Source organism: Balaenoptera ricei, chromosome X (assembly GCF_028023285.1).
Source record: "Balaenoptera ricei isolate mBalRic1 chromosome X, mBalRic1.hap2, whole genome shotgun sequence".
Classification (NCBI taxonomy): domain Eukaryota; kingdom Metazoa; phylum Chordata; class Mammalia; order Artiodactyla; family Balaenopteridae; genus Balaenoptera; species Balaenoptera ricei.
Window position 1 is genome coordinate 126,317,092 of NC_082660.1, and position 72,089 is coordinate 126,389,180.

Here is a 72,089-nt window from a genome sequence, read left to right on the forward strand (position 1 = left end):
TTTCTGGGAGCATCTTACCAGCAAGTGCATAGAACATACATAGACTAACTGCATAACTACATTCCTGAGCACACATACTCCGATTACCTTAATTAGACTGAAAGACAATCTGGTTTCTATATGCAATTAGGAGACACTCTCCTCTTCATGGTCAAGATGCAGGATATAGCCTTTTCTCAGTAATACCAGATTTACATGCCATTCATTATGTTAAGTTATTTTGAAGAGGTCCAGTCATGTCCAATAGATATTTGTTCCATTTTGAAGAGTGATGTTTTTCAGATTTGGTCCCAAAGTTCTAAGAAGTCTTTGTTTGCAGGCATTCCATGCCTTACACACTGACAAGCCATCTTCAAGGGTGCTGCCAGTAATTTGTGATATTATTTTGTGGTTTCTGTTCTTGTAAAGCTAAGTGAATACAATCCATTCACTTTCTTCAGAAGTGTCACTGAAGTTGGATGAGTTCCATGAGTAGTAACCAACATGAGAAATAAAAATATTTAAAGCATGGGAAAATAAGAATCTGATAAATATGTTTATCGATTTTCATCACATCTTAGCTCCAGTGAGGTCACACCTAAAATATCTGCTTCAATGATGACATGAAAGTGATTATAATGATGAGGAGGTCTCAAGCCAGAAATTATTCCATGTCCCCATTATGACATAAAGTGGAAAAATGATATTTTGGAATAGCACTAAACTTGGAGAACCTACAGGAAGGTGCAACCCCCCAAAATTATAAATGCATGTAAGAATGTACTATGTGCCAGAAAAGAATCAGCTGAAATGCAAATGCTTATTTCCCTCAAGGAAGTCATTAAGAATAAAAGCCAATAGTCAGGTTATTGTGACTTGGTGCCAAATTTTATGGCTGTTAGGAAAAAAAGCAGAACCTCTATTTTCTTAAAAAGTCCAGTTGAGATGGGGCTGAGCAAGGTCCAGATAGAGTGGATACGCCTTAGGTCTAGAAAAGAGGAAAAGGAAAAATACACACGTACACACAGATACACACACACACCAATCTTCCACTTAGGTGCCATAGCATGTCACAGAATCAGGAAATCATAGAACATCAGAACTGGAAGAGACCATTCAGCTATCTGAGTTATCAATCTCACCTACAATAGTTCCCACAAGGATTATCAAATATTTGCATGACAGAACTAATGAGATACTCTCTTTCATTGCTACAGAACTTATTCTGGTCATCTGGGAGGCCTTGTATTATGATGAAAAGAGCACAGATTTTGGAAGCAGAATAGACTAGCTTCAACCCTGACTCTTCTACTTACAGCTGTATCAGCTAGCATGGGCTAAGTTATGCCACAGTAACAAATAACCCAAAGTCCCAGTGATAAATAGGAGTTTATACAACAGGACTCTTATAGCTTAGACTAAGAATATAGAATAAGGAGATCTAGATCTAGATCTAGATCTAGATCTAGATCTAGATATCTCAACCCTCTCTTGGGTCTTCATGACCAATGAGAAAGATATATATCTCACTTATGTTCAGGGAACTTTTGCTTCATCTTGGCATGTTTTCATTATCACCACTACAGGGGGAAGAGAATATGGTGAATCACATAGAGACTTTTAAAAATTCCACCCAGCAGTTATGTGCCCATCTTTAGCTTCAAATAAGGTTGGAAAGTACAATCCTACCCTTTGTCTGGAAGAAGGAGAAATAGAATATTTGTGAATGGCCTTAATCACTACCACACTATCCATAGGACCATGGGAAAATTTACCCCTTCTGGTGCTTTTTCTTCAACTGTAAAATGGGTCAACAATGCCTATTTTTGCAGATTTGCTATGAATATTAAGTTACATAACATACATAAAATGCTTAGAACAGTCCCTGGCCTCATAGGTACTCAAGCATAATACTTTCCTTTGTGTCTATTAAATGTTTCTTCCTTTTTCAAGCATGCTAAACAACAAGCTTAATACGTCCTCCACAGACAGCCTTTTGAATATTTAAAGATAATATTCCTACCTGCACACAATTTTTCTCCTCTCCAAGCTAAACACTCCTAGTTCCTTCAATAATTCCTCATATGGCACATATTTCAGTACTCCGCCCGCCATCTTGGTCCCTCCCCTCTGAGCTTCTCCCAGTTTGTCTCTGCTTCCTCTTAAAGTGAGAGTCATATCTGAGCACAGTCTCCCATCCAGTTCTATTCTCACCAGCATAGCACATTGAGACTATAACCAGCCTCATCCTGAACACATGCTTCTCTTCATGTAATAAGGACATTTTGATGTCACATCACACTTGTAAAATCAAAGGATATGGTGGCTGGAAAGAATTAGAAGTCATCTAAACCAGTGGTCCCTAAGTATATACCTGTGACCCAGCAATATCAGCATCACTTGTAGAGTTTTTCATAAGGATACATTCACAAGCCTCACTCCTCTAGTTTCCAAGGTCTTGGGTAGAACTTTCAAAACTGGTGTGTGGACAAGTTTGAGAACTCATCTGTAGCATCCCCTCAGGCTTCTTGACTTTATATCTAAGGCTCTTTCCAAATGTTCACATACGGAAAAAACAGAGAGCTCAGAACACCTGGAGCACTCGTTAAAAATTGTTTCTAGAGCTTTCCTCCAAAATTTAGAATCAGAATTCCTGGGAGTTGGGCCGAGAAATTTGCATTTATAGCAAATACCTTAGTTGAGTCTGATGTGCAGCTAGATCTGGGAACCTGTGGTCCAGTTCAACCTTGCAACCAATGCTTGAACTATCAATCATCCTGCCAAGAAATTTTACAGAAAATATCACCTTGAGCTCAATTAAAAACTTACACAGTAGGACACTTACAGATTAATTAGGCCAAGAACATAGGATAAGGATGTATATACATAGCAGCCTTCTCTTGGGTTTTCATAACCAGTAACAGAATAGTGGAATCATAAATACTCAGAGTTAGAACGAAATTGAAATTCCAATTAGTCAGGATTTCCCAAGGTGTGTTCCATGGCACATGAGACCTTTAAAGAGGGAACTGCAAGTTAAATTAGATTAGGAAACACAGAACACTCTATCGCATGTCTTGGAGTGTTAAAACGTATGTAAGAACAATAAACACTATGAGAAGTACCCAGTTAATAAATCCGTTTAACGTAATAAAAATCAACATTTTCCCAAAACTGTTTGAGCCTAGAAAACACCCATTAGCCTAAAGAATCAGTGTTCTCTATTAAACTCTTAGAGGAAAACATAAGCAGAACACTCCATGACATAAATCACAGCAAGATCCTTTTTGACCCACCTCCTAGAGAAAGGGAAATAAAAACAAAAATAAACAAATGGGACCTAATGAAACTTAAAAGCTTTTGTACAGCAAAGGAAACCATAAACAAGACGAAAAGACAACCCTCAGAATGGGAGAAAATTTGCAAATGAAGCAACTGACAAAGGATTAATCTCCAAAATTTACAAGCAGCTCATGCAGCTCAATATGAAAAAAACAAACAACCCAATCCAAAAATGGGCAGAAGTCCTAAATAGACATTTCTCCAAAGAAGATATACAGATTGCCAACAAATACATGAAAGAATGCTCAACATCATTAATCATTAGAGAAATGCAAATCAAAACTACAATGAGATATCTCACACCAGTCAGAATGGCCATCATCCAAAAATCTACAAACAGTAAGTGCTGGAGAGGGTGTGGAGAAAAGGGAACCCTCTTGCACTGTTGGTGGGAATGTAAATTGATACAGCCACTATGGAGGTTCCTTAAAAAACTAAAACTAGAACTACCATACGACCCAGCAATCCCACTACTGGGCATATACCCTGAGAAAACCATAATTCAAAAAGAGTCATGTACCAAAATGTTCATTGCAGCTCTATTTACAATAGCCAGGACATGGAAGCAACCTAAGTGTCAATCAACACATGAATGGATAAAGAAGATGTGGCACATACATACAATGGAATATTACTCAGCCATAAAAAGAAACGAAATTGAGTTATTTGTAGTGAGGTGGATGGACCTAGAGACTGTCATACAGAGTGAAGTAAGTGAGAAAGAGAAAGACAAATACTGTATGCTAACACATATATACGGAATCTAAGAAAAAAAAAAAGGTCATGAAGAACCTAGGGGTAAGGTGGGAATAAAGACACAGACCTACTAGAGAATGGACTTGAGGATATGGGGAGGGGGAAGGGTAAGCTGGGACAAAGTGAGAGAGTGGCATGGACATATATACACTACCAAACGTAAAATAGATAGCTAGTGGGAAGCAGCCACATAGCACAGGGAGATCAGCTCGGTGCTTTGTGACCACCTAGAGGGGTGGGATAGGGAGGGTGGGAGGGAGGGAGACGCAAGAGGGAAGAGATATGGGGATATATGTATATGTATAACTGATTCGCTTTGTTATAAAGCAGAAACTAACACACCATTGTAAAGCAATTATACTCCAATACAGATGTTAAAAAATAAAAAGAATCAGTGTTCTATGGAACAATTTTGGAAAACAGTTATCTAGGGCATTGTTCATCTAATATATGAATGTGCTACCTAACATTCTGACAGAACTCACTAAAATTAGAGGTCAACAATTCCATTTCTGACATCTCCAATTGTTCACACATGGATCAACATATTCTCTTCTGTCTCCTCTACAACCTAAGTTCAGACCATATGCTTTATATCTAGAGACAAAATAAGGTAGTGAAATGCATATGAAATTTACTGTCAGACGTCCTGGGTTTGAACCTTGACTCTACCAACTACTAATTATTTGACCTTGGGCACTATTTAGGCTTCCTGAACATCATTTTTCTCATATACAAAATAATACTTATCTCACAAAGTGCTGTGAGAAATAAATGAGATAATGCATGTAAAAAGCTTAGCACGGTGTCTGGAACAGAGTAAGTACTCAAATAATAGCAGTATTTATTTCATTCACAGATGAGAATGTAAAGGGCTTAGTTTCAATACAGAAGGCAGGAAATTCTGTCTTGTTCTCACCCCTACACACCCCACACCATATACAAGTCTTTCCTCAGTGCTCTCCTTCTTGATTTGTCTGACGTGTACAGGTTAATATCAATCTGAAATTAACATCCTGATAAATTTTATTTTAATAAAAACAATTCTATTGACCTTATTATTCCCTAATATGTTATTTTCAGTACACCAAATGGAATACAATGAGAGCATATTAATCTCCCAAGAAAACGTGATAGATGAGGAAACACTGAAACGAAATAAACTTTGTGGAACAGTGGGGAGGTGGGGAGGTGCTGAAGATGCTGTTATGAGAACTGATGTGTTCTGTGAAGAGACTTTTCTTGGAAATATTTAGTAGTGACCCCAGTGGGATTACCTACTCCTTAACACTCTACATATTTATAGGAAAGTCAAGTTAATAGGACATTTCACATGCTAAAGCATATGGCTGCCTTACCGTGAAGCAAAGAGTGCGGTAGGGAGATTATTATGGCTGTAAAAGCAAAGATGAAAGTGATAGTGCTTAAAAGCAGTGCAGCTGCTTCCATTAAAACACACACACACACACACACACACACACACAAAAACAAGATGTTAAAATTCCAGCTCTGTCGTTACCTAGTTCTAACATTATGTGAGTCATTTAAATTCTTTGAGACTTGGTTTCTTCCTCTGTAAAATGGGTAATGCACGACAGTTGGTTGTTTTTTTATTTTCTTTTAATTTGAAGTCAAAATTCTGGAAACTTCCAAACAATGGAATTGATTTAAGATAATTGTTCAAAATGATAATCAGTTTTAAAAACCATTCAATTGTCAAGAACATGAACGGGCAGTTAATATAAAAGGATGTATAAATAGCTTATAAACACAGGAAAAGATGCTTAGCTTTAATCATATTTAAAGATATGCAAAATAAAACAGTAATGAGATACTATTTTTCACATATTGGAACGGTAAATATATAAAACAAAATTAGTAGTTCACAAAGTTTTTGTGGGTGTCGGGAACTGGCACTCTCATACAATGTTGATGGCAGGATAAGCTGGTATAACTTATTGGAAGTCAATTAGGCATTACAGATCAACATTTTAAGGGCATATTCCCTTTAACCTAGCAATTCCTCTTCTCAAAAATTATCCTAACAATATGTTCACGTGTGTGCAAATGTAGTAGTACAAGGATTTTCCTTGCAGTAATGATTTTAATAGCAAAAACCTGGAAACAACTTCAATGTTCATCGGTAGGGGGCTGGTTATATAAAATTTGGTTCCAAGTAATACTATAAGACCATTAAAAAGAATGCCAGTAGATAAGGAAGCTGCCCATGGGACAAGATCCTCTATACTTTACATGCAAAGAAATAACGAAGGTATAGACTAACGCGAATGTAAAGATCACTTACTGAGGGACTGGTGCTGGCCCTTTATTTACTAATTCACCAAGTCTTTACATCTAACCCTATGAGATAGGCTCTATTATCATCCCAGTGTAACAGATCAGGAACTGGAGATACACAAAAGGTTAAGTGATATGGCCAAGTTCAAAAAACTGGTTTGTGACAGGACCCGGATGTAAACCCAGGTAGTCTGTCTTCCAAGACTGCACTATATCAACCACTATGCTTTTCTGCCTCTTCCTGTCTAGAGGCCTCTGTATCCTTCCATTGGAAGAAGACACAAAATAAAATATGTGCATATGTCTGGATATGACTGAAAAAAAAGTCCTGGAAAGATATCCAAGAAAGTGTCAGCAGCAGTTGACTATAGAGAAGGGGGCTGAGGCTGCAGATGGAGGACTGGCTCTAGGACATATATAAATTGGTATAACTTATTGGAAGTGTATAACTTATTGCTTGTGTTTGTTGGTTTGTTTTGTTTTGTCTTCATCTTTTGCATGAGTTACTTTATACTGAGTGATAACTACAAAAGCAACTAGCTTTTTAGAGTAAAAATAAAAGAAATGAATACCCTCTTTCAACAGATTGGAGACTGAGACAGATAGAGGGGAAGGGAACCACTGGTTTCAAGGATCTAATTAATAGATAAGTAAGTCTAACAATCCCTTGTGTGCTTTCTTGAATTTTCTTTCAGCTTTCTTATCCCTCTTATCCCTTACCCTCAGAGACTCTGTGGGTCAGAGATAAAAAAGTCTTCATTTTCATTGTTTATCTTTAAAAAATTTTTTTAAACATTGCAAGTTTTTAAATTAAAAAAATACTTTGTTTAAAATTCCATCATAGTACTAGCAGACAGAATTCAACAGCACATTAAAAGAAGCACATACACCATGACCAAGTGGGATTTTTTTCCAGGGATTCAAAAATGGTTCAACATATGAAAATCAATTAATGTGATATACCACATTAACCGAATGAAGGATAAAAATCACATGGTTATCTCAATAGATGTAAAATAGAAAAATAATTTGATAAAATTAAACAATCCTTCATCATAAAATCTCTCAATAAACTAGAAGTAGAAGGAAATTACCTCAACATAGTAAGGCCGTATATGACAGGCCCACATCACACTGAACATCATACTGAACAATGAAAAGCCGAAAGTTTTCCCTCTAAGATCAGGAACAAGGCAAGGATGCCCACTCTTGCCACTGCCACTCCTATCCAACATAGTACTGAAAGTCCTAGTCACAGCAATTAGGCCATAAAAGGAAATAAAAGGCATTGAAATAGGAAAAGAAGAAGGAAAATTTGTCTCTGTTTGCACATGACATGATCTTATATATGAGAACCCCTGAAGACTCCACAAAAAAAAACTGTTAGAACTAATAAACAAATTCAGTAAAGTTGCAGGACACAAAATCAACATACAAAAATCTATAGCATTTCCATACACTGAAAATGAATTATCTGAAAAGGAAATTAGGAAAACAATCCCATTTACAATAGCATCAAAAAGAATAAAATAGTTAAGAATAAACTTAACTAAGGAGGTTAAAGTCTTACACACTGAAAATTACGAAACACTGATGAAAGAAATTAAAGACACTAACAAATGGAAATACATCCCATGTTCATGCATTGGAAGACTTAAAATTGTTAAAATGTCCATACCATCCAAAGTGATCTACAGATTCAATGCAATGCTTATCAAAATACCAATGACATTTTTTACGGAAATAGAAAATACAGCTCTAAAGTTCATATGGTGCCACAAAGGACTCCACATAGCCAAAATAATCTTGAGAAAGAAGAGCAAAGCTGGAAGCATCACACTTCCTTACTTCAGAATATATTAGAAAGCTAAAATAATTAAAGCAATATAGTACTGGCATAAAGTCAGACATACAGACTGATGGAGCAGAATAGAGAGCTCAGAATAGAGAGCTCATAAATCTACACATATGGGATCAACTGATCTTTGACAAGGGTACCAAGACTAGTGTTGGGAAAACTGGACATTCACATGCAAAATGATGAAACTAGACCCTTATCTTACACCATAAACAAAAATCAACTCAAAATGGATTAAACACTTAAAGGTAAGACCTGAAACTATAAAACTCCTAGAAGTAAACATAGGGAAAAGCTTCATGATGTTGGTCTCAGCAATGATTTCATGAATATGACACCAAAGGCAGAGGCAATAAAAGCAAAAATAGACAAATGGGACTACATCAAACTAAAAAGTCTTTGTAAAGCAAAGGATACAATCAATCAAGAAAAAAGGCAACCTACCAAATGGGAGAAGATATGTGCAAACCATATATCTGATAAGGGGTTAATTTCCAACATATACAAGAAATTCCTACAATTCAATAGCAAAATAATAATAATAATAATAATAATAATAATAATAATAACAACCAGATTTTAAAATGGACTAGAGTAGACATTTCTCCAAAGAAGACATACAAATGTCCAACAGGAATACAAAAAGATTCTCAATGTCACTAATCATCAGGTAAATACAAATCAAAACTGCAATGAGATAGTACCTCATACTTGTTAGGAGAGCTGTTACTTAAAAAACCTAAGACAACAAGTGTTGCTGAACTTGTGGAGAAATTGGAACCCTTGTATACAGTTGGTGGGAATGCATATTGCTGTAACTGCTATGGAAAATAGTATAGAGGTTCCTCAAAAAATTAAAACTGGAAATACCAGCAGTCCTACTTCTGAGTATTTACCCAAAAGAATTTAAATCAGGATGTCAAAGAGATATTTGCACGCCCATGTTCATTAGAGCATTATTCACAATAGCCAAGAGGTGGATACAACCTCAATGTCTGTGAAAGGATAAATGGACAAAGAAAATGTGTTGTATACATGCAATGGAATATTATTCAGTCTTAACAAAAGGAAGAAATCTGGCCACATGCTACAACATGGATGAACCTTGAGGACATAATGCTAAGTGAAATAAGCCAGTCACAAAAAGACAAATATTGCTTGATTCCTCCCTGAAGCGGAATCTAAAATAGTGAAACTCATAGAAGCAGAGAGGAGAATGGACGTTGCCAAGGGCTGGGAGGAAACTGGTATTTGCTATTCAAAAGATATAAAGTTTCAATTATGCAAGATGAGTGAGTTCTACAGACCTGCTGTGCAACATAGTGCCCATAGTTTAAAATACTGTACTGTATGCTGAAAAACCTGTTGCGGGTAAATCTCATGTTAAGTGCTCTTATTACAATAAAAATGTTTAAAATTCATCATCATAATTTAAAAATAATTTGTTCAGGGAGCAAGGAGGATGTTGTGATCTGCCAGGTTGCAAACATCATAGGAAGCCCAGTCTGTACAGTTGAGACTTAATGAGGAATATTGTAACCAAGAGTCCCGTGGTAATCATGGTGGTTTTGATCGTAACACACGAGTTTTGACAGTGCTTAGTGATATTTTTGTTATGTAAACTGTGGAGCAAAATGTTTAGTATCATCATATTCATAACATTAAGATACAAATTTGCAAACATCAGATTCTGAACATTTCAGGTACCAACTTTTCTAATTATAGCACCCACCTCCCAAAATGTTGTTAAGAATATTGAGACAGATCACACAAAGGAATTTATTTCTCCATAGTAGGGAAATAGCGAACCTATAGTAGGGCTAAATAAGTGCTAACCTGTACCTCTTTTTTTTTAACATCTTTATTGGAGTATAATTGCTTTACAATGGTGTGTTAGTTTCTGCTTTATAACAAATTGAATCAGTTATACATATACATATGTCCCCATATCTCTTCCCTCTTGCATCTCCCTCCCTCCCACCCTCCCTATCCCACCTCTCTAGGTGGTCACAAAGCACCAAGCTGATCTCCCTGTGCTATGCGGCTGTTTCCCACTAGCTATCTATTTTACGTTTGGTAGTGTATATATGTCCATGTCACTCTCTCACTTTGTCCCAGCTTACCCTTCCCCCTCCCCGTATCCTCAAGTCCATTCTCTGGTAGGTCTGTGTCTTTATTCCTGTCTTGCCCCTAGGTTCTTCATGATCATTTTTTTTTTTTAGATTCCATTTCCATATATATGTGTTAGCATATGGTATTTGTTTTTCTCTTCCTGACTTACTTCACTCTGTATGACAGTCTCTAGGTCCATCCACCTCAATACAAATAACTCAGTTTCGTTCCTTTTTATGGCTGAGTAATATTCCATTGTATATATGTGCCACATCTTCTTTATCCTTTCATGTGTCGATGGACACTTAGGTTGCTTCCATGTCCTGGCTATTGTAAATAGAGCTGCAATGAACCTTGTGGTACATGACTCTTTTTGAGTTATGGTTTTCTCAGTGTATATGCCCAGTAGTGGGATTGCTGGGTCATATGGTAGTTCTATTTTTAGTTTTTGTAGGAACCTCCATACTGTTCTCCATAGTGGCTGTATCAATTTACATTCCCACTAACAGTGCAAGAGGGTTCCCTTTTCTCCACACCCTCTCCAGCACTTACTGTTTGTAGATTTTTGGATGATGGCCATTCTGACCGGTGTGAGATGATATCTCATTGTAGTTTTGATTTGCATTTCTCTAATGATTAATGATGTTGAGCATTCTTTCATGTGTTTGTTGGCAATCTGTATAGCTTCTTTGGAGAAATGTCTATTTAGGTCTTCTGCCTGTTTTTGGATTGGGTTGTTTGTTGTTTTTGATATTGAGCTGCATGAGCTGCTTGTAAATTTTGGAGATTAATCCTTTGTCAGTTGCTTCATTTGCAAATATTTTCTCCCATTCTGAGGATCGTCTTTTCATCTTGTTTCTGGTTTCCTTTGCTGTGCAAAAGCTTTTAAGTTTCATTAGGTCCAATTTGTTTATTTTTGTTTTTATTTCCATTTCTCTAGGAGCTGGGTCATAAAGGATCTTGCTGTGATTTATGTCATACAGTGTTCTGCCTATGTTTTCCTCTAAGAGTTTGATAGTGTCTGGTCTTACATTTAGGTCTTTAATCCATTTTGAGTTTATTTTTGTGTATGGTGTTAGGGAGTGTTCTAATTTCATTCTTTTACATGTAGCTGTCCAGTTTTCCCAGCACCACTTATTGAAGAGGCTGTCTTTCCTCCACTGTATATTCTTGCCTCCTCTAACAAACATAAGGTGACCATATGTGCATGGGTTTATCTCTGCGCTTTCTATCCTGTTCCATTGATCTATATTTCTGTTTTTGTGCCAGTACCATACTGGCTTGATTACTGTAGCTTTGTAGTATAGTCTGAAGTCAGGGAGCCTGATTCCTCAAGCTCCGTTTTTCTTTCTCAAGATTGCTCTGACTATTCAGAGTCTTTTGTATTTCATACAAATAGTGAAATTTTTTTTCTAGTTCTGCGAAAAATGCCAGAGGTAGTTTGATAGGGATTGCATTGAATCTGTAGATTGCTTTGGGTAGTAGAGTCATTTTCACAATATTGATTCTTCCAATCCAAGGACATGGTATATCTCTCCATCTATTTGTATCATCTTTAACTTCTTTCATCAGTGTCATAATTTTCTGCATACAGATCTTTTGTCTCCTTAGGTAGGTTTATTCCTAGATATTTTATTCTTTTTGTTGCAATGGTAAATGGGAGTGTTTTCTTAATTTCACTTTCAGATTTTTCATCATTAGTGTATAGGAATGCAAGAGATTTCTGTGCATTAACTTTGTATCCTGCTACTTTACCAACTTCATTGATTAGCTCTAGTAGTTTTCTGCTAGCCTCTTTAGGATTCTCTATGTATAGTATCATGTCATCTGCAAACAGTGACAGCTTTACTTCTTCTTTTCCGATTTGGATTCCTTTTATTTCTTTTTCTTCTCTGATTGCTGTGGCGAAAACTTCCAAAACTATGTTGAATAATAGTGGTGAGAGTGGGCAACCATGTCTTGCTCCTGATCTTAGTGGAAATGTTTTCAGTTTTTAACCATTGAGAACAATGTTGGCTGTCGCTTTGTCGTATACAGCCTTTATCATGTTGAGGAAAGTTCCCTCTATGCCTACTTTATGGAGGGTTTTTAATCATAAATCGGTGTTGAATTTTGTCAAAAGCTTTCTCTGCATCTATTGAGATGATCATATGGTTTTTTTCCTTCAATTTGTTAATATGGTGTATCACATTGATTAATTTGCGTATATTGAAGAATCCTTGCATTCCTGGGATAAACCCCACTTGATCATGGTGTATGATCCTTTTAATGTGCTGGTGGATTCTGTTTGCTAGTATTCTGTGGAGGATTTTTGCATCTATGTCCATCAGTGATATGGGCCTGTAGTTTTCTTTCTTTGTGAATCTTTGTCTGGTTTTGGTATCAGGGTGATGGTGACCTCATAGGATGAGTCTCGGAGTGTTCCTCCCTCTGCTATATTTTGGAAGAGCTTGAGAAGGATAGGTGTTAGCTCTTCTCTAAATGTTTGATAGAATTCGCCTGGGAAGCCATCTGGTCCTGGGGTTTTGTTGGTTGGAAGATTTTTAATCACAGTTTCAATTTCAGTGCTTGTGATTGGTCTGTTCATATTTTCTATTTCTTCCTGGTTCAGTCTCAGAAGGTTGTGCGTTTCTAAGAATTTCTCCATTTCTTCCAGGTTTTCCATTTTATTGGCATAGAGTTGCTTGTAGTAATCTCTCATGATCCTTTGTATTTCTGCAGTGTGAGTTGTTACTTCTCCTTTTTCATTTCTGATTCTATTGATTTGAGTCTTCTCGCTTTTTTAATTCATGAGTCTGGCTAATGGTTTATCAATTTTGTTTATCTTCTCAAAGAACCAGCTTTTAGCTTCATTGATCTTTGCTATCATTTCCTTCATTTCTTTTTCATGTATTTCTGATGTGATCTTTATGATTTCTTTCCTTCTGCTAACTTTGGGGTTTTTTGTTCTTCTTTCTCTAATTGCTTTAGGTGTAAAGTTAGGTTGTTTATTTGAGATGTTTCTTGTTTCTTAAGGTAGGATTGTATTGCTATAAGCTTCCCTCTTAGAACTGCTTTTGCTGCATCCCAAAGGTTTTGGGTCATCATGTTTTCATTGTCTTTTGTTTCTAGGTATTTTTTGATTTCCTCTTTGATTTCTTCAGTGATCTCTTGGTTATTAAGCAGTGTATTGTTTCACCTCCATGTGTTTGTATTTTTTACAGATTTTTTCCTGTAATTGATACCTAGTCTCATAGTGTTGTGGTCAGAAAAGATACTTGATATGATTTCAATTTTCTGAAATTTACCAAGGCTTGATTTGTGACCCAAGATATGATCTATGCTGGAGAATGTTCCATGAGCACTTGAGAAGAAAGTGTATTCTGATGTTTTTCGTTGGAATGTCCTATAAATATCAGTTCAGTCCATCATGTTTAATGTATCATTTAATGCTTGTGTTTCCTTATTTATTTTCATTTTGGATGATCTGTCCATTGGTGTAAGTTGGGTGTTAAAGTCCCCTATTATGATTGTGTTACTGTCAATTTCCCCTTTTATGGCTGTTATTATTTGCCTTATATATTGAGGTGCTCCTATGTTGGGTGCATAAATATTTACAATTGTTATATCTTCTTCTTGAATTGATCCCTTGATCATTATGTAGTGTCCTTCTTTGTGTCTTGTAATAGTCTTTGCTTTAAAGTCTATTTTGTCTGATATGAGAATTGCTACTTCAGCATTCTTTTGATTTCCATTTGCATGGAATATCTTTTTCCATCCCCTCACTTTCAGTCTGTTTGTGTACCTAGGTCTGAAGTGGGTCTCTTGTAGACAGCATGTATATGGATCTTGTTTTTGTATCCATTCAGCCAGTCTATGTCTTTTGGTTGGAGCATTTAATCCATTTACATTTAAGGCAATTATTGATCTGTATGTTCCTATTACCATTTTCTTAATTGTTTTGGGTTTGTTATTGTAGGTCTTTTCCCTCTCCCGTGTTTCCTGCCTAGAGAAGTTCCTTTAGCATTTGTTGTAAAGCTGGTTTGGTGGTGTTGAATTCTCTTAGCTTTTGCTTGTCTGTAAAGCTTTTAATTTCTTCGTCAAGTCTGAATAAGATCCTCACTGGGTAGAGTAATCTTGGTTTTAGGTTTTTCCCTTTCATCACTTTAAACATGTCCTGCCTCTCCCTTCTGGCTTGCAGAGTTTCTGCTGAAAGATCAGCTGTTAACCTTATGGGGATTCCGTTGTATGTTATTTGTTGTTTTTCCCTTGCTGCTTTTAATATATTTTCTTTGTATTTAATTTTTGATAGCTTGATTAATATGTGTCTTGGCGTGTTTCTCCTTGGATTTATCCTGTATGGGACCCTCTGTGCTTCCTGGACTTGATTAACTATTTCCTTTCCCACATTAGGGAAGTTTTCAACTATAATCTTTTCAAATATTTTCTCAGTCCCTTTCTTTTTCTCTTCTTCTTCTGGGACCTCTATTATTTGAATATTGGTGCGTTTAATGTTGTCCCAGAGGTCTCTGAGACTGTCCTCAATTCTTTTCATTCTTTTTTCTTTATTCTGCTCAGCAGTAGTTATTTCCACGATTTTATCTTCCAGGTCACTTATTCGTTCTTCTGCCTCAGTTATTCTGCACCCTTATTTGATAGCAGTTACCTGGTAAGCAAGGAAGGAGTCTAGCTATGTCAACTAATTAGTTATTTTGTCTGCAGGAAAACAAGCAACAAACTTGTCTTCTAGTGTCACTAAGTTTATAGGATTCTTGGTGCCAGAACTATGTAGCCTCTGCAAAGCATTCCAATAGACTAGACTTTTCCGAAGTTGCTGACATTTTTTTCCATCTCAAACTACCAGTGCTGATAAAATTGTTTATTTTGCTCACGCATGGAAATTTGCCAAGAAGTTATTAGCTTCCTTGCTATTTTGGGATTTCCCTTAGTTGGACAGTTTGGTGTATTTAATCACCCAATGTTGAGCATCTTTTCATGTGCTTGTCAGCCATCTTTATGTCTTCTTTAAGACATAAGACATCATTCATGTCTTCTGCCCATTTTTGATTGGATTGTTTGTTTTGTTTTTATATTGAGTTGTGTGAGCTGCTGACAAATTTTCAATATTAACCTCTTATCTGTCATATCACTTGCAAATATTTTCTTCCATTTCATAGATTGCCTTTTCATTTTTTAGATGGTTTCCTTTTCTGTGCAAAAACTTTTAAGTTTCATTAGGTCCCATTTGTTTATTTTTTAATTTTATTTATTTTGCCTTAGGAGACACAGTCAGGAAAATATTATGTCAAAGAGTGTTCTGCCTATGTTCTGTTCTAGGAGTTTTATGGTTTCAGTTCTTATAGTTAGTTCTTTAATCCATTTTGAGTTTATTTTTGTATCTGGTGTGAGGAAATGTTCTAATCTCATTGTTTAACATATAGCTGTCCAGTTTTCCCAGCACCATTTATTAAAAAGACTGTCTTTTCTCCATTGTATAGTCTTGCCTCCTTTGTTGTAGATTAACTGACCACAGGTGCGTGGGTTTATCTCTGGGCTCTCTATTCTGTTCCTCTGGTCTATGTGTCTGTTTTAGCCAGGCTCAACAAGAAGAAAAGAGAGAGGACCCAAATAAACAGAATAAGAAATGGAAAAGGAGCAATAACAACCGATACTACAGAGAATACTATGAACTGTTATATGCCAAGAAATTGGACAACCTAGAAGAAATGGACAAATTTGTAGAAACATACAACCTGCCAAGACTGAATCAAGAAGAAACAGACAATTTGAACAGACCAACCACTAGTACTGAAATTGAATTTGTAATAAAAAAAAAAAAGCAACTCCCAGCAAACAAAAGTCCAGGACCTGATGATTTCACAGGGTAATTCTACGAAACATATAAAGAAGAACTAATTCCTAGTCTTCTCAAAATATTCCAAAAAATTAAGAGGATGGAACACTCCCAAATTCATTCTAAGAGTCCATTATTACCCTGATACCAAAACTAGACAAAGACACTACCAAAAATGAAAATTACAAGCCAATATCTTTGATGAATACAGATGCAAAAATCCTCAACAAATTATTAGCAAGCTGAATCCAATAACATATAAAAAGGATCATACACCGTGATCAAGTTGGATTTATTCCAGGGACAAAAGGATGGTTCAACATTCACAAATCAATCAATGATATACACTACATTAACAAAAGAAAGGATAAAAAATCACTCGATCATCTCAATAGACACAGGAAAATCATTTGACAAAATTCAATATCCATTCATGATAAAAATTCTCATCAAAGTGGGTATAGATGGAGCATACCTCAACATAATAAAGGCCATTTATGATAAACCCACAACCAATATAATACTCAACACTGAAAAGCTGAAAGCCCTCCCTCTAAAATCAGGAACAAGAGAAGGATGCCCATTCTTGCTGCTTCTATTTAACATAGCACTGGAAGTCCCAGCCACAGCAATCCAACAAGAAAAAGAAATAAAAGGCGTCCAAATTGGAAGGAAAGGAGTAAAACTGTCACTATTTGCAGATGACATGATATTTTATTTTAAAAACCCTAGTCTCCACCGAAAAATTTTTTGAATAAATGAATTCAGCAAAGTTGCAGGATAGAAGATTAGTATACAGAAATCTGCTATGTTAATATATACTAACAATGAACTATCAGAAAGAGAAAGTTAAAAAAAAAAAAACCTGTTTAAAGTCACATCAAAAAGAATAAAATACCTAGGAATAAACTTAACCAAGGAGGTGAAAGACCTATACTCTGAAAAGTATAAAACATAGAAGAGGGAAATTGAAGAAATCAAAAGATATCCTATGCTCTTGGATTGGAAGAATCAACATTATTAAAATGACCATACTACCCAAAGCAATCTACAGATGTAATGCAATCCGTATCAAAATACCCATGACACTTTTCACAAAACTAGAACAAAAAGTCCTAAAATTCATATGGAACCACAAAAGACCCCAGAGTGTCAAAGCAATCTTGAGAAAAAAGAACAGAACCAGAGGTATCATGCCCCTAGGCTTCAGAATATACTACAAAGCTACAGCAATCAAAATTAGCAATCTTTTTAAATTCACTTGACAAAGGGCGTAGCAATTATTTCCCCTCCCTCCATTCAAAAAAAGGAAAAAGAAAGAAAGTAAATACAGGAATTCAAAGGAGTGACAACATGGTGCTTCAACAAATATATCAAGAGCCCTCCCCTTGCTTGTCATTACAGTCTGAGATCCTAAAGCAGGCTGCCTCCTTAACCACTTTGCTTTCAAGACAGGGATGTCTGCTTTTCTCTGCTGCATCCTCCTCATGGAGTAGGGAATCAATGATAGATTCCCCACCTCCCCAAACAGGGGAGGAGACATGATCAACTTCACCTCTATGAATAGAAGCACCATGGGAAGAAGGATGGGGTACCTGGTGAGTCTTCCTTAATATGAGTGACTTTTTTGCCAATTTTATTTTGGTACAAGTGGAGGCTGAAATGGAAATTCAGCTGCAAGTTAGAAAGAGGATGCTTCTTCTCTTCACTATGTTGATATTTGATCCACGGTGTTCTAATTATTGAGACCCACGTGCAGCTGAGTAGACCACCCAGTCTGCTGCTTTATTTACAAGATCCACAGAGCTGCACTCCAAGCGTGAGCTCTGTTCACAGAAAGGTGACAGCTCACCAAGACCCTCCTTCCTCAAACAGCCGAGCACACTCGCACAAAAAAGAAAATGAAAACTGACTCTCCCTTACAGAGAAAGAGGAAAAACAGGAAAGGGAGGAAAGGAAAGAAATGAAACGACACCCTCCCTATCACCTGAAACCATGGGCTAGGGTGAACTGGAAAACATAAAGACACCACGTAGAAGTTGCTAGGTCGGTACAGAGTGCCTTGAATGGAATAGTTGAGAGCTATTTTTTAAAAAATCTGCAATGCTCAATTCTTTCATCCCTGAGATGCCTGAAAAGAATTAGAATGCAAATCCTGGCAACAAAAGCTTCATCTGAGCTTAGCAGAGTACACCCACCAAGAGAAGGAGCAGTGATGCAACGCGTGCCCAGCTTTCAAGGTTTTAAAAACAGTAACCCCAAACTCCCTCAAGGGCTTTGCTGAGATAGAAGGAAATACAAACTCTTGCACTTGATTGAGAAAACACCTTGCCTTTAGTCCTTTCTAATTCAGATTGGAGATAAATAGCCAGAAATACAGACCTATGCATGATTTAGTCTAATTCTGTGATTTAACTACAAAGTGAGATTTTTGCATAAACAATGCCAAACTTCTGTGTTAAGAGAAATGTTGGTGGAATGAACTATGTGAGCTGCAAGATCTTTGAAAGAAGGAGTCGGTCTTGTTCTCCTCTGTCTTTCTAAGCATATACCTCAGTGCCTAGCCTGTAGTATTTATTCATTCTTGTGTTCATTCAGCTAATATCCAACAATGCCTACACTGGTGAGCCTAGTGCTAGCTCTGGGGGCAGAGAGCTGAGTCATACATGGTCCTATTCTTAAGAAAAGCAAAATCTAGTGGAGCATGTCAAATTAAAAAAAAAAAAAAAGAACATCGGTCAGGAGAGAATTTGTTGGAAATAAGGATTGCTTGTAGGGGGAAAGGGATAACTGCAATAAAGAGAGGAGGGCTATTGCAACAGAGAGAAGGCTTTGATCATGAGGTCCACAAGTGTCTCGATGGTCAGGTGTGAATAAACAAGCGTAGAAAGAACTGGGTGTGGAGAAGCGGGATGGATGAGCAAGGGTGGCCAGGTGGGATGGAAGGTCAGAGAACGTTTTACCCTCAAGAGGAGGCTTTAAAGAGGGTTTGTAGTCTGGCTCAGGCTGAGGGTAGGCGAAAGTTCAGGGGTGTGGGGAAAGAAGAGAAGTTAGATTGTGTAGGACTTTAGAGCCCATTATAAGAACTTTAGTTTTGTTTTTGTTTTGTTTGTTATTTTTTGTGTGTGTTTTTTTATTCTGAGAGAAATGGGGAACCATGAAGGGTTTTGAAAATAGGAGTGACATGATCTGGCTCACATTGTTTTAAAGGCTCTCATTGCCTACCACTGTGAGAACATACTGAAGGGGTGCAGGGGTAGAAGTAGGGTGACCAGTTAGAAGGCTATTGTAGTATCGAGGCAAGAGATAACGATGACCTAGTTGATGGCTGTGGAGTGGTGGGAAGTGGGAAGGTTTTGGATATATGTTGAACGTAAAATCAACAAAATTTGTGGATAGATTGGTTTGAGAGAGAAGAGTAACAGCAGAGGAAGAACTTAGAGGCAAGTAGAGATGTGAGCTGCAGAGAGGTACCTGGTAGCATCCTGTAGTTATCAATAGTTATCTCATGGGCAGCTGTACTTTCTCCCTGCCCTTCTCATAGTTTTCCAAGATACCTTAGAATCCTTTCTAGAAATTTCCTTTTTGTCTAAGCTAATTTAGGCTTTTTTTTTTTGTCTTTTGCTATCAAAAGAGGCCTGAAGAATACCTACATGCCCAACCCCATTTCCCACTAACCTTTCATGTATACCATACACTTCTAGCTGCGCACCTTGGCTTAGGCTCACATGCATACCATACACTTCTAGCTGCACACCTTGGCTTAGGCTTTGCCCTCTCTACCACCTATCCAAAGCCCACTTATTCTTTAGGGTTCAGATCTATCATCACCTCCTCCATTATTGATCTCTACGGGTGGAATTAAGTTCTCACAATTTCTTCTTCTCCCGATGTCATTTACATCTTTCTAAATACTTATTTGGATGTATGTCTTATGTGTACAAGTCTTGTGTTCACTGTACTATGAGATCTGTGTGGACAGGAACCACATTTTATTCATACCTTTGAATAAGGGCCTTGTACATAATAGATGCATCCTGAGTATATCTTGAATAAATGATTTCCTTCCTCCCAACACTATCTTCATTTAAGCCATCACTTAAATGTTATTGATCATTTGGTCTCTAATACCTTGGGTCATCACTGACTCTTCTTTCTTCCTACTCTGCATGTAACGATTTGTCTTTTTGTGTGTTTCACGTCTCGTCCTCTAAACCCATATCATGTATCATCTATAGCAGTGTTTCCCAAGCTTTTATTCCATCCCACTGGAACTCAGGGATATGATACTTCTATTAGGAACAATAGATCCTATCAGTAACGATTCTGAAAGGTGGGGGTAGAGACAAGATTTTTAAAAATATATATGTGATTACCCTGCCCTTAAAATTTTTTTAAATTTATATGTATATATTTTTTATTGGAGTATAGTTGATTTACAATGTTGTGTTAGTTTCTGTTGTACAGCAAAGTGAATCAGTTATACATATACATATATCCACTCTTTTTTCGATTCTTTTACCATATAGGTCACTACAGAGTATTGAGTCGAGTTCCCTGTGCTTGTAGGTCCTTATTAGTTATCTATTTTATATATAGTAGTGTGTATATGTCAATCCCAATCTCCCAATTTATCCCTCCCCCCTTTCCCCATGGTAACCATAAGTTTGTTTGCTTTTTACATCTGTGACTCTATTTCTGTTTTGTAAATAAGTTCATTTGTACCTTTTTTATGGATTCCACATATAAGCAATATCATATGATATTTGTCTTTCTCTGTCTGACTTACTTCACTCAGTATGACAATCTCTAGGTCCATCCATGTTGCTGCAAATATGCCCCTAAACTTTTGTTCCAGATTTCAAGGCAGGGCATGCCTCCTTACTCCTCATGGATCTAGACTGCAGTAACTGCATCCACGGTAGATTAGATTATTGTTTAGCAAATACTCACTCTCTCCCCTTTAACCTCCATGGGAGGAATATTTTTCCCTGCCCCTTTGATGTCGGACTTGCCTGTGTAATTGCTTTGGTCAATGACATTATACAAGTAGAGGTTTGATATGTACTTGCATGGTTGGGCTTGTCCTCTTGCGCTTCTGAAATTGCTTTGAGAAGAGCTTCCTCTGGATGACCAGCTAGTCTCAGAAGAATGAGAGACACATGAAAAAGACAGAACTGAAACCACAGACTGGAACCAAGCCAGCCTAGATTAGCCAACCCGCACACCTGCAGTCTATAGCAGAGCCTTCATAGCTGACCCACAGACCCATAGCCTGAAGCAAAGCCACCCCAGCCAACTTGTGATGTATGCTGTTGAGTATCCAGGTAATTCTTTCATCCAGCAGAAACTGACCGATACCCTAACTTTCTAATTATCTTAATAACATCCTAATCATCTTCTTGCCTTCAAAATTCTCTCTCCAATACCCAGAGTATCAGACAAAACTTCCTAAAATAAAAAGTTCAGATTATGTCACTCTCTTCTCAAAAATCATCAATGGCTCCCCACTGCCTGCAGAATAAAATACAAATATCTTAGCATGGAATCCAAAGCCCTTCATAATTTGATGCCAAACTCTCTCTTTCAGACTTCATCTGCTGTCATACCCGTGACTAAATTGACTGACTCAGTAAATATCTGTTCACCACCTACTACGTACCAGGTACTATGCTCAGCACTGGTGATATAAGATGAACAGAATATGGATTTTAATTGGAGAGACAGATAAGAAAACCTGCAATTTTGACACAAGGTACAAGCGTTGATACAGGAGTCAGCACAGGGTACTATGGGGATGTCTAGGAGAGGCTTCCTGAGGGAGGTGGTGAGTAAGCTGAGATCTAAGATGAGAATAGAAATCAACCCAGCAAAGAGAGGAGACAAAGGGAGGTTTAGGCAGAGAGATGCAGCTGCATGTTCAAAGGCCTGAGGATAAGAGAGCATAGCACGTTCACATAATTGCAGACGTTTCGTTCAGTGTGCCACATAGAATATCAAGGGAAAGAGGGTAACAAAAGCAGGAGGTTAGAGAAGACAAGCAGAGGCCCAGCCATGCTGAGGAGGTAGACCATGCACAGTAAAGAGTTTACATTTTGTAGGAGCCAGGTAGCAGAGTACAGAAAAGTCTGGAGTCTATAGCCCAGATGCCTGGGTCTGTTTTCCAGCTCTGGTACTTACTTGTGTGTAACCTTAGGCAAGTTTTAAAAATCTCCCTCTGCCTCCATTTCTTCATCTGTGAACTGGGGACAGTAGTAGTGCCTCCAACATAAAGTTGTTATAAGAATTAATTTAGATGGCACACACTCAATGCTTAGCACAGTGGCTGGTATGTAATAAGCATTCAATACATGAGTACGATTTTTAGCTATTTTTGTCGTATCCTAAAGGCAATGGGAAGTCATCGAAGGGATTTGTATGTGACTGAAAGATTAAGATGACTGTGGCCGATCTTGTGTGGAAAATGGATGTGAGGCAGCTGGGGGTGGGAGAGCAGCAAGGAGGCTTCGGCAGAGATCCAGGAAAGCAGTAATGGCTGGCGGCCAGGATCAATATGGCAGCAATGAGGTATAAAGGACAGAACTTGGGGAGAAGCCCCAGACTTTGCTGATGTGGGGTGAAGGACAGGTTGGGACTCAGGATGACACCTGGGTTTCTGTTTGTAGTGACCAGGTAGCTGAAAGACTGGCCATCAGGATGGCAAAGACTGGAAGAACATTCTGTGCAGGGAGGATGATGAGATCAGTCTGACACGTATGGAGCCTGAGGGAGCTGTGATTCTTCTAGTTGGAGAGGGCGGGTAAGCAGGGAGAGAGATCCCTCAGGAGGCACGTGCTCTAGCCACACTGAACCACCCAGTATCTTGAGAACAGCGGGCTCTCCCAACCCTCTCTGCCTTTACACAAACTGTTCTTTCAGCCGAAACTTACCTCTCCACCTATCAAGTAGATAACCAACAAGGACCAACTGTGTAGCACAGGGAACTTGGCTCAATATTCTGTAATAACCTAAATGGGAAAAGAATGGATACTTGTATGGGTATAACAGAATCACTTTGCTGTACACCTGTAACTAACACATCATTGTTAATCAACTAAACTCCAATATAAAATAAAAATTAAAAAAATTCCAACCCAGCCTTCAAAGGTTAAGGTCAACATGAACATCAGTTTATGGGGCACATTGTCTTTATATCAGAGCATTGAAGACGTGATAGTCTACTCATTTGGTCACTTTCACACCTGCCTCCTCTAATAGGTTGTGATCTCCATGGCCAACTCTTCTGCATCCTCCAGCCCTCAACCCAGAGAAGACCCAGAGTAGACACTCAGTGAATGTGTATTACCTTCAATTTAAAGAACACACTTTATGAAGGAAATGTGGCTGTAGTGGGCAGGGGTGTGAGTAGTATTATCCTGGCAGAATTTGCTCCAATTCAAAGCCCACAGCCAACAACTGAAGCTCCAAGATTCCCCTATTTGTTCCTCATCCCTGGCAGGGCCAGAAGCACTGGGCATGAGGCCTCACAAAAAGTGCTGGAGTTTGGTGACCTTCTGTCACATCCTACCTTGATGCCCTCTGGTGCTGACTCTAGGTGCTCACTTTGACCTCCTGCCCTGGATACGACTCTGCCACTGGCTTTGCTGTTTCCAAGCCCCTTTCCTCTGGAATTCCAAGTTTTCCTTGCACTCATCTTTTTTTTTTTTTTTTTGGCTGTGCCGCGCGGCATGCGGGATCCCTGTTCCCCGACCAGGGATGGAACCTGCACCCCCTGCATTGGAAGCACAGTGTCTTAACCACTGGACCGCCAGGGAAGTCCCTCCTTGCATTCATCTTTTGCTTCCACTTTGCCCAGTATTCCGGTCCGGATTCTTGTCTCATTTCTCAGACCATCTCCATCTGTGGTGTATTTGTCTGTGATTCTGTCTTCTGTCAGGGCATGGAGTCCCACAGCTGTTCTGACATTTGGCTTGGCTGCATTTCAAGTGGGACTGGTACCAGAAAAGCCTGGTGAGGTCGCACTGATGTCTCTCGGCAGCCTTGGCCGTGGTCAGCCGCTCCATCCCTCTTCTGTTCCCAGGACCCCACAGCCTCCTGGCTTTCCCTCTAGCTGTCTGCTTCTGATCTCTCTTTTTTGCAGGTGCTTTCTCTTCCAAGTTATCATAACAGTAGAGATTCTTACAATTTCATGTAGATAAGAATAACCTGGGAAGCGTTAAAATGCACGTTCTCGGGCCCTGCCCGCAGATACTCAGATTCAGAAGAAGCCCGAGAGTCTGGAGTTTAACACATACCTCAGGTGATTCTGATACAGATGGTGCTTAAAGCGCCTGCACTCCTTGCTGGGCGTTGTCTTCTCGTTCTGTGACCTCCTTCTGTGACCTTCCGTGTCAGGGATGACGATTCTCAATTCTGTCCCTGGCCTAACGTGCTGCTCAGAGCTCCTGCTGGACCAAGGCAACCACCTGCCTGCCAACTTGAAGACTTCGAGCCCATTTCAAATTTAACACATTCAACGTGGAACTCTTACTCTCTTGACATCTCCTCTCCACAGCCCCCGTCCCTAGAGTTCCTCAGCTCAGTGAATGGCAACTTCATCAGCCCAGTCAGTCATGGCAGAGAACTCCGAGAAGCCTCCTTGACTCCCTTGTCACTCTGACTTTCATATCTATCAGCAAGGCCTGCGGAGTCTACATTGAAAACATCGATCACAACCATCTACTTTCTTCATCTGGAACAGCTTAGATCTCATTCATCTTGCTTGTTTCCTCCCTTACACTCTGCTCCTCACTCCCTCTAGTTCAGCCTCAATAAAACAGTCAGTAGTCTGTCCTAAAACAACCTAGTCATGTCACCTCAATGCTTTTTCAAACCTTCATCTACTTCCCAAAGCAGCTGGAAGTCAGAAGCCTACCAGGTCCTTCACCACCAGCATGTATGGCCTATGGGACAAATCCATCCCACCACCTCTTTTGTTAATAAAGTTTGATTGGAACCTAGCCACACGCATTTGTCTACTTACTGCCTATGGGTACTTTCATGCTACAATGGCAGAGTTGACTGCTTGTCACAAAGACCCTATGGCTCACAAGCCTCAAGTATTTGCTATCTGGCGCTGTGCAGAACAAGTCTGCCAGCCCCTGGTCTGGCCCCTGCCTGCATCACCAGCACCATAGAATGAGCTCTTTCCCACATCAGGGGTTTAGCCCATGTTGTTCCCTCAGCCTCAAAGGCCTTCTCTCAACCCTGCACTTCAAAAACTCATTTAAAATCACCCTTCAGGAATTTAAATGTCATTTCCACAGGAGAGCCGTAGCTAACTGATGCCCCCTTCTCCCCAGGCCAATATGAAGAAGGTTGACTGAATGAAAGCCACTGAGGGGACCTCACGTGGGTCTTTAGGGGAGTGGGTTTAAGTCAGTCTCCCAGTTCGGATGGATGTGAGCTTCACCAGCTTTACAAGCGCTGTGACTGAAGGAAAGCGAGGGAGGCCTCCTAGTCCACGGCTTGTCACAGGCCTGACATGCTACCCTGTGGCCTAAAGGAGTCTCCTCCTCTACCCTTCAATCTTGTCTCTTAAAAATGCAAGAACCTCTGAGAATACTGATGTACTCATGTGCACGTGAATCAGCTGCAATGTGAATTTGGTATCTGAATGTGAATCAGGTAGAAAGAATAACCTTAAAGAGAATCAGAGTTTTAGTGGGGGTGGAGAGGTTACTCTTAGAGCCTGTGGCCCGTGTTGCAGAAGAGGCTGTCTGAGTGAGGGGCAGCGGGCCGGGCGGGGTGACGTGGTGGCATCTGTGGGCACGCGGACAAGACAGAGGGGAGGCCAGTCAGTACTCCTTCCTCTAATAAACATCTTCGCATGTCAGCAACAAATCAAACTAAATATGTTTATTCCCTTCTATTCTTCTCTACTTACACACAAAAAATAATTAGGCAGAGGTTATTTATACATTTAACACTGTGACTATTTCAGAAGTCAAGTACGATTCCCAAGTGTGAAACTGCTCATTTTGAATGAGTTACTAACTCATACCTGAAGGAATACGTTTTGTAATTAAAGGTGTCAGTGAATGCTCAGTAGTCATTTTTTTTTCACTTTTTTTTTTTTTTTTTTTTTGGCCATGCAGAGCGGCATGCGGTATCTTCCCTGACCAAGGATCAAACCTGCGCCCCGTGCATTGGGAGCACGGAGTCGTAACCACTGGACCGCCAGGAAAGTCCCAAGTAGTCAGTTTTACGGGGGGCACTTTTAACGTGGCTTAATGAAGACAAATTCACAATTGCTGAGTGATCTTGGATGTACTCAGAATCTTTAAAAACTAACAGCAGCCAAAATAAACAACTGGAAACCCCTGAGGTCTGAAGGGTTTTTTTCCCCTTTCTTTTCTTTTTTTTTTTTTTTAAGAAAACTTTCTCTCTCTATAGAATGAAATTCAAAGAAGAAGTTCTGAGAGTATTTTTTTATAGTTCAGATAATTTATAGTTGCTATTCTGATTATAGCCTGTTAAGCTATATAACCTGAATTTAAATTCTTTGGAATAATTTTCAATTCTATCTAATTGAGGGTAAATAATAAAAAAAAATAGACCCAACTCCAATTAGAGAAGATGATATTACCATAAACTAACCTTTGTGTTCCATTTGCCAAGCTCAAGAAATAATCTCAAAATTGAAACCTAGGATTGAGATAATAAATAGAAGCACGTCTTACCATTTCTTGTGTGAGGTTGTTACTATAGTGCCATCTTCAGTGCAATGTACAAAGGAGGTTGTTTTTTTCCTTTATAAAAAAAAATTAAACATCAGAGAGTATTCTTTTTGGAATGTTCACAACATGAAAATGCTAAAAATGAGAGTGAAATTTATGTCCCTTTTAAAATGATGTTTAATATCTAACTGGAACTTTGGGTTATGGATTTGTTATTCTACTGTCTAGCAGGTAACATGTAATAGCTATTAAACTACTATAGATCTGGTATTTGAATGTTTGGGAGCAAATACATATTTAACTTGCTGGATAAATGACTTCAGGGTATATATCAGAGAATCCTTGGATCTTGGAGTTAAGAGTGTTCTCCAAGATCATCTGGTCTAAATTTGCATTCAAATAAATTTTTTTGAATGACATTCATCCTCCTTGTCAGAACCATTCGAACTTTGGACACCTCCGTGGACAAAGAATTCTGTATTTGGGAATCTAGCTCATTCCAGTTATAGGCTGCCATAAAACCTTATGGAAAATGTCCTTCTGCCACATTGGAATGTTTCCCTGAAGCGTCACCCACAGATCTTCACTCTCCCCTCTGGAACTTCCAAATAGAACAGTGTAATGGAAATAACATTATCCTGTGAGTCAGGAGAATCAGGACGTAGACCAGATTGGCCTTCATGTGTTGTTTGACATTGGGCAAGTCACCTTCCCGCTCAAGCCCTAGTTGCTCTTCCAAAAGGAAAGGAATTGGAACAAAACGATCTGATTTGGAAATTCAATGGGTATGTATGCTCCCATCTTCTTATAATGGTTCTTAAACATTGAAGACGACTACTCACCAACAGGGTCTTGATTTAAGCCCACTCTGATGACATTTCAGATGGAATAAAGACTGTTTAGAACAGTCTCACTTGGTTATAGTAAGAGCACTATTTAGAAACTGTCGTTCTCCAATGTGTTTACATTCAAATGAGCAGCTGAAATCAGATATGCATTTGGGATTAAATAACCAAGTTACTGCTCACACATCCTACACTGCGGCACAGTCTAGGCAACCAAGAGGATTATGCAGAGTCTGTACAGAGTCCTACTTCTCTCACGATGCACACATTGAAGCCTACAAAAAGTCAACAAGTTCCAAGGAAGGTGATCTCACTGGAATTTTAATAAAATGTCTGTATTGGGGTTCTCTTAAAATCCCTCTTTTCCTAAGGACACACTAGTTCTCTTCTTAATCCTGATGGTTTTATCCAGTTTACAATACATATTTCTGTGGAACTGCTTAGTTACATCTAGAAAAAAAAATGCTTTGTGAATTTTCATGGTGCCAAGTCTGAGCAAAGGAATATTTCCTGAAATAGAGGGTGCAAGGAGAAAGTAACAGCCATGTTTATAAGCAACACATGACAAACCTGCCCACATATCAGCAATAATATACTACTTGAGTTACTGCAGGGACTCCAGAGTGCAACCTGATTTTTTTGAATCCAGCTCAGGAGAGAAAGCATTGCACTCCAATTCCAATGCAAGGAAATCGAAAATGCAAGAAATCCTAACGTTGACTTGTTTCCTGATAACTCACTCTCTCTTCTTATAATTATTTTTGTGTCAGCAAGACTTCCTTTTAAATCAATCACTTAGTGTACTACATTTTCTATATTTCTAGAAGTTATAGAAGGAAATGAGCAGATAGAAGTGTGATGATTCTTTCTATAAATAACTGTGAGTTTCCAGGGTGGAGATTACCCTCCACTTTGACAGAGCTATGAATAAAACAACCAGTAGCTGCTGTGGGCTGGAAGATAACTGGTAAATAAAAACAAATATAGCAATGTGGGAAATACGTACAACGGAATGATCTCTAGTTGTGATATTACAGAGGCAAATAGATGCTTGGACACAGAATCCTAGATTTTTTGTGTGTACTGCCACTGACAATGAAACAACAGTGAAAAAAAATCTCCCTAAACTAGCCCATGCCATAGATGACGTTGGCTGTTTATAACAGCAGAAGAGAAGAATTTCCAGCAGGGAGGACTTGGCAAATGTGACACATCCCGCTATGGAGCAAGGGGACCCATGGCAGAGACATGGCTTCCTGGGGGTTCTAGCAGGAAATGGCTTCTGAAATATGCACTTGGTAATTTGTATTGAAATACAGTTTCTGAAAACAAACCAAAAGGCCTAGCAGCTTTTTACCACAAGATTAGGAACCCAAATATTTGTATCGATTTATTTTGCCTCCTATCAAAAGTCATTATATGTAATATGCATGTTTCACCTCCTATTCTCATTAAACACATTTGCTATTTATTGGTTTTTTTTTTACAGCTAGAGCCGCACCAGGAGGCCCTGACAATAAGTCCGTCCATGATGACAGTCATCCCAGGAAAGAATTCCATGGAGGCTGAAAAGGTAACTAAGTTGTTTTCATTGACCAGTGAATTCTTTAAAAACCTGAATTACTAGTGTTGTGTTGATACAGCCTGGTTTTCCTATATATCTAAAAGAAATGAAGCAGAGAGAGAGAGTAGGGAGAAAGGAGTCTAAGATTTGACATATTTTACCATGATTCTTGTTCTCTTAATACTCGTTTGCCAGAGCTCTTTAGTCGGTCATTCTGACCTGCTTTTTCTTCTTTTTTTAACCTCCATGTTCTAATAATTTCAAACCAAACCCTCATCCTGGGGTTCTTCATTTTGGATCTAGATGTCCCTACCTGGTTCTCTGGATAATATTTGTGAAAGGTAGTAGCCACACTGATTTGCACCATGGTTGGTTACCTGGCAATTCCATACTGCGCTATACAACAAGGAAGCTTAGAGACTGAGGACGATAATTATGATAAAGTTAACAAATAAGGAAAATAAAAAGCAAATCTCAAGACAGTAGACATTACTGAAATCCAAGCAAGTCCTGGGAGATAAACAGGGCCTAATTTCTACTATCTATGCCACAGTGGTCAAGCTGCAATTTAAAGTGAAGCAAAAAGAAGGCAAATTATCATTTGGGCCCTAACACCTACTTTGATCTGAAAAATCTACATAGTCAGGGCAGAAACATTGTATTTGTTTACATCAACTAAATAATTCCCTTTGTGCATAATTCACTCTTTGCATGTATTCCTCTGTGTGTGTGTGTGTGTGTGTGTGTGTGTGTGTGTGTGTGTTTAGGTAGGTAGACCTGGCCTGCTGTATAAACGAATGGAACAATGCATCATCTAAAAACCAGATTATTTGCATTTCTTTTTGATGTTGAGTTTTACTAATGTCACACTAAGAAACACACTGAATGGCTACAAATATGACCTATAAGGAAAGACTTATTAGTGAAAACAGCATTAAAATTACTGAGTATCAACTCCAGAATTTTACCACAATGGTTCAGTTTACATGGAACAATGATGGAAATATACATTGCAAGTCTTAATAGGGAGAACAGAACTCACTATCATTTTCGAAGGCTGCCATGAGCGGTAGCCACTGCCCAACATGGCTTCCTCAGGCTGATAACCAGCAGTGTATGACACGAGCTAGTATTTGTGAGGTGCCAACTAAGAGAAATAGATTGTTTAGGAACTTTAGATGACTATTTGCTTCCTATAGCTAATTTGAGAGTGATATTTTATATTTTTCATTACATATTCAGATCATCTCTCTGAAGGCCTTATTCATGAGATTTTTAAGTTAAACAAGTAATTTCTCATTTTTGTTGTATTATTGAATCACCAGAATTTCTATTTAGCCAGCGTATACAAAAGCAAACGAAGGTGGAGGGCTGAGTAATTCTTTCCTGGTTCTGGGTTCTATAGTCAGCGGATCTACTAATTATGATTTAATGAAACATTTGAATCTTTTTATTCTCAGTAGCAATTATTTGGCTCAAAGTATTCAAGTAGTTGTCTCAGAGCCCTCGTTCATTTTTCCTCTGTAGACATAGGAAACAACAGGCTAAAAATAATCTTTAAAGAATTAAAAAGTCACAGAGTTTCATACGAGATAGACAACGCAGTTTTCCTTCCTTGAGTAACCTTTCTAAAATGCAATCTTATCAACCAGTGGAAACTGAAACAAATGAAATTCAAAATTAGACTAAGGGCAGTTTTGTACAAAATAAATTATTAAAATTCATTTAGCCTCCCATTTGCTTTTAATTTAACAAAGGACAGATTCCCCAGCAAATCCGAGATTGAAGGTTAACAATTGAACTTGAGATTTGTTGCCAGTGAATGAAGCCACAAGCAGGATATTTTAGCTCAGCCCATCTGACCATAGGGACTAACTGACTGAGCACTGGAATGAAGCCAAACCTTTATTTGATGCCCCTTGTCTATATAACTGACTGGCTGGGACCCAAAGCCCTGTGCTCAGTACTCAAAAAAACTAAAATGTCACACCATCACGTGATGTATTTCCTGTGATACATAAAACATTTAGTCCAGAAGTATTCATACGTGCTATCTATACTGTTCAGGTCTTCAGCATAGCTGGCTATAGAGCTAGACCACAGCAATGTTAATTTATGTTCTCTCTCTGTTTCCCTCTGTCTTTCTATCTCTTCCCATAAGAAAACATGCCTTAAGTCCACTTTATTGGCCTGTTTATAATTTTTCCTGCCTTCAAATTAACCATAATGCAATTAGTTCATTTTTCTCAACCAAATGATGGATTGATGATTTTGGTCATCTTTGAAAGAACCAAATAAAAATCACAGTCAACCCCAGAAATGGGTAATTAACTGTAACCAATCAAGCTGGCCGTGGATTATAGAGGACCTGAAGTTTTCTAAAAGTATTTAAATAGTTAAGATTGAATATTAATATTTGCTTATCTGCAGTTATGTCAGATTCCAACTGATTCATGGGAATGGGGAAGAATCAAAGCATGTTGATCTTGGCACTGTTTGGCTCTTCTCCAAAGAGGCTGCCAGTGGAAAGGAATACAAATTGCAAAGATGTTCGAAAGGAAAACATCTCTTAACATAGATTTAGCAATTAAGTTTAATACAAACAGTATTCTAAAGCTCTGTGTCTTACCCTCAAATCTGGGTGTAAAGATCAATTTGGGTACTGCTTTATTTCTTCTGAAAAATAGTGGAAAGATAAATATATTTAACAAAGTGTTGCTTGAGAAATACCATTGTAGCAAACAATTTTATTAATACTTTCATAAAAATGGCATTTAATAAAGACTCTCTAATACCTTGATGTTATTAAAAGCAAACAAAAGTCATTAAAACAGTTCCTTTCTGTGATTTACATTAGCTTTTATAGCATTACTTGATTTTTGTCTTATAAACTAACCTAAATACTAATAATCAAATCAGGGTAAAAACAATACAATGTATTTTCTTTACTTTATTTCAAAATAGTGATTATAAATACATTCTTAATATATTTTCTCCCCAGCTCTTTGGATGCGACAATAACAACAACAACAAAAAAACCTCACTGTGCTCATTTCATACAATGTCAATGAACAAATCATGCAGAAGATATCATAGATTAATATTACTGCCATACATTTCTAGATGTGTTGTTATTTCTGCAACACCTGTTGACGTTACTCATGAGGCCATGCCCTGTATAATGTATGCATCCTTATGGCTTAAAGAAATTAAGTGTTTTTTAAAATCAACGAAAGAAAGCTGGTCTTGAAATGATTTTCCTATTAATATATTTATTCACTTTATCATTCAGAATGGAAAACTAAATATAGAATATAAATTGACTTATAGACTTGAATCACCATATTTTAATAGCTGCTTTCTCATAAAATTACACAAAGATTTCCTTTTAAAGAATGGAATCATCTTTATTGATTTCATAAAAAAATAATTTAAAACTTGATTTATATTCCATGGACATAATATATTATCTCCACCTCTTCACTGATTTCAAAGGATCTAATTGCCTTTGCCACCATTCTAACAGAGTCCAAACACATGATACAATGCCAAGAAGCCCATGATGTGTCAGACCACATTAGAAATGAGCTCTTCTTGGATTTTCTAGATTTGAATCAAATTCCACTAAAAATGCTGTACCGACATATAGATCATTCCTCAAGGGGTTAAACTAACATCAAGGTTATAGTTGAAACCAACACAATGTAGATAACAGTATTTTAACTGCTCTTGTACTCAACTCAAAACTTATGCCTAACTACATTATCATAAAATGTACAAGTAGAACTAATGAGAGACAGGTGTAAATTCATATACATTGTATAAGGTAGGCACAATGACTTCAGTTAAGGAAAATAGATCAGCCTTAACCAAGGATTTGTTACTGTCATTCACTTACAATTAGAACCTCCAAAGAACCACATACATTTAAATTATTATTATTATTTTTTTTTGGAAAAGATGAACATTTATACCTTTCAGAAGAAGAGTATGAGATAGCCAATACGCTACAGCAAGCTTTGAGACGGAGGCAGGTACTCTCGCCATTGAAACCTCTTCAAAGCATCACCACACTGAATAAAAGCCATCATCCCAATGACCTATCATCCCCAGATCATGGATAGAGCTTTCCGGTTCCTCCCATAAGCACCTACTTAAGATTCCTCAATCCATACTTTATTGACAGAATAAACGAAAACTTTCTTTGCAGCTTTCCTGTCTTTATCCTGTCAGTATGCATTAGGAGCCCTTTAATCCATGGATGCATGTGAGCATGGTAACGGCATATTAAAAGTTCTTATGAAATTGTAGAAGCAAACAGGCTGTTGGGCACACATCTTCATGTCTTTTCTTTCAAGATCAGAAAGCAAGTATTTGTTTATTTATTTTTAATATTCATATAAAGTTTTCACAGACATTGTCATGAAAATTAAAATTACACATTAAAGTTTTAAGAGCACCAGCACATACATATGGAGACAATTTATTTTGCTATTTAACAAAAATCTCCAAATTATCTATATGTATGCATGTACACCCAAACACACACACACACACCTCCAAGAATGCCAAGTTGTTTGTTTGTTTGTTTTTTATCTTGCAACAAACACATAAAGCCCTGGAATTAGTCATTAATAAAGGGACTGCTGTTACGACGTTAACCATAATATGATTTTAGAAGCTGCACCAAAACACGTGCCGCTTGAAATTCATGAAGAAGGCCTACGTTTACCTTCTTGGTCACCTTACTGATCAATACAGTAATTATAAAGACATGGAGCAGGAAAAATATACATATGCAGGCAGGCCAAGAAGGCAGTGTGTTTCAGGATGTTCCTTTGCTAATCAGGAGAACCTAAAAATATTAAAATATCTCCCATGATCAAGTGCTTCCTTCCTTTGACCAATTTTGACTTAGAAGTTAACAGCACAAGCAAACACAGTGGCATATCATTTGTACTTGCAGACTGTGAACTCATCTGAGACCAATGAAAGCATTTTACAGTGTGGCTTTGATAGCCACGATTACCATGATGTTTACTGTTCTACTTGATTATCTGATAGTAGTCAGAATGATGAAAGAACAGGATACTGATGCATACAAGATATAACTATTAACCTTACTCATTAATTTTTTAAATATTTGTAGTGAAAACTATTTGAATTCAGTTCATAGAATCCTGAAAAGCAAGACAAGCGATGGCAAATGACAACTGCCCCACACACAGTCTATAAAACAAAGGAACCTATTTTAAAATGCACAGTTGGTAACAAATCTGAAGATAATATGCTAAATTCTCAAGAATAGCACAGAACTGTTTTTTTGTACTTTTGTTTTTTGTGTGTTTTTTTGTTTTGTTTTGTTTTTAAATGATACCTGATCACAATGTCCAGAATATTTCTGTACACATAAGCTTCAGTTTCAGTTTGGTATATTTTTGCTGTCTAAATGTATACTTATTGATAAATTCCCTGTGATCAGGAAAACAAGTCAGGCATATTAAATACAGATTAAGGAGTACATATTTTCCTATTTAGTATACAAAGTACTTCATAAATATGAATTATGTTACAAAAATAGCTTTGGGTGCGCTCACACGGTAAGCACTTTGCTAATTTTGGACAACCTTTAAAGGATTGTGGGTATTTCACATAACTGAGAACAAACTCTAATATTAGTTGAATTTGAGCCATGTTTAATTCTGATAAACATCACGTATTTCTTCAGATCACCACAAACGCTAGGTAACTCACGTTGATTTTTTTTTTCTCTTTTAGGTTTTATGTCTAGACAGGTAATGCTTAAAGTGTTCAAATTTATTTTATAGTTATGTAATGCATGATATATTTTAAACAAATATTTGCACAATTTAACATTATAAATCCAGCAGTTTCAAGATGCAGGCCGTAAAGGTTACCGATTTACAAATACTATCGAATGTTCTCTCTTGGCATGCTTTTTTTTTTTTTTTTAACTTTTCAGAGAATCTTTACACAGAGTTGTTACAATGCCACAAATCAAAAGGAATATTCCAGTTCCACCAACTGAATCTACGTGCAAGATGAAGGACCCAGCTGAGGCACAAACACTGGTACAGTTTTCTTGAGTTTGCTTTACAGAGCACAGAGACGAAGGTTTTGCATTGGGGTACAAAACAGATTTGCCTCTTGAGGTTAAATTCAGTGAATTATGTATATAAAGCATCCCTTTGGCAATAGAGTTTGCAGTATCCCCACAGGACTCCACAGTATAGGTTTTATGTAGTAAAATCTATTAAGGGAATTCTCTTCTACGGGACACATCTTTGCAGCTACAGTTAATGAGACACCCTTGGAAACACCTGCCTCTATGCCTATTGATAATATAGTATTTGGAAGTTAGAAGTCAACAAAAGGCACTTTCATCATTAAATAAATGTCCTCTGTAGGAAGTATGATTGCATGACCTAGATCTTGTTCAAAGCTGTCTGCTCCTCAAGGACCTGTAGGTAGTCGGGGGAACTCTGGAGTTTTGCCTTCAGTTCAAAATACTCGCTGCTCTTCCTTTGCTCCACAACAATTTTACTGTGGTTGCCGCCTATCAGTGACTTCTTGTTTTTTTTGTCTTGTTGTTTTTCAGGATAGCGGATCTCAAAGCCACTGACGCCTATGCTATTGTACTCCTTTTTGCTTTCGAGAAAATTCTGAATAAACACATTGGAATCCCTGCCCGGGAATAATTCATCCAGCTCATCGATGGTGCTCAGTCTCTTCCTGGTATCCACATGCAGTACATCTTTCTCCTTGTCGGGGACATTTCTCATCATGACTTTCTGGCCTGGAGGATCGGAAAACATAAACCCGGTTTCGGATTCTTTCAAGCCACACGTGTGGCTCTTGCTCATCTGCTCTATGGTTTGCGGAATGAAAGCTTCTGTGCCCAGTCCGTCTTTTTTGTTGGTTTTGTGGTCGTGTTTTCTCAGCTGCAGCTGCACGGAGCCGCACTCGGGGTTCCCCAGGCCTTCGTGCTTCACCGTGGGCTTCTTGTTTCGTCTCAGCACGAAAACAAGAAGGCAGAAAGCAACAAACACAGTTAAGATGAGAACCACTAAGATGCTGAGGATTAAAATCGACAGAGGCACTGGGCCACCGGGAGGACTGCGAATGGGCCCCAGCGGGGTGGTGAATGTAACGGCAGGTGCAGGGCTTGTGAAGGGTGCCGATGGCTTGTTTAAGAGCTTGGGACATAAGATTTCATTTTTGAGGGACTTCAGTTCGATGTTGGCAAACTGCACGGGTGTCTCACACTTCAGTTCTTTCATGACAATCCCGTCTTTCAGCTTCTCCAGCCACAGCTTTAATGCCACCAAGTCACAAGTGCAGTCCCATGGGTTGCCCTCCAAGTCGATCTGCGTAAGAGACTGCAGCTGATCCAGGACCCCGCTGACAGGCAGGTACATGAACTTGTTGTTCCTCAGGTTCAGTCTAGCAAGGGGTGCTCCTGAGAAAATGTACACGGGCAGGCTCTTTAAGAGATTATTATTTAAGTACAGGAGCTGCAAGTTTGGCATCGAGTCAAAGGTGCCCGCTAAGATTTCCTTAATCAAGTTGTATTCCAAATACAGATACTGCAGGTTATGAAGGCCTGAAAATATTTCGGGATAGAGTCTTTCGATCAGATTGCCGTTGAGATACAGCCTGCGTAAATTCGTGAGATTGCGGAATATGTCTCCCTTGATCACGGTAATCTGATTGCTGCCTAAATGAAGCAGATCAAGTCCTTCGAACTCGGTGAAGTCGGAGATGTCCACATCTTTGATGCTGTTGCCGTTGACGTGCAACTTCTTGGCATTTAAAGGTTTCGGTATCAGTTCAGACATGGACTGGATGTTTTTCTCTTGGCAGTTGACACTCAGTCCCAGATCTGAAGGATGGGTTTTGCAGAAGCAAGGTGCTGGGCAAGGTGTAAGAGGAGGCACCCTGGTTTGGTAAGAGACAATCTGGCTGAGATTGCGGTTGGAGAGGGCTTTGCCTGCCACGATTCCAGAGATCTTGGATGGATTTGTCGTTTTCGGTGGTTTGGTCACCAACCTGTGTAAGGACGTTTGGGTGGTGTGACCGTTGGGAGTGGTGTAGCCATTTTCCAGCTGAGACGGAGGGAGGACTCGCACGTCAAAATCACTGCCTGTGCCCATGGGGCATAATTCTTGTTTGTTGGTTTCTTTTAAAAGCCTTCCGTATAAGTCACTGGGCGTTTCACAGATAGCTTCTCCTATGTAAATGTTATATGGCATATTCTCCAGCCAAGCTTTTAAAGGCAACAAATCACAGCTACAGTTCCAAGGGTTATCTTCCAGTTGTAATTCGACGACACGGCCTATGTGTTCCAGAACTCCGATATAGGGGAGCTTCTGAATTCTGTTCCCTCGTATATCCAGATGGGTCAAAGATGCGAATCGGAAAATATTATCAGGAAGGAAGGAAATCAGATTGTCATTAAGAATGAGAACTTTCAGTTTGTGGAGCTTATTGAAAGCTCCGCGTTCAATATACTTGATTAAATTGTAGTCAGCCTGGAGATACTCCAAGTTCTCAATGCCAAGGAAAGTGTCAGCTCGGAGAATCTTTAATTCATTGTTGTTCAAGTGCAACTGCTTTAATGCACTGAGACCAAGGAAGGCTCCTCCCTCAATGTTCTGCAGTTTATTATTTCCCAGCTGCAGGGATACTGCATGTGAAAAATTCAAGAATGTATTTGGGTAGAGGATATTTAAAAAATTGTTTTGGAAATTGAGGTGATAAAAATTGGACCAAGGGGGTTTCAGCTGATTTGGCCTGTAGACTGAAACCTTCTCACAGTTGACATATAGCACATTCTCAACTGACACGCAGGAACACACATTGCAAATTTCCACCGATATGTCAGAATCTGCATTTGTTGAAGAAATCAGGGCTGACAAAATCAGAAAGAGCCAAAGAAACATCTTCTTGCAATCAGCAAACAACTTTACGCTTCTGAATAAAGAGAAATAATCTAAAAAATAAAAAGAAAACATTGTTTTCAATGATCATTACTTGAAGAAGAATTTGTGCTTAAATCATACCATAGCGAACACATGGCTATAATAATTAGCTTTGTATTTTTAAGGCACCCAAAACTCCAAGTATTCTCACTCAGTCAAACAAGAACCACCAAAAATACCATACATTTTATTTCCATGCCTGTAGTTTATGCAAATCTTACATGTGCAGAACACACAACAAACAACAGGAAAAAAAGATTGCTGGTCAGGCTTAAACCTGAACAATCTGAAAATCGTTTTTTTTTTACTTGGACCACCAAATTTCACCCTTGAATCCAGACCTTAAGCTTCCTATTGGCGACTCAAATGACTGATCGCAGAACATCAACTATAGCACCACAAAGGAATTTCAATTTGTAAATGTCTACTCTCTAGGCTTCAGCTTGGTAAGAAGCCAGGCAGAGAAGATATTAGGACCCTGGGTTCCATGAAGGATGGCGATGGGAGGACTGGGTGCCTGTAGAGGGGACGGTCAAAAGATCAAGATGGAAGAAACCCTAGAAAGATACTTGTCTGAGCTTCAGCCAGAGGTGAGCACATTGCCATGAATCAGTTCACTCCTGTACACTGCTCTACACTGCAAAAAAACAAAAAAAAAAAAACAAAAAAGGCCCACAGATGACCCTGTGAGGTTCCAGAAAAATAACCAAGTAGAAGACGGCCAAATTTGAGTTTCAGGTAAATAAACGGTATCTAGCTTCCTGTCAGTCATTTCCCAAGCAGGGGGAAAAAATGCCTTTTGTCTTTGGGTCCCCGAAAGCAAGAGAGAAACCTGCTTGCCCCTGCACTGCCTAGCCGATGTCCAGACAGCCTTCCCACCCCCCAATACTGGCTCTCCTGCTTCCCTGGCCCTCTCCCATTCCTCTGTGTGCCATTTTGAACCCAGGTCCGACTAACGCTTGGCTCAGATGCTGATCTCCTTCACTTGGACCACAGACCACCACTGCTGATGAAGAGGAGTTCACACACTACAATCCCTGGGTGGCTTTATCTGCAGCGCCAGATACATTTAGCACAGCCAATGTTTGCCCTAAAATCATCAGTTCCCAAACACCCCCCTCCCAATATGACCACCCCCTGTCCCTGTCTACAAACAAATCAAGAATCACTTAGTGGAGTTTCATGCTTAGCAAATTAACCCGTGGCTGCCAATTCCTTCCATACTGCATGCATATACAAATACATGCGATGCTTCATGGAAAAGATTAAAAGGAACAGCAAGCACTGTGCATTTTACTGATGCAGTTTTAGCCGTGTGAGTGTTTTCCATGTGGAATGGGAAGCTGGCCGCAATTTCAATAATTAAATAAATAAATTACCCAGGAACACACAATGAGGGAATGATACAAAGAGAGAAGTGTCACTCAGAAACTCCTTTGTTTATTTTGCCCACGAGGAATCAGCTAGTGATAAAACCGAACATGCCTCAAGGTAGACAATTCCTTAGCCACGACCCAGGAAGATTTGCATTTTGAGTAGTTTGGTTCGGAATACAGCCAGCACTGCCGAGATGCTCCTTGGCTGTCACATAGACGTGCATTTCCCCAATTCACAGTGATAGCTTGATTGGCAGTGCAGAAAGAAGTCATAATTTTAAAGTATGACATCATCCAAACTAACTTTCATTGTAAAATCAAAATTTCACATGCTCTTTGGCCTTCCTACAGATCTGGTTTTCAACAGCTACTCTGGTTCATTAGAGTCTTTTCTTGTTACTCCCCCCGCCCTCCCCCCGCCCCGCGCAAAGATATTCAGAAGCAACCAAACCAAACCAAACCAAACACCTGGATACCTGAATTCAGTACAAAACCCAAGAACAAGGAGCATCAACAGATCCGAAATTGCATAAGGAGCTGCCCTCCTCCTCGTCATTTCTACTTTAAGTAGCAAGGGGGAAAAAAAGCGCAAGGACGAGCTAGAAGTTCCCAAATGCAGCTCGCATGAAACAGAAGCCGCAGGCAGCTGGAGGACGAAGCGAGGGAGAGGGGGAGTCGATCCGCCAAAGAGAGAGGGGAAGAGGGACTGAAAGGACAAGAGACCAAGGAGAAGCGGAGAGAGGAAGAAACAGAGCAAGGAGCAGGGAGCCCCCCAGAAGGGAAAGGGGCAATGAATGAAGCGAAAGAAACCTCATATTCACATGGTACCACTAAAACATGTACATTTTAAAATCGGGGGAGGGGGGGAAGGCAAAAAGAAAAAAGCAAACCCACAAAGTATGAGTTGAGTACCAAAAGCCATCTCTCGGGGTGACCACGGCGGCCCGTCTCCCTATCCACCTCTCGGTCTCTCGCTCTCTGTGGCGCGCAAGACGCCCGGCTCCCACGGCCGGCCAGGACTGCACAAACCTGGCCTTACCACAAATCCGGCATCCACCCGAGCGCGGCGCCTGGCGCTCCGCTTCCGCGAGGAGGGACCCGACCTGCAGGGGGCCGACGGCCGGGGAGGGTGGGCCGAGGTGGCTTCCCCGGAGCCGGCACGGGAAACCTACGCCCTCCCGCCTAGGGCGCGCGTGGGGGGCTTCGCGGAGAGACGCGGTCCCCGCCGCCCCCTGTGCGCTACCTCGGGCCGGCAGCGACGCGGCTGGAGGGGCCTCCGGCGATGGCGCGTACCGCAATGTTTTGCCGCATCTCGGTGCCCGGAGCCGGCACGCAGCCCCCTCCCGGGTCCCAAGCCCGAGCGGCAGCCTCGTGAGCCGGTCAGCGGAGGCGGGGACCGCTCGGGATGTCGCGGGGGCCTTCAGCCCCGCTGCGCACACATTTCTCCGCGCGCTCCAGCCCCACAAGGGGCAGCTGCCGGAGTTTCCGTCGGCCTCTAATAGACCCGGGCGTGCGGTGGTTGAGGGGGAAGAGGTGGCCGGCTCAGGCCACGAGGGTGATGGCCACTGGGGCGTCACTGGCCCGCTTGTCACAGGCAGAGTGACCCTGCGGCTCCGTGGCCGAGAGCGGCGGCCCAGGCTCCCCCTTGCGCGCCCACCCCTACCCTTCCCCCAACGCCGGCCAGCCACATAATGCTGCTGTCACTAAGCCAGAAATCAGCTCAACATTCGGGCATCTTGCAAAGTCGCGCTGCCAGCGCTTGCCCGGCTTTGCAGGGTTTTATGAGTTACCCACCGGCCTCTCTCGTATTCCCTGTCTTGCCGGGTGCCAGCAGTCTCCGACCAGCTCGCGGGCCACTGCCTGGAGCCCCAGATCTACGTTCGCCTAGAGTGCCTGCGAGGGGGTCGCAGAAAACAGAGCCCAGCCCAGCGCAGCGGCCCCGACAGCCCTTATCACCCTAGACAGGACACTTTCCCTGTCGCCCCGGCCGCCCGGGGGGCAGCGATGCTAAGGACACCAGATTCTTTTGGTCCTCAGGGACTTGCGACCGCGCCGTGGGCAGGCAAGCAGGGCGCGCGGGAGGCGGGAGGTAGCCACTACAGCCGCTTTGGCCACTCAGCTCGCCCCAAACCAACACGACCCAAACTAAAAATAATAAGCTACCTGCCCCCCTCCACGTGCACGCGCCCGCACAACACACACACACACACACTCACACACTCACACACACGCGCGCGCTGCCGGGCTGAGCTGGGGGAAGAGGCCGCGCGTGTCGGTGCAGCTCCTGCAGCTCCCGCAGCCCCCGCTGGAAATTCACCCACCTCCGGACCCCGGCGGCTCTAGCAGGGCCTTCCGCGCCGCGATCCGCGCTGCAGTTTCCGCAACGGTCTACATGTGATTCGACCTCGAGCTCCTCCGCGCCCGCTTGCCCGTCAAACCCAAAGAGCAGCCCTCGCAAGCGAGCAGGCGGGCAGCGGCGCGCGCGCGCGCGCCCCCGGCCAGACACCGCGCGCGCGCCCAGCCCCTCGCACACGGGCTGCACCTTTACATACAAGCGCTGATTCCCCGCCCCCGCCTCCCCCCCGGGCACACACGCAAACCTACCTCCTGACACTCATGCACCTCGACCCCAGCACATTCCCGAGGCCTCCCCCAGTCCCCCATCCAGACACCCCCACTTGATTCCTCTTCTACCCACACATCGGGAAAGACAGCGCACTTTCCTCTCGGCATCCCCCCTCCTTTTGCCTAAAACACCCCCTAGGGAGGAGCGACCCCTTTCCTCCCGCGTAGAGACCCCAGTCCCCTAACGCGGGCGCGCCAGCCTCCATCCCCCCGCCACATACACGCACAGTCGAGTCGTTTCTCCTCCCCCAGTCCCCTAAGAACCAAGGCGCGCACACACACACACACACACACATACACACACACACACACACACCCGGGGCGTTCCTTTGAGAGAGCAACCAAGAACCCCGGCAAAGCCAAAGAAACAGCGGAGAGCCTGGGGGAAGGGGGGTCGAGGGAGGTAGATAGGGGCGTCGAGTCTACGCGGAATTGAATTAATTCCAGGATCGAGGGGGGTGAGTCAACAACAATGACATTCAAGGCAACAATCGCACTTGGGCTTGGTATCACGGGTACGGTACCTTTGGCTAATTGTCACCCCCGCAGAACAGAGGGCTCCGGGAATACTTCTTCGGTAAAGGGCGATCCTGGATGGAGCCTTCTTGGGACCAGTTTCCTGGGAGCCAGTAGCGTTCGCACTCCTCCTACCTGTCTGCGCGTAAGGGGCTGGGGGCTTTAAGGCAAAAGTGTGAAGCTTTAGCCCAAAGTGAGACTATTTAGTGGGTTTAGGAGACGGGTTAATTCTCTGCACCTCAGGACTCTGCGAGCCTTCGGTGTGGAACGGATTAAGCGTGGTTGATTAAGAGGCTGGGGGTGGGGAGAGGGGACAGGGATATAGGAAAGAGAGGTGTGGGACTGAGAGATGCCGCACTTGTGACCAAAAGAAGAAGAAGGAAAAAAAAAAAAATCTGCTTTGGCTACTGAGCATGCCCAGTTCCCAGCTCAAGCCCTATAAGGGAGGCATTGTGAGCGTTCCACTTCTCCGGGCTTTGGTGGTGACCGGGAGGGGACTTTGGTTCGGGAGGGGGGCGGTGAATGAGAGACTTTAGGGAAGGGGGACAAGGTTTGGAGTTTTGGAGCTGCGCGGAAGGGTCTGGGAGGAGCAAAAGGAAAGAGACCTACGGGATACCTCGGGGAGACAGAAAAGGAGATGAAACGGACTAAGAAAAGTCACTTCAGTAGCCCCGTCATTGTCATGTCTCTACCAAAGAGGCTTTAGCAGTTGAATCTCAAATATCCAGAGGTTGCAAATCCAGCGTGTGGGTTGTCCAGGCCCCATTTGTTAATGCTTCCACAGGAGGGTAGGGATATCCTGAGGAATGGCGAACATTTAAACCAGTTTCGTGCAGATAGGTCATTCAGTTAATAAGCCTAGTAAGCAAGCAGATGTACCTGTGGGGCGGGGGTGGGGTGGAGTAGGGGGTTGGCCCTCGTGTGTATTTCAAACACCTGGCTTTCCTAACCACAAAGGCTAAGACGGTCGTTTCCTCCCCTTCCCCCAACCTTGCTGTTTTCGTAGGTGCTCGGCTAAGAAAACTCTCTCTCTTTACTTTGTGTCTGTGGGAATAAATAGACACAAAGTAAAGAGAGCTAAGTTATAAATGGGAAGTATTTCCCCAGGACATTTCAGCTAATACTGCAGGGTCCGTTTCTTCAGGACCTATGTTCTGCCTAATCCACTTATTCAGATTGCAGTAGCTCCAGCCGCAATACGGTGTACCCCGTACCCAGAAATGCTTTTGCTTAAAAATGAAAAACTCTTTAAAACTAGCAATAGCTTTGAAACCAGAATTTGGCTGTCTTCCTGAACTCCTACAGTTAAACATTTACCATAATTGGTTGATGTTTAAAGGCCTCAAATCTAGACCAAAAAATCCAACGAGCAAAGAATTTATAACAGCATTTGTGGATACCGTCCTACCTTCTATAGTATCAGTAAGATCTATTCATATATATTTCAGTTTTTTCATTTTTGTCATTTCATGGGGGCTGCCTTCAGGATATATTCATGCAAATGTTTGCTGGGCATGGCATGTATACAGAGATGTACGTACAATATTTAAGTGAATATTTAAATAGATATGGATATATAGGCATATTTCTTTATGACCTTGGTAAATATTGCATCTTTCATGAAGAACCCTTTCTCCCCCCACCCCACTCCTCATTGCCCTTAAAATTTTCATCTTCTTCTCTTTTAAAAACAACCTAGAAGCAGAAATCGAGTGGGCAGCAATGGTAAAATTTCCTGTATTCAATAGTAAAATCTATCATGAAATAACATGGCTTAAGGAAACACTAAAGGATCCATCCATAACAACGTATGTACTTGTACAGCTCGTCTTAGTAAGGTGAAATTTGTTTGCTCCATAGGTAGCAGCTGCAGTATGTTGAAAAATCCCTCTACTGCTGTACATTTGAACAAAACAGATCCTGCTAATTAAGAACTCACATTTGCATTATTTTGTATAATGCAATTTGAACGTGGTAATGGATATCAAAACAGGTTGGCATTTATTCTAACTGCAAAGGATTCGGGAAGCTATAATATATTTTATCAGGATAGGGGAATTGTTTGTCCTTTACTATAAATGTTAACAAGATTCAATAGAATGAGCAAAAAAATTTTACCTGAAAGTGTAATGCACATTCCAAGTACTGTGATAGCTGAAAAGGCCAGATTTGGACAGTAAATATCAGATGACTTAAATGCCTATCTTTATTTAACTTTAGAAACTGTTCTGAGAGTCGACTATATTTGACTGCAATAACTGTGGAATGTTCTTTTTCATATAGGTATGGAGACAGAAATCTGAAAACAAGTACAGCTAGAACATCAATAAATTACAATCAATAATAGCACTAGGAACTTAGTGATTAATATCCAGCTTATTAAAATGAATGCTTTAATAAAAAATAGTTTGCTGTTTAAAAATGATAAAGGGGATCCTCATAAGAATAACATAGAAGTAACAGCTTCCATGCCTTCTGCTTCTTTTGCTTTCAAAATAATTTAAAAAACCCGGTCCGTTAGCCCTGCAGTCTCTTTTCTGTGTCCTAGGACTACACTTGATATCCGTAGAGAACAATAGTAAACTAAGGGAAATTTCTAGCTTAAAAAGGAAGCAAATATATAAGTAAAGTTTTAAGAAAACTCCAGTACTATTTATGGCAACCTGAAAGAAAAACAAAGTTGATGTTCTCCCCAAAATATATGAATGCGAATATTGTGAGACAGATTTGTAATCACCTCATAGTTTTTCTACAAATGTTCCACTGTACTTAATCTTGGCTTTGCGAAGAATGTAACTGGAACCATAGGACAATGCTGATATACCGTGTCTCCCTCCTTCAGGGCAAATAAACAACTGCACCAGAAACTTCACCAAGCTCCTGGCTATCCTTAATTCCAAAGGCAATTTTAGTCAATCAAACACTTCCAGCCAAAAGTGATTATAACAGCAATAAAACTTGGCCCTGGTCAGTAGTCTTTCACTTTCATTGTTTTCCTCATTTATTCTGCCTTGTCCTGCTGCTATTTAAAATCAAATGAGCTAAAAAAAAAAACAAATGAGCTTTCATTTTGGTGTCCAGGTATCAACAGATCATTCGGTGTATCCTAATTTCGAAAATGTATTTATACTCTGGCAGTTAAAAAGAAATTGTGAACTTAGCATTTCTCTAAGTGGAATACAAGAAAGTTCTTAGGATGTTAATAAATCTTCTGGAAAGAGACATTTCTGTGATCAACTAAGTTTAGAAGACCCTTGATTCAATAAAGCTAAACAATTCTTTTAACTGGAATTTCTCAGCAAATTCAATTAAAAACGAATTCTGACTTACAAGGGAAAAGGGGTAGAGCATGTAGCATTTCTCAAACTTATTTGACAATGGAATCCTTTTTTTTTTTTGGATCACATACACTTTGAGAAACCTTGTACTAATTGCTCAATTTTGCAAACTTTATAGAATTTAGGAGCTGAATGGTAGCTTTCAGATCATAATCTAATCCATATCAGAGTAGCTACTATTGAGTCCCTCTTCTTCTAAGCTACGTTGCCTCCAAACATTATTTCATTTAGTTCTCTGAATCATACTACAAGGGAGAGATTCTTCTTCTTTAAAAAATGAGGTTCAGGGAAGTTAATTAATTTGGCCTAGGTCACACAGTAGTAAGTGACAGTCAAGATTTGACCCAGGTCTTTGAGGTCTTCCTGATACTTCACACTTCCTTGTCCACAGAGGGATCAAAGCACTTTTAATTTTGAAAGCATAATTGATTTTTTCCCCAAAGGGAAACCCTTGGGACATAAATGTTTGCAAGTATCAAAGTATTAATACTCAACACTAGAATAAACCAATAAAGGACATGAAAAACACTTGACATCAATTGTGCACAACAGGGTCTCAAATCAGCTGATTTTACCCTTTGCCAATCACAGGCTTGTTTCATCCATCCTGCTCTTTCAGATTTCATACCTGAGTTGATTCTGGACCTGTGATAGTGTCTCAATGGTTCCTTATTACAGACAGTTGCCTTTGCTACTGTCCAATGGAGCCATGCAAAGCAGTAGTGTTCGTCCCTAAGCTTATTCCATCATTAAAGACAAAAGAACAGTTATCTGATAGGGCACACAGTGAATTGGAAGAGGTGAGATTAGTTGATTAACTGATTAGATTAGATTAACCTGACCTTCCATTTTGCCCAGGCTACCTCTTTAAATTACAGCTGGTAACCTGTGTTTTGTTTTGTTTTTTAAAAACCTAAGGTGTCAGCTGTTAATGTATTAAAGTCTTGAGTACTCTAGGCATTGGCTGATCTTTCACATCATATCCCATTCACAGATTTTTTTTCTGGAGGATTAACAAAAAGAGAGTATGCTGTTTTGAAGGATCTTTGTAATGTGGGCCTCTAATGAGTACAGTACCTGTTCGTTTGGCTCCCCTAGTACCACCTATATTCTCTAGAATATCATTTTTCTAAGTCACAGATGCTGATATAATAGCAGCTGTTCTGTTTACCCATTTTCTTTCTGAGTATTCTCTAATTTAAAGAAATCTCATCTTTCTCACTCACTGTCAAAGATTAGGGCCCAGAAACAAGCTCAACTGCCCTCAGACAACTGAAGATAATAAAGACTGTGAAATAAAAAGTAGGAAGTTAACAGCCAAACAATCTACTGTGAGAATTACTCCTATGGGCTGTACAAGTTCCATAACACCAACCAAAGCTTTGTCAGAAAGACAGAAAGGTGATGAGAATCCTTCCATTTTTACCATGCTCAATTCTATTTGGGGAACCAGAGTACTGTCCCCAGCCGGCAAACCTTTTTTTTTTATTTTGCAAAAATATTGACAATCTTTTTTTTTCCCCAGTACTTTTATAAGAGTATTCGTTTTCCTTAGAAATGTAAACTTAAAACCTTCCTTCAAAATTGATCTTGTTTCCAGACCCTCCTCTTTTATTTTAGAGATTCCTTCTGGATAATTCCAAACATGGGGCCAAATCAGGGGCATAAAACAAGGGAAAAAAGACATAATATGAAGAGATGAGTGATGGTGTGACTGTATCCCAATTACTATATCAAAAATAAAATGTAGCCCTTTCTGAGGCTCAAAGAGTGAGTCAGAGGAAAGCAGAACATCTGTGTAAGCCAGTGTCATGTATCTGTGATTGGTTACCTTCTTTTTCAGTTCAAAATTGGAGCTTCCATTTCCCTGACCTGACTCAAATTGAATAATGTCTACCCATGAAGGCCTACATGAGAAAACTGTCCTCAGTCACATGCCAAGGGATCATGGTATAGGAAAACTTGTCATCACAGAGAATTCCTGCTTGATCTGTTATGGGCATAGGGTTGTTGTTAAGCATAGAGTTTCAGGGGTTAAAGGGACCTTAAAATTCTTACAGTTTAACCACTCTCAGTCAAAGCGGAAATCTTTGTCAGATGAACACTCATTGCTTGAATACACCCAGTGATGAGGAGCTCTCTGAGGGTCAAAGCTTCAGTGAATCACCTAGAAAATTACTTACAGAATTTTTGAGATCTTTACTGTTTTGTAAAAGAAACATAAAATGAAACCTATCAGGATTTTAAAGAATGTGAAATTCGGAACCACATGGGATTGGGTGAAATTCTTGCTTCACTATTTAATAGTTCTATGATTTAGGGAAGTTAACTTTTCTGAGAATTCATTGTCTCCTCTGTAAAATGGGTATGACAGACTCAATCTCCCTGGGTTTTATGAGGATTAACTAAGATAATGTTACAAAACACCTAGAATGGTAACTTTCTGACACAGAGAATTATCATTTCCTTCTATTCATAAGTAGAATAAACTTCTACATATGCAAAAAGCAAAGAATGCAAACTGTATATTCGTTTCCTACCTGAGTCTAAGGATGATGAGTGGAAGAGAGTGATGCGATCGTTTGTTTTGCTTATTTTTAATTATTTCAAAAGCTAGAAACCATTATTTAAAAATAAATCCATGGGTGCTTACACTTCCTGGCATCCTTTAGTTACTCTTCTAATTTCATTTATTATTAGTTTTTATCTATTTATTTTTTATTAATTAATCAATTAATTTTTGGCTGCATTGGGTCTTCGTTGCTGTGCGCAGGCTTTCTTTAGTTGCGGCGAGCGGGGGCTACTCTTCGTTGCATTGCGAGGGCTTCTCATTGTGGTGGCTTCTCTTGTTGCGGAGCACGGGCTCTAGGCGCGCGGGCTTCAGTAGTTGTGGCTCATGGGCTCTAGAGCGCAGGCTCAGTAGTTGTGGCGCACGAGCTTAGTGGCTCCGTGGCATGTGGATCTTCCCGGACCAGGGCTCGAACCCGTGTCCCCTGCATTGGCAGGCGGATTCGTAACCACTGCACCACCAGGGAAGCCCCCTATTATTAGTTTCTAAATGTTAATTTCAACAACAACCTCTGTAGAGCTGTGTTATAAACACCATCATTATTTTGAAGAGTCTTGCTTGCCTAGTCTATAATCTCATCTTCTGGACTCTAGACCCACAAGAAGTGGGAAGTATCATTATTTCAACAGAGTTCCTCATTATGGCCCTGGAGAGAATATTAAAAATATTTTTTTTCCTGAAACCTGTCACTGAATATCTGTTTGGGAAAACAAACAGAAAGGGAGAAAGAAAAGGGGGAAAAGGAACCAAAGTTTATATAGTTGCTATTTGTACGATGTTATTTGTAGCATTCTTTGTAACATATGTGCCAAAAAAAAAAAAGTTCAAGTGACTTAGGGGCACTAATTTTATCATTTTATCTACAGAAAACATGTATTTTTAGAAACATAATGACTTGAAGAACTAGCATTCTTCTATCCATATGATTATTTTGTCATAAGAGTGGCATATGTTGTTTTTAGAGAAAAGAAAGTCAGATCTGACAAGATATGATGCATTTATATCTAAGATCATCCTAGTGTGATAAATTATGTAATTAATTTAAACTCAGTCATCCAATAACTATTCTGACAGTTACAGTATCCATATGCATGTATCTGAGCTACTATTAATTGACTTTTCTCAGAATATTCATTGCTAGAAATGAACTCTAACTTATATTATCTGGATTTTATTTGTAGCTCCCTATAGTAAAAATATTCTAATGTAAAAAACATTAGAAGTTGTTGGGCATTTTACTTCTACTTATAGTTGAAGCTATTCTATAAAATTTCATTTTTATTATCTTTATGGATGAGAGAATATCCAGGAAACCAAAACTATAGGATCCCAGCCCTCAGAGCAATGCGAAAAAAATTACAAATGGACCATATAATGATGACTCCTCTCATTTCTCTGCCTGTGTTTCAGGAGATGTGAGTTTCCTGAGCCTTGAAAGGAGAAGGGTCTCATTGATAGTCACTCTGATTTTGTCCTTGAGAATCTGTCCTACGTGACAAATGGCAGGGCATCCCTGTGTGTGGCCCTGATCATCCATCCCTACCCCTTTGTGTACACTTAAAGAGGGCTTCTGGTCAACGCAGAGAAAATGCCATTTTCCAGTTTAAAATTTGGTGAATGGTCAGACTTGTGTTGATCAGTTGGCCAGTTATGTCTTGCAAACCCAAAGACTTATAACATAAGTTGAATGTCTCTAAGTCAACACTGACATTTAAACTTGAAGTTAAATATACTGGCAAGAGCTTCTATTTTGTTAATAAGTGTCTGTAAAAAGTTGTAGGATTTTATAAAAGGGAAATTTTTAAAGGGGGGGTGTCTTGCTATAAAAGAAGTTGAATTTGGTAAACATTGGAAACTCTATAAGAACTGGTGATTAAGTGGATGTTAATTCAGAAGGTAAATACTTTGGCATCTGTTTTCAGCTCATTATTAAATATTATTATGTAAAGTATCTCTAATTCATTAGAGAGTCTGCTTTTATCATTTATTAAGACTAGTGGCAAGAATAGATTGGCCTAGAGGGGAAGAATGGATAAAGGAGAAACAAATGACATTTTAGCATGAGAAGCATATGATATATAAATTACACATAACTCTCAAGTAGGTTTTTTCATCATTCAAATCATTACCCACTTCAAGTAATTACTTTTCTTAACCAAACATTTTCCCTCTTCCCCACTGACTGTAAATTCTGTATTAATCACATTTACACTCAGAGCTTTTCTGGAAAAAGGCAAGTTTAATCCTCAGCCTTCCCAGAGAGCCGCATTGCTTCTTATACCACATGGACATAAGCTCTCCCAAGTTAAAACAAACCTGTACCACTCCCTCTTCCCATCCCCATCCCAACTGTTGATTTGGTAGCTTCATGTTGAATGAGTCAAAATGTATATTGAAAACAAATTAGCATGTTTTTCTCTAGCTGTCCGAGGAATAAAAAACTGCCTTTCCTTTCAGAGTCCAAGAACTATGAATTCAAGAAAATATGAAGTTTAGTCAAGATAGCCTGACTGCAAATAATCTGCTCGACCATCAAGTTCAGTTCATTTTAAGCCTTTATTGAATATCTATTACACATGAGGCTTTGAACAGCAAGGTGAAAGGCACTGCCTCTGTCCTCCAACTTCTCTTAGTTCAGTAATAAAGCAGATGAGACTATGTTATAATAAACAATATTCTAAAATGTATTGAATGGAAATGCCCTTGAACCACTGAAGGCACATTTTTAAACTTTACCAAATTTCTTGTTTTTATTAAACATTGTGAAATACTATAGTTGAAGGCAGTAATGGTAGGCTTCCATGGCACATATTCAAGGAAATTAAGAAAATCAGAACATTGCCTTCCATCAAATGGCAAGGTCAACAACTTGTATGTCCTTCTGGAGATGACACAGTCCAAAACTTTGGTATTCCTCCAGAATACAGAGTCAAAATTTACCATGTGCCAGGCATCTTTGGAAAGGACATTAACAGGAAATGTTCTATAAAATAAGAAATTAAATCATTTGGAAGGGCCAGAAATTGAAATAACCAATATAACCAAAAGAAACAAAATAAAATAGGACACCAAAACAGTAAGAATCTTTTCAAATTCGATGTCCAAAACATGAAAGATTCAGGAACGGTGACATAAAAAGGAAGAGAAGCTCATGTTGGTTTCAGGTGTGTGAACATTATATAGGCACGGTAGGGACTTGACTTCTCAAGTGGAACTGAGTGAAATATGATAACTGTCTTTTCTACTTAGTATATATATGAGTAGTGATCAAGAAGCAACAACCCAAAACCCCCAACTTCTTAGGATGTAAGAGTTACTGGCAATAGTAGCCTAAATCTAAGCAGGTCTGGTTTTACATTATTACTTTTTCTTTTTTACTGATATAAAAAAAAAGTGCTACAATATTTAAATAGGTCATTTGAAAAATATTTCAAGAAAGTGAGGAATCTTACTGAAATTACCAAGACTGAAAAGTGGATTCCTTTATATTTTTTGATTGTTTAGTAGGTCAAAACAGACTGTATATTTACTTCTTAAAGCAGTTTAGCCTTGGGATTCCTACCTCAGCATGACAGTGCTGCCTTCTAATTGTTGTTTATGGACGTCAAGAGACTTTACACGTTTTTTTTTGGTTTGTTTGGATTCTTTTTTCTAATATGGTATTTAATTTGTGCTTTTGCTCAGTCCATCACCCATATACAATTCTTGAGGGAATGTTGCATTTGAATTTGAACTGAGATTCCATGAGAACTTGGGTAGTCAGGATTTTGCCTCAGTTCCGTTGCTTTATTGCATAAACAAAACTCACCCCATCCCCACTGGCTCCCTCTCCCCAAAAGGAAGAAAGAAAAAGGAAAGCCAGAAGAGCAGCCATCCCCAAACATTTGGTGTTCAGCATCTTACACTGAAATCTGCCTTGGCTATTCCATTTACGTGAGGTTTAATTTTTTTTCTTTACAAAATTATTTGGGAAGAAAAGAACACATTTTCCCTGCTGTTGCTTCTGTATTATTATTTGACTGATTTTCAGTTTATTAGTCATTCATCTGGATTGGAGCCTGTGTATTTTCCCAATGGTTTAAAATGGAAAATGATTTCTTTTAACCATATTGAATCTTAGCTCAAAATTCTTTTTCATATCTAAGAAGATTCACAGATATTTTCAAATTAATGCTTACAACACTCTCATAGATTATAAGAAAGACATCATAATAGCATCATTTATAATATAAGAAACAGATTAGAGCTAACTTGATTAAGGTTCTATTAGTTGATAAGTTAGGAACAAGGAAAGAACAGAAATAAACAATGTTTAAAATCCTGGATCTCCTGGTTCTCAGTCCGAGGTGTTAAAATGTTCTTCTATGACTCTCTAAGGCAGGTAACTGTAATATAGTCATCATGAATGAACAGGAAAAACGGTTTTGGAAACACTGAAAGAAACTGGAGACTGGAACCTACTGCTACTGCCAGGGTAAAGGGCAGCTGTTGGGGGCACTGCCTACAGGATTGGTGAGTAATAAGGAAGGACCACGTCCCTTGTCTCTCCTCCAAACTTACAGACTCTGTCTAGCTCCCCATTGGCAAAACTTCACAGGGATCCAGCTAGCAAAGGAGAAATGTGCTTTGCAGAGTCCCAGAGCCAGCATCACAGAGAGTGTATAGAAGCTATAGAAGCGTGTATTTGAACCTGAGATCCCACTCTTCGGTTACTAAGTATCCATATCCATCCTTCTACACATAATTAACTTTTTATACAACAAAACTCTACGCTTTCTCTCCTTCCTCCAAATGAAGATACATCTCCCTTCCCCCACTGCAAAGCCCTGACATGATGTCCATCTCTAGCTGATATGAAATACTCTTTTAATTTCACCTAAATATTACAAAATCTAAAGACTAACTTGTAAAGTTAACTGCCAGCAACAATCCTTATAGAAAATAACAAGGAGAAAAGAGGAGAGAGGAAAAAGAGAAAGTTTGGGTGTGAAATTATCTTATATATGTGTATATATATATATATATATATATATATATATATATATATATATATATATATACACACACACATATGATGTGTAATTGCATGGTAATTAGCACTCCGATTCAGCCCCCAAACACACAGATGTGGATTATATTAGAAAATACTGAAAAATATTTTGTAAAAATTTTTAATAAGAAAAGGTTTATTTCTATTACATCACAGCAAGTGAGGGATTTAAACTGCTGTGCTGGTTGGATCACGGAAGGATAAATGTATGTACCTCTGAGTAGAGACTCTAACAATATCTACCAGAGAAAAATATTGAATACACACATGAACACACAGATATACACATATATAAAATACATATATAGTATGTATTGTATGATAACTACTGTATGTATAATTACATATACATATATGTACACACACACACACACAACAAGCGAAGGAGGAACTTGGCATAGCTGCTCCAGTATTTTTTCTTTCATGAGGCTGTAAATAATATAACTGCCTTCTTTCACTGCCCCTTCCATATTTGCTTTCCTTTAAGTCAGAACTCAGCTAGGCTTTGTTCTTTCCCTGACAGAGTGACCCAAACCCCAAACTTTCATCCTTGAAGGCTTTGAATTCTTAGTCCTGCCCCTCACCCCCCGTTTGCATTAGTTTTCCATTAAGCTTTTCTGTTGGTCATGAATGTATTAAGAGGCAGCATGGAAGGACTAAGAAGGCAGTTCCAAATCTAATCCTTTCTACTTCAGCAACCCAAACTATCCTTGGTAATCAGGATTACTTTTTTGAAATGGAAAAACTATGGGTGGCAGGCAGCTTTCATTGGTACATTGTTCAATAATATCATAGTTTATTAAATTACAACTGTTACTGATGCCAGCCTTCCAGATCTCTTGGCCTGGTATGGCCACAGCAGGCAACATGGGCTGTATCCTGAAGAGTGGCACAATGGAAAAGACTAGTAGGTAGTTGTACACCCTGTCCTGGGCAGCCTGGTGGAAAATGTGGATAGCTCAGCAGATTGATTCTGGTTAGACTTTTTAAATGAAAATTCAAAGTAATTATAGTGATTTCCAAGCTTGCATTCACCTTTCATTTGTGATAGTAACAAAACAGGCTATTGATTATAGGACAACAGGTACATTTGACAATTCAATAATGGATCAATTTAGGGGAACTACACTGGCCTTCCACAAGTTAAATACCTTTGGTCCAGGCAAGCTCTCCAAACTTTCTTCTTTTTTCCTTTATACTGTCTTCACACTTTACCTTGTGTTTCTCTCACATTTTTATTTCTGCCATATGTCATAGCCCCTGAGGGTCCTCTTCACTATCAGACTGGCTTCAGAATAGGATTTAGCAGTTTCTCTCTTTTTTGTCCCCTTAAATGTCCTTCTTAATTAAAGTGTTTTCCTGTTAATCACTATCTGTGAAAAGATTGAGGCAAACAGAAATACCATTGCTTTACTCATTTAAGAAATCATTTTTGAACACTTATTTTGTGCTGGGAAATATGCTAAGCACTAAGATTTGTATTAAGGTATTTTTTTTTAAATTTTATTGAAGTATAGTTGATTTACAATGTTGTGTTAATTTCTGCTGTACAGCAAAGTGACTCAGTTATACATATAGCACTAAGATTTTAGAAGTGGAACCAAACAGTTCCCGCCCTCCTGGAGATTACAGTTTTAGGAAATCATCTGATGGTGGTTATATAGATCTCAGGCAACTTTCAGTAATTGCAGTCATTGTCCTTTGTCTATGTTTTCTTAATTTCTTGCTAGATTAGGATAGTATCTCTGTTTTCTTTAAAAAAAAATTGTCCCCACCAATCTGACATTAAGAGACAATTTGAAATCAGAACTGTTTGCAAAAACACCTGCAGCCCATGGCATTGGATGCTAGGCATAACTGCTTAGACCCTGGTCCAAAATAAATTCAGGTTCGCACCATCATGATACTTGGCGATTATTTTCATAATCTCTGAGTATGTCCCTCTCTGCCACCTAAAGTTTACCTTTATGATTTCCTTGTTTAAGGCAAGTGGCTTCTTGCCTGCCTTCATTTCTTGTCTTTCTCTTGGGAAGTCTCCAAATCCAAGAGTCTTACACTGTCTTCCCTGTTTCTGGCCTCTGCCTTGAGTGAATGGTTTTCCTGAAAACCGTTAACTAACCATATTTTAAGACTGGTTCTGTATTCAAGGAAATTGTGATTTTTTTTTCACCTATTGTTCTAGTTAATGAACCTTCATCCATGAGCCTGATCTCTCGTTGGCCCTCATTCATCAATAATCACTGAACTTACTTTGTGTCAGGTACCATTTTAGGTGTTTTTTATGTATAATTCCATGTAATCCTCATAACAAGCCTAGGAAGAAGACAATATTATCTCCATTTTATAGTAGAGAGAATTGAGATCCACAGAGGGTGAGTTGCTCAAGGTCACATGGAATCTGTGTGATCCTAGTGGATGGTGTATTTTTTTACCAAGGTCTTGCTTCTAGCATCTCATAAGATAACCCGTAATAAATGGGTTCCTTGTAAGATTTAATTGCATATAAGAACAGTGTGAGTCAATAGTGCATGTGGTGGCCACGAATGCAAATAGGCTTGATTAATGAAAATGCAGTGTTTGTAATAAAGAAGGTGATCATTTGGTTCTGTTCTCTGTTGGACGTGCCATATCTGGAGTACTGTATGCCATTCTTAGCCCATATTTTACGAAGAATATTAAAACTAGAAAGTATCCAGGAGGAAACCTTTAGGTTTGAAACCATGTCAGATGAGAAACTACTGAAGGGACTGATGGTGTTTCACCCATAAAACTGGAAGTTTAGCTGCTTTGAGTCACTTATAGGGATATCTTATAGAAAAGAGATTAAACTGCTTTACATTTAAGAGCATAGGACTATGCAAATTAAATGTATGTTAGAGGAATATTTGAACTCACATGAAGGTAGAATCTTATCATTAGAATTGTCCAAAAGAGGAATTCGCCTGTTTCTTGCCGGATTCAACTGGTCGAGAAATCACTTTTGGGGAATGTTAAAGAAGAGATCCAGTATCGAATTAGTCACATCCAATGAAATGCATTCATATATGACAAATGCCTAGCATATAGGCATGCAACAAATGTGGCTGTTCAAGTCCACTATTTTGGAAAAGCAGATTCCACACCTTATCACTTCTCATCTTTACTCATTACCTGCATCTTTCCTTACTCTTTGGCCAAACCTAACCACTTCCTATGATTTGTTTTGTTGCTGTTCTTATTGTTCACCTCTAGGTACTTGCCTCTGTTGCTCCCTTTGCCTGGAAGCCTGTGCTAGTCCCATTCATGCCTATGGAAGTCCTGGGAAGATACTTCAAGTTGGATCCCAAATGCCATCCCTTCAACAAAGTCTTTAATTGAGTTTTTCAACCAGTTGTGCTTCTTCAAAATAGTGTAAGTACCACATTATCTTTTAAAGTCAATCATCCTTCCCCATCAAATTGTCAACTTCTCATGGAACTATTGTCTTAATCCATTTTCATATTTACCTCCTCCTATCCCCATCCAGTAGTATATAGGTCATATATTCCCGTACCAGGCAAAATCTACACACTTAATATATGCCAGCTGAATTGAATGAAATGGAATTATATGTAGTTGGGTTAAAATGTTAAAGATAAGACAATATGTGGACCTGACTCTGTGGTAACTGGTCAGAAGTCCTTAGACTCTAAACCTCACTCGAGGTGAGTAGCAGATAGATATTTGGGGACTTTTCTTTAGAAAACCCATCTCAAGGTACATACATAAAGTCCCAGTAAAAGAACTGGAAAATAAAGAGAAACAAGCTGGAGGTGATTTAGGTTTTCACACCTAAACTGCTCACATCTATAGACAAGGGCTTGTTTCTTTTCACTTGGATTTATTTGCCAGTGACCTGCAAGGAGTTTTTTTTTTTTTTTTCTTGTTCACTTTGTCAACTGGTGAATAATTACTGCTTCCATGCCCTATACTAAATGAAGGTACCACACAAAGCAGGCTAAACTACTGTTTCCTAGATAACTACTAATATTTATCAGTGAATTATTGTGGTAACAGCTTCAGAATTTTAAATGATTTATGTTGCCCCTCAAAATAAACCCCACTGTAATTCCATGCAAATTACTGTAGAAGGTTTCTGGTGGTAAATTCAAAGTACTTTAATCATCTTTTCTTTAAATAATTTTTAATCAGCCAACATTATACACTCTTGCATACAAATAAAAATGTCATAGATAGTAGTTGAGGAATCTTTATGTATCAGCATTTTAAAAATACTTTTTTGGCCTACAGTTTTTTGTTTAATCTCAGTGCTTTTGTGTCGTCTGTTTCAAGCTTACAATATTCATCAAGGCAAGACCAGTTGGGAAGATTACCAAATGTTATAGGTAGGACACCACAGTTAAGGCCATGACTTATTACTGTATGTTCATTTGTATTTACCTTTTTATTTCGGCATTTAAAGATTACACCTTAATTCAGCAAAGGGTTTTTTTGGGCAATAATCAGTTCTATCATGAAGCACAAAGTAATTTTTTTTGGTATTTGCAACAGATCCCATTTCATTCTTTACTCTCTATTTCTATTTTTCCCTTATCTGTGCTCTTATACATTAGATGGTTTTGGTTATCCGAGTCCATTAAATACCCCTGAAATGCAACAATTTCTGCAGTTTTCCCAGGTTGCTTAGAGGAGAGCCAACCGTTTATGCTTCCAGCCCCATTTGGTCATAGAGCTTCCTCCCATGTTTCACAATCTCATAGTGTACTTTCTAAAATGCTGTTGGATGGTGTTTTCTTTGTGTTCTTTTCACTCTGTGCATGTTCTTGGTTTGACGGTTTGATTCCGTTTTTGTGTTCTTAATTCCTTTTTATTGTCTGATATAGGTTGCTAGGTTCCAATAAACAATCTGTGTGATTCACTATGTATAAGACCCTGAAAATTAGGCTCCCAATAATTTTTAATGATGAATGCACTCTTTTAAAAGGCAAACAGTAACTATGCTTCTTTCAGTTTAATATCTATTGGTGGATAGAGGAGGTTTGCTTCATTGCACTATAATGAATTTGGCTGAATTAGTAACTGTCCTGTTATGACTTGTTACTGTGTGTTTTCAGGAAAGAAAGAAAGAGAAAGAGGAAAAGAAAAAGAAAGGAAAGAAAAATGTCTCCACAGACTTCTTGCACTGTTTGCTCTATGGCTGATTTACTATTAGGAAACTTGCACTTTGGTAGTATAGTTATAGCAATGCTATAATATACTTAAAATCTGCCTTATAGTTTTTCTTTTTTTGCAGTAAAAAAACAGATTCTGGACCAAAGATATACATAATCAGGTAGAAGAGCATGTTATCTTTGAATCACTATGCTCAGATGTTATGTAAAACTATGTTCAAAGTGTACCCTAATATGTACACTAATGTCATGGTCACTCACTAGGAGTGTCTGTACAGGTGCACACATACTTACAGTGAATATTATCAGATAGTTGTGCACTTAGAAAAGAATTCAACATATAACTTTGAAATATACATAGGTGGTTAAAATAAGCCTAGCACCTCAATCTTGGTGTGTTGTGATAATCCACATCAAGAAGGAAAACAAAGTTTATAAAAAGTTCCTTTTCATGTATTCTGTTTGAAATCTGCTGGCACCTTCAATTTTGACTAACTATTTAAATACAGCTTCCTCCATCACAGCTGGTTGCCTGTGAATGAGAAATATTTAAATACACGGCTAAATTTTCTAAATGGAACTTTTAGAAATTCCACATTATGCATCTGCACACGCAATTTCAGCTAAGTCGTAATACTGCATAGTAGTAATATATTTCTTACTTTGCTAATTATTTTATTAGCTAATTAGTATTAAAACAGATTGCCAGAATACCTAATATGATTTCTCAACTGCTGCTTAGTGTTAAAGTGTAAAACTGCTACCATTGGTGATTCACAGAGAGATTTTAAAATGTTCTTGTCATAGCAATAATAATCATAAATAAGTTGAAGTTAGATTCCTATATTTTTACAGCATGGCGGTGGTATGGGCCTCACAACCTTTATGAGAATGAATGACCATAATATTTAACCTCCCTAACAAGTTACCTGTGATGAATTTAATGAGCCTAAGAAATTCTCAAGCAAGATAAGAGGTCAGATAGTGTAAATTCAAGAGGCTGTGGTTTTTAAAAAAATTTTTGCTTTGTTCTTTTCTTTTATTATCTTTGTACACCTCCTATTGCACTTAGCACAGTTATTTGCACATAACAGGTAGTCATCTAGGGTTTGCTGAATGAGTGAATGAATCTATGCATCCATTATCTGTCCAGAGCTGGGGTAGGGTACGTAGACACTAAGTGCTGACCTTCTTCCTTCTCCCCTTGTGAAACATGAGCTTTTGGGTGGCTTCCATACATTTTGATATAAGCCAGAAACCAAGTCAGTTGTCTATCAAGCCTGGACTCTGTCCTTAAAAAGCTATATTTAGGGCTTCCCTGAGTGGCGCAGTGGTTGAGGGTCTGCCTGCCGATGCAGGGGGCGCGGGTTCGAGGCCTGGTCTGGGAAGATCCCGCATGCCGCGGAGCGGCTGGGCCCGTGAGCCGCAATTGCTGAGCCTGCGCGTCTGGAGCCTGTGCTCCGCAACAGGAGAGGCCACGGTGGTGAGCGGCCCGCGCACTGCGATGAGGAGTGGCCCCCACTTGCCGCAACTGGAGAGAGCCCTCGCACAGAAACGAAGACCCAACACAGCCAAAAATAAATAAATAAATTAATTAATTAAAGGAAAAGAAAAAAAAAAAACCTTCTCCTCGAAGTTTAAAAAAAAAAAAAAAAGCTATATTTAGCTAGAGTGACAAAATATAGAGTGTTTTAAAAAAAAGTAGAGTTGCTTAACAGACCCATATATGTATCTTTGTTAAATTTTATATATGCATATAGTTATAATAAAATATTCACATTGGAAATCTTTAGCGTATAGCTTCAAGAAACAAATATTCAAAACTTTCAACATCAGCTTCACTTTTGACCTCCGCATATTGAATTCCTCAGTTCTCTTTCAGCTATATGAGCATCACAGTGTCTTTTTCCCTCAAAGCTGTCATGTAACCCTTGGTATAGTGGAAAAGGAACTGATTTTGGAGTCTTACGACCTGCATTTTAATCTTGGCCCTTCCTGTGTGGTCTTGGACACATGACTACACATAATTTAACCTCTTCGGGGTTCAATAGCTTCATATATAAAATAGGATAATAATACCATCTATACCACAGGTTTACAGTGATAATTAAGTGAAGTCATATATGTAGAGCACCTACCACGTTATAGTTTTTTGATGCATGCTAGCTTCCTTGCACCTGCTTACCACAGAATATCTACGTGTGCAGCTGGGAGAGTTTCTTATTCAAGCCCATGAATCTTTATCTCAGTAGCATTTTTGTTTGTTTTCCAAATCACTTTAAAGTCTATTTACATTTTTAAGTACCTGATGCAGTTCTACTGCTAAAGAATCTCTTTATGTTTTTTTTAAATTAAAAAAAAATAAAAAATTCTGTATATTTATTGTGTGCAACATGTTGATTTGAGATATATATATATACATAAGTGAAATGATTACTAGAGTTAAGCTAACTAACATATCACCTCCTCACAGAGTTACCTCTGTGAGGTAACTCACAGAGGTGTGTGTGTGTGATGAGAGTACCTGAAATCTACTCTCTTAGCAAATTTCCAGTATACAACACAGTGTCGTTGAGTATAGTCATCATGCTGTACATTGAATCTCTACACTTATTCATCCTACATAACTGCAACTTTGTACTCTTTGACCAACATCTCCCTATTTCCCCCACCTCCCCACCCCTGGTAACCACCATTCTACTCTCTGCTCCTATGTATTCGATCTTTTTATAGAGAATCTCTTTATTGTTAATCAGTACACTATTTGTCAGCTAGTGATCTTATTACCCAACAGTAAGCATTATTACAATTTATTTACATTTGTAAAAACATTATCACATTTAAATCATGGGTCTATTTTATTAAGCTACTCGAACATAAGAGAATAACCAAAGACTACTCAACTAAGGTAAATTTTTTAGATAATATGGACCGAGATGCCATTTTCACTACTCACAGGTCGGTCTCATTAGCCACAACAAATTGAATTTTTGAAGTCTCTAGATCACATTTGGAAGTCATTACATTGTTGCCTTTGGTAAGTGCATCCTCTTAGGTTACCTCAAATCATTCACCACTGAACACAATAGAAGAGGATGACTCAGTTGGCCTTTGGATCCTGCTGCAGGCAGATGTAGCACAGAGTTGACTGAGTCCTGAGAAAGGGGCCAAGGTTTACTCAGTTCAGCTGACCATACATTTGAATATTGCACTGTGTAGTAAAAAGACTCTCTCAGGCATTATATTTGGTAGGGGCCTACTTTGTGACACTCTGAGGGAGGGAAAGTGTCCAGTGCCCTAGAGCCAAAGCCAGGGTGATGAGGCGTAATTCTCATCAAGGAGGCTTTGGCAGGTTAGTGATTGGGTAGTTAGTGAAAGATTAGTGATTGTCTAGGGGCATAGAATGCCAGCTCAAGGAGAAAGAAACAGCTGGCTAATCAGAATAAAGGGCACAAATAGAAAGTAAAATGGGACAGTGCTTCTAGGGTGTAAGCCACTGCAGGGAAATGCCATGGCTACAAATGGAGGATTAAGTTGCTATAAATAGGCCCATGTTGCTGTTAATGATGAGTGCTGGAGATCTTTTAAAATGAGAGGTGAATCTGCTCTGATCAGGTAGGGGTGGAAGTGAGGAATGTGAGTAAAGGAAGTTGAATCATTGCATAAAGTAACAAGCCTCCTTTGATAGGATAAACCAAGAGGTTAAGAAAACACTTACTGCTACACATGAAAACTTAGATTTTTATGTCATATTGTTCTGAGTCCCTTAAAGAAATAGAACAAAAAACCCTAAATGCATATGGAATCTCAAGGGACCTCAAATTGACAAAACAATCTTGAAAAAGAAGAGTAAAGTTGAAGGCCTCACATTTCCTGACTTCAAAACATATTATAAAGCTACAATAATCAAAACAATATGAAACTAGCATAAAGAAACATAGAGCAGTGGAACAGAATAGAAAACCTAGAAGGAAGCTCTCACATATATAATCAAATGATGATAAGTGGTTAATATCCAGAATATACAAAGAACTTCTACAACTCAACAACAAATAAACAAGTAACCTGATTAAAAAATTGGGCAAAGGACTCAAATAGATGTTTCTTCAAAGAAGATGTACAAATGGTCAACAAGCATATAAAAATATGCTCAACTTCATTATCATAAGAGAAATGAAAATCAAAACCACAGTGAGTTATCACCTCATACCCATTAGGATATACACTATCAAAAAAACAGAAAATAACAAGTGTTGGTGAAGATGTGGAGAAAATGGAACTGGAGTGCTCTGCTGGTAGAAATGTGAAATGGTGCAGCCATTATGGAAAACAGTGTGGAGGTTCCTCAAAAAACTAAAAATAGAATTACCATATGATCCAGCAATCTCTCATCTGGATATATATCCAAAAAAATTGAAATCAAGATCTCAGATATTTGCGGACTTCCCTGGTGGCACAGTGGTTAAGAATCCACCTGCCAATGCAGGGGACACGGGTTCGAGCCCTGGTCCAGGAAGATCCCACATGCCATGGAGCAACTAAGCCCATGCGCCACAGCTACTGAGCCTGCACTCTAGAACCCGCGAGCCACAACTACTGAGCCCTTGCGTCATGACTACTGAAGCTCGCATGCCTAGAGCCTGTGCTCCGCAACAAGAGAAGCAGCAACCTCAATGAGAAGCGCATGCACCACAACGAAGAGAAGCCCGCACTCACCGCAACTAGAGAAAGCCCATGTGCAGCAGTGAAGACTCAACACAGCCAAAATTTAAAAAAAAAAGACCTCAGATATTTGCACACCCATGTACATTGTGGCATTGTTCACAAAATTCAAGAGGTAGAAGTAGCCTGAATGTTCATTTGTTTGTTGAATGGACAAAGAAAATGTGGTATATACATACAATGGAATATTATTCAGCCTTAAAAAAGGAGGGACATCCTCTCACATTCTAGAACATGGATGAACCTTGAGGGCATTATGATGAGTGAAATAAAACAGTTGAAAAAAGACAAATACTGAATGATTACACTTATATGAGGTATATAGAGTAATCAAAATCATGGAAACAGAAAGTAGAATTGTTGATTGTCAGGGACTGGTGGGGAAGGGGGAATGGCAGTTGTTGTTTGATGGGTTTCAGTTTTGCAAGATAAAAAGGTTTTAGGGATCTGTTACACAACAACGTGAATAGACAACACTACTGAACTTTATACCTAAAATTGTTACGAGAGTAAAGTTTGTATTACGTGTTTTTTACTACAATTAACATTTTCTAAAAAGAGAAACTTAAAAAAATTGTTCTGAATCTCTGTGGCCACAACTATGGCCATAGCAAAAAAAATCAATTCCCCTAAAACCTTAAAAAGAAGGTTTTACCTATATGATGTATCTGTGAATCAGGTGGCTTAAGACTTTCCAAAGGTCACACAACTAGTTGATTGTGAGCTGGAAGCTAGATCTGATTGTCGATCCAAAAGGGTTTGCTCTGGACTTTCCTCTCTACCACCTTACCTTCTGGTAGCATGGCACCTGACACAGAGAGAATACTCTAGTAAAAATTCTGAAAAGAGATGAATGCCTCCCACATTGCCTAATCACGTCCCTCCTTTGTTAGTTGAAGGAAAAGAAAATATAATCTTCAGTCTTCTAGATATGGACCAGACCAAGCAATTCCACATGTAAATAATTTGACTCCAGTTTAATAAAATGTATATGACATAAGAGCTCCAAAATATTTCAAAATACAGAACAATTCTGGAAAGTGGGCAAAAATAACTAAAACAGAGTATTGCCATGAATTTTCTCCATTTGACACAGCCCCCATTGAATGTCTAGTTTTGAACTTGTAGGATTTCCCACTGTGGTGTGCCTTGCCCCCAAACACAAGTTTGCTACTGATTTAAAAACACATTCAAAGTGATACTTTGGAACATTTGGTTTTCCACAAAGGATTCTTGAAATCTATTATGTTATATATTTCTTTCAGCCACCAGGTGGCATGAGCTTTGCTGCTGAAATATACAATAAAAATGTATAATAAAAATGTATCCTGAAGAGAGAAGTTATATCAAGTCTTACATATCTAACAAAAAGATAATGATAGTGGATTTTATCATGAATTCAATCAATGAAAACCTACATGCTAATAGATTTGATAGTTATGAATATGTCACAGAAAGACCTTAGGAGCTTTAGGGCAGAAATTTATCTTCACAAAGAGCTCCCAAATAAAGTTTATAATTGATTTAAAAGAGTTGAGCATAATTATCTAAAATTATACTTTCTTAACTTAAGGCATTAATTTCATTAGTGACCTGGTCTTGTAAGATAGAGGCAAAAAAAATCTATTTTCTCAGTTCCATTATAATTTGTAACCCTTTTTAACAATGCTAAATCCACACTACTACCTAAGTATCAGACCAAATGTAAAGATATGCTTCATTTTAAGAAAACTCTCCAATATTAATAAAAATTATTTTTCTTTTAAAAAGTCATTCTACAAAAGAGTTTGCAGCAACATTACTTAAAAGAGTGAATTTCTTTAGAGTATTCAACTTTTCATCCAACATCCCGAGAAGGAGAGGAAAGGCCAACCAGGAGCTTACGAAGTTGCACCAGCCATCTGGGGCTGGAGGAGTCTTTGGAAATGTCGTGAGATGGTATCAACCATTTTCCCCTCTCAATAGTTTATTTTTCTTTCTACCTCCAATCCCACATCCAAGTAGCTTAAGCCCTTTTGTGTTCACCATTCAGGAGAGCCATCTGACAAGGCACAGATCAGAGAAAATAGAGTTTTCTTAGCTTTGGTTTCCAAAAACGTATACTCTTAGGGAATGGCTGTGACTACTGACATAGATAAGGAGATATATGAGCAGGGGGGTTGAGGAACAGGTTTTTCCCAGAGGCTAAAATAAATCTCCATGGGTAGAGAGGAGTGAGGCATTTGCAGATTCCGGCACAGGACTGTCAATATGCTGCTTCCAGGTAGAGCCAAATCCAAGAGAGTGAATGGTTGTGAAGTAAGTCTAGACACGTGGGACCTTAGAGACAGTCTCATAGACATTCGTCCGCCTCAAAGTAGCAGGGAGGCAGCAGAGAAAGTTCCGTGTGCTAAAGCATGGCGTGGAAGTACAGTGCATTACTGTGGACCTAAAGGGGCCGCATGGGTGGAACACGGGTGGTCCCAGGGGCAGCATAGCTGTACTGATGACCAAGGGCCACAGGATGCCACAAATGCCTCAAGGGGTGTCCGCATGGACAAATGCCATCAAGGATCAGATGTGCCATTTACCCCACAATATCTTGGCTAGACCTCAGCACTCCAGAACTTCGATGCAACCCCATGGCAGCGGGGAAACCCCAATATTCCCAAGATGGTTTATTTAAGGCAAAGGAACTGAGAGCTTGAAATTGAAATCGTGTTGAGTCCTAGAAAATAGTTAAGGTTGTTTTGTGTACTAGCTTCAGATATCTGATGCTGTTAGTGTTTTCTAAACTTATTTCCATGAACTCATTTCTCTTTTGTTCTTCCTCAGTATTTGGTAAATTTCTTTTTGAAATGTCAGCCTTTGTCAACTCTGCCGTGGGGTAGTGAAGAAAAAGATTTTGTTTCCACAGATGAACAGTAATTTTACAAGAAGACCTCAGTGTATTTGCCAGAGTTATACAAGACAAATAATACTTTCCCCTTACATAAAATACATTCTAAAAGGGGAAACAGATGTGTCAATCAACGTGTACAGAACTTGTTATGATTGAGTCTGAGAAGTGCCCAGATAGAGGCTATCATGAGATAATGCTGAAGCATGTGAAGGCCCAAGGAGAGGTATTTAGCACACCCAGACAGAAATAAGCCTCACCTAAGTATGTGAGTATGAGTATGTGGGGTAATTTACAGTTTTGTGCTCTCTCATACCAGATTCTTGGAGGTAACTGGTAGGGTCTCCTCAACCCAGATATTTATCTGTAATAATACTTTAGTTGTTTCTTTAACTTGAAGCTTCATGAGAATGACAAGAAGGTCTATTAAGAATGACTGTGCCCGCACTCTGGAATAAGACTCTCATGTCTGCATAATTGTCTATAATCAACTCTGTAGGGGCCGCAGAGGGCTCTGGTCTTGGTTTCCTTGTATGGTGAGGGGAAGAGTTCTCATCCTTCCTAAATCGATTCTTCTGTCCCACGAGTCTCGGTTTTGATGGAATATCCACATCTTGCATGGGCTGCCTTAATCACTGATCTTGGTGAGTTAACCTTTGCTTACCAACACCAGGGATGATAATACCTAACGCCATGGCTCTCTATGTCTCTAAACTGAGTCCTTCAAGATTGGTGACCCTTTTCTCTGAAAGCCTCAATACTAGAAAGGGTTGCCTACCATTGGTTGAGTACGTACTATGTGTGAGACTTTCTTCTAGACATTATACAGGTATGAATTTTTTTTAATGCTTATCACACACCACATGTGGTTCTCTTACATGAGGAGTTTCCTTTAACTTCAGTTGAAACTGAAAATAGATCCCTAGTTTAGCTCTGTCCTGAATCTTTCATTCACAATTAACACCGTTAAAAACTCCCACAGGCAAGCATAATTCAGGACGTGACTGTGTACTCACATTATGCTCAATATCAGGGGGTTGATACCAGGATTAGTTGTTCCTGGAGGTGTCAGAGAAAGTCATGCTTGACCTTTGACTTAAAAGGTGACTAGCAATTTGATGTGAGGGGTAGGGATGAGAATAGCCCAGCAGAGGGAGCGGTGTGTATAAAGAAAGGTTCCTAGAACAACAGCTTGGTTCATGGCGTATAGTGAAGGAGGTTGGCGGCAGAGGCACGCACTGGACCCAAGGGCACCCTGAGGATGAGGAACCAAAGCAAGTCACTTAGCCAACGAGTGAGCCCAGCTGGCTGCCCAGCCTCTCCACCCAGCCGTGTGCTTCCCTACTCACTGTTACTCTCAAAGTGTGGGGAAAATAAAGTTTCTCTGTGGAAACAAAAAAGGCTCTAAAAGAAAGCCAAATGCTAGAGCTGTGATGGAAATATAGACTCCTTAGTCCCAAATTAGAAATTTTGAGCAAAATAAGTGATGGTGTGTGGAATTCAGTAGCAATTGGAACTTACGGTATAAATAGGTCCACTAAATGCTCAATGTGGGAACAAGAAAAAGCAATTCAAGAAACAATTCATCAAGTAACAATTCAGTGAAATTTGAAAAAATGGTGTTTAATTTCTGGTTAGAAGTTTTAGTTATTCTTTACTGCATTTTTCAGAGGGAAAATTATTTACTATAATGGTTTGCAAAGTTGGAATATTTTAAGCCTTAAACCTGATTCCTTAAAGACTTTCTACTCTCATCCAATTTTGTGTCCCAGTGTGTCTCACAAAATATTAACTTCAAGGTATTTTCCAAGCTTTTACATCATCCTCAGATGTATTCTTTATGATAGCAGCTTAATATTATGTTATAGCAATACAATTCTTGCAATATACTGAATAATTCTTTGGCTGAGTATTTAAATTGTTTACAGTTTTTTTAATATAATAAATAAGGTGACCAAAAACATTTTAATAAAGCAAACTTTGTTGTTTTGATTAGTCACTTAGAGTAAATTTCCATGTGTGGAATTGTTGGGCCAAAGGGTATGATTATTTAATGTCTCTAGGTATGCATGATTAAACTATCCACTGAAAGGGCTGCATTAACATGTAATAAGCATATCTCTTTTCACAATTTCTCCAGCATTGGGATTTATTAGTCTATTTATTTTTACTTCTTTACTATACAAAACTTTGGGTCTCATTTTTGTTAAATTTTACATTTCTTTACCTCAACCAACTTGAACTTATTTTTCATGTATATTTATACAAGAACTGTGCGGGTCCACTTATAGGCGGATATTTTTCAATAGTTAGTACTACAGTACTACAAGGTCCTTGACTGGTTGAATCCCCAGATACAGAGGAACCAAGGAGGGGGGTGGCGACTATAAATTATATGTGGATTAACCCCCTCGTTGTTCAAGGGTCAAATGTATTTGTATTTCTTGTGAGAACTGACATGACAGGTCAGTTGATAATTTATCACCTGGGATTTTGGTGTCATTGCCTACCTTTTTCATTCTTGTGGTTCTCATCTCGGTAGCTACAACAATTACCCATTACATTTTGCATTCACAGACACAGTTTTAATGGATAACTCTTCTCCACTGTCTACTTTACCCATTAAGTAAGTCATCCCTGAAATGGAAAATTAAGTAGAAGGGTGGGGACAAACAGCCTATAGACTTTTTAAAATGTCATTATTAAGGAACTTAATAAGTGATAAACAATAATCTCCAACCTTTTATGATTCAGGAAAATAAAAGAATATTATGGCAGCAGTGTAAATAATTATGGTATTACTATAGCAACTGTGATGGGCTTCTGTAGAGTTATTCAGATTTAGTTTCCATAAATATTCAAATATTCAATTACCTATTTGAAGCTTAGCTCAAATGAAGATATCTTTTGACAATTTCAAAGCATGTTCCCTCTCTAAGTGGTTTTAGAGTCAAGTAGTTTCATGAACAGGCTTTCTAGGCTATTTTGGCAATTGTGGTTGAATGGGATCTGTTAAAATTTCAAATAATGTGAATATTCATGGATTTTGTAGACTGACTTCAGCTTACTTTATAAAATGTGTGAGAATTGGAGGTTCTTTTATATCAAACATCCTATACTGTTACTAATAGTAATAATATGTCAGAGGCATTTGGTCATGATTATGTTAACTAAAATATTTTAATTACATAGCAAGTGTGTGTTATAAGTGTATAAGTAAACAAGATGTTTAAAGGTGATATTCACACTGACTATGTGAGAGAATTTCTTCTAGGCATTGTCATGTATTAGTTCTTTTAATACTCATCACAACACTGCAAGGAGTAAAGGGGAGGACGAACAATGTTTCCTCTACCCTTCTGGGTTATTGACCGAGATTCCCTGTAATAAAAGGCAAAAAACAGAAGTTTAATAACATGTACACCTCATGTACATGGGAGGTACCCAGGGGAAATGAGTAATTCAAAGTCAAATTCCTGACTTTCGAATTCAGGATTAACACCATCTTCATAGAGAAAGGGCAGGGGGGATAGAGGCCTTTCAGGGGAGAGGAAATGATGTTTAGGAAAGATGGGAGGCAGGAGAGTTTGTGACAAAGTTTGTCTGGGGTTAGTTTTCATTTCTAGTGTCCTCTCCTGTGATGAGTCAATCCTCCCTAGTTGATGAGACGCCCAGGGAGAGGGTCTATGATAATTGAGTTCCTTTTGGAAGATCTGTCCTTAGGCAGGTAAACGGAGCTCAAAGTCTCTCCCTGTATTTGCTGTTTTCACGTACCTAGAGCCCCAAATAATCAATATGCCAAAGTGGCCCATTTTGGGGTGGTATATTCTGCTACCCTTCTAGAGGTATGGTTATATCTCCATTTTATTGATGAAGAAACAGAGGCATGTAAAGCTTAAACTTGAGCAAAAAGGTTATAATAGATGTGTATATGGTGGGGATACTCTCCCATTTTCCATTTTTCTATTATGCTCAAATTTTCTATGATAAACATGCATCCTTTTTATACTGGTAAAAATAGAATATGCTTTTAAGAGCTAATGCATCTTTCTGGCTGACTGGGACAGACATTCAGCTTCACACCTGCTCAGATAGAAGACAAATGTCAGCTTCAGCCATCCAGATGGGCATTTGAGTAGTCACTATCTGGGTATTCGGTTTTACCCACAGGACCCAAAGACAGAACAGCCGACATGAGAAAAAGCTGTCCCTTCACTTTATGAAATAATAAAGAATAAAAATGATGTAAGACATGATCGATCTCACAAGAGGGGTGTGCAAACAAACAGCCTCCTGGTGAAACCAACAAGAAAATTGTGGTTAGGCAAGCTTTTCCCTTGGAGAAAAGGAAAACAATAGTTTGCTGCAAACCCCAGCTGAAAATATAGGATGTCACAAAGACTTTTTTTTTAGACCTTATGATGATGTCAACTGCAGTGAAAATACGCCCACTTCCATTCTCAGACGTGAAGCCTTTGAATTCAGTCTTTCTTACAACACAGATAAATCTAGCAAAAGGAAAAGTGGTCACCTAAAAAGGCACCCAAATAACGTGATAAAAAGCAGTTCGATTCCATTCATCCTGACGAGCATTTACTGAGTACATAACATGTACTAGGGGCTGGTAGGACTAGGCACTAAGAATATAAAGATAAATAAAACTTGCTCATGGTTCATCAGAGGTTTTCACCTATTGCGTATGCAGACATGAGAACAGTTCATTCTAGTATAACAGGCTAAGTGTGTAAGTGATGCTTTCAAAGAGCTGCTGCATTTGTGACATGCAGGTTAAATGGAATATACATACACCCTCAAGAGACTAGAGTTGCTACTAAGTACAAGGACCTCCTTTATGTGCCAGGCATGTGCTTAGTCTTAAAGTCTGCAAAGGTAAGGACCATGACTATCTTGCCATCCATTGTATAACCCGAGCTTTAGCCAACTACCTGGCTTTAATTGGACAAGCAACTTTGCTGCTCCCCACTTTGCTGCTAGAACAGGGATTGGAAAATTATAGACCAAATCCTGCCCTGTTTTTTTATGGCTCACATGCTGAGAATGGTTTTTATATTTGAAATGGGTATATAACACCCATGTTTCACCTTTTAGCCCACAAAGCCTAGAGTATTTAATATCTGGTCCTTGACTGAAAAAGTTCGCTAACCCCTGTGCCGAGTTTAGAGAGCAGACATGGTAAAGGAGTTGTGAACAACTCAGGTCCACAGGGCCAGTCCTACATAAAGGGTGTTCCATCTGTGGTCTATTTAGAGGAATCTCTAGCAAACTGTTAGAGAAATTCACACGACCAATATGGTCCCAGATAGCCACAAGTCCCTTAGATGTCACTGGCTCAACATAAGGCTGTATCTAGACGATGAGCCTTGTAAGTGCAAGAAAGGGTGTGAGTATTTCTTCTCCGTAACCCTCCATACCAAGGACAGGGGCTGGCACACTGTAGGCACTCAGTAAATCTCTGATAAGTGCGTGAATCAATGAATTAATGAATCACAGAGGAGAAAATCACTTTACACTTCAATGGAGGCTACCCTGAAGTTAAC

The 72,089-nt window shown here is 39.1% G+C and overlaps 1 protein-coding gene across 1 annotated transcript; it reads right to left on the reverse strand.

Moving 5' to 3' along the window:
* Nucleotides 1-35,124: 35,124 nt before the first annotated feature.
* On the reverse strand, nt 35,125-42,082 carry SLITRK4 (SLIT and NTRK like family member 4). The gene is made up of 2 exons (XM_059910753.1): nt 42,005-42,082; nt 35,125-38,318 (listed from the first exon to the last, which is right to left on the reverse strand). The coding sequence occupies exon 2, from the start codon at nt 38,266-38,268 to the stop codon at nt 35,752-35,754; it is 2,517 nt and encodes an 838-aa protein (XP_059766736.1). The 5' UTR covers nt 38,269-38,318; nt 42,005-42,082; the 3' UTR covers nt 35,125-35,751.
* Between the last annotated feature and the right edge of the window lie 30,007 nt (nt 42,083-72,089).

Excerpts from the sequence above, each read along its gene's own strand:
- SLITRK4 (XM_059910753.1), bottom strand. The coding sequence starts at position 38,268 with ATGTTTCTTTGGCTCTTTCTGATTTTGTCAGCCCTGATTTCTTCAACA.